The sequence below is a fragment of the Akebia trifoliata genome, chromosome 5 (assembly GCF_017979445.1).
Source record: "Akebia trifoliata isolate Shusen 1 chromosome 5, ASM1797944v1, whole genome shotgun sequence".
Taxonomy (NCBI): Eukaryota; Viridiplantae; Streptophyta; class Magnoliopsida; order Ranunculales; family Lardizabalaceae; genus Akebia; species Akebia trifoliata.
The window spans coordinates 16,959,280-17,031,368 of NC_141379.1; the positions used below are offsets into that span (position 1 = coordinate 16,959,280).

Genomic DNA, 72,089 nt, shown 5'->3' on the forward strand with positions numbered 1-72,089 from the left:
TGATTTGAGGCAAGGTGGGACAACACTCGACCAAATGATCGTTGTCGTCGCATATGACGCACAAAGAACTCGGTTCGACAGTCACTTGTGAAATTGCACGAGGGTCTAGGTGAGGTTTGGATGCTGAGATGGTAAAGGCATCTAACTTCTTCATGAGATTGTTCATCCCACTCACAAGACTAGACATAACATTTTTGAGATCAGGGTCTGCCTTCATCTCATACATGCCTGTCTTTCTAACCGGATCATCTCTATCAAATTCTTCTTGGTTAGTACTTCAATTTTGAGCACTCTCGATTAACTCTACGAGGAAATCATACGCTTGGTTGGGAGTCTGGTTCATGAACTGACCCTTATGCATTGACTCGACTAAGGTACGTTGATTCATTGTTAATCCTCTATAAAAACTTTGCACCAACTGTGCTTTATCAATGCCATGGTGTGGGCACTTGACCAATAAATCATAGAATCTTTCCTAAGTTTGAAAAAATTCATCATCAGGACGGGCTCTAAAATTTCTAATAGAGTCCTTCATTTTTTCAGTTTTGGCCACGGGGTAGAATTTGGCTATAAATTTCTTGGATAGAACATCCCAGGTAGATATGAAATTGGGTATTAGGGAGTTCAACCAAGCAAGCTGCGTGATCTTCCAAGGATAACGGGAACAGAATAAGCTTGATACTCTCCTCATCTAGATTCTGATTTCTAAAAGTTTGACATATAGTCAAGAATCGATTAAGATGGGTGTAAGGTTGTTCACGCTCTAAACCGTGGAACTTAGGGAGCATATTAATGGTGGCAGTCCTAATTTCAAACTGAGGTGCATTGTTCAATGGTAAAACAATGCATGTAGGAGGAGATGCGGAAGCTGGAGTGAAGAGCTCATTGAGAGTTCGCTCTCGATCACCCATCATAACTACTGATGGTGTCTTGCGTATCCTACTGATGGTACATTCGATCTCAGGATCAAATGGTTCTAACACGTTGTTTTGTGAACGTCTACCAAGCATGCAAATCACACAGTCGATCAAACAATCATAAAAAGAAAAGACTGGACCTAGATAGGTTGCCTAAAGCTAGACAGCTCCTAACTGGGTAGAAATAGCACCACTAGCCTTCCAACTCGGTTCTATGAAGTCAAGTTTGAATCATTCGGATCTCCAGATCGGAGGAGGCGCACAATGCATAAGCAAGGGCACTCTTAAATACCTCCTTTCTTTAATAGACTGAGTCTATCCCCTCAAAGGGCAAGATCTTACTAGATAGAAAAATGACCAAGAAACGTAATTGACACAACTTGAAGCGAAATTTCTCCTATTGATTTTAATTAATTTGATTGGATGACTAGTGAGTTGATTATCCTAATTAGAGCAAGGAATTGGTAATGACTTCCAATCCTTATCTTATCATGCCATCCCTAGGAGAGGGGTGCTCTTTACTACTTAATTAATTATTCCAAGTGTGTGCAAATTGGAAAAATAACATACAAAGGCAATGAGTAACCCACTAGCAAAGAGAGGCGTGGGTGTTTCGAGATTACCTCCCGTGCTAGACGGGGTGAAGACAGTTTGAGTCGACTTAGGCCACCAACTCCAATTTTGGTGTGCGAACCTAAGGAGCCGTGACGGTATTGTCCACCCGTCGTCCTTCCTTAGTCTATTACAATCCAAGCCTTCTTGGATAATTAAAAAAAATTACAAAGAATCTTATACAAGTATTTCTAAAACATAAAAAATAAACCTAACTAAAGATTCAAGGAAATTGAAAGAAAAGAAGAAAAAAAACGTTCACCTACAAGAAGCAAAACAGAAATGTTAGCAGAAATGATAGTAAACGGACTCAAAAACAGAATCTGACTTACCACAATCTTGCTGACTTTTTCATATTTTATAAAAAATTTCGTTCTACCCCAAATCGATATATTATAATAGATAATCGGAGATCGGAGCAGAAAGTTACAGTCAGTTTAAGTTCTGTTGTCAAGGGTGAAAAAATAAACGGGAATGACTTTTTTTTTCTTCAATGTTTTTTTCTTCTTTCTTCTCTCTTAAAACCTCAAGAACACTTGAACTTATAGAAAGAAACCAAAAGAAAAGAAAATAAAATAAAATAAAATAAAAATGAAAGAAATTAATTTTAAATCAAAACTTACCACTAATACCTTTACCTTTCCCCGGCAGCGGCGCTAAAATTCTTAGTTTTACCTTACTTGTGGGGCAAGTAGGGGATCGAACCCAAGAGAAAGGAGGAATAGAGCTAAGCTAAGAAGATAAAATCTAAATTAACTAAAAGGAATTAAAACTATTTTTCTTTGTATTTTTGAACTTATAAGAAGATGTAAAATTGCTAGAAAATAAACTAAAGTAAATGAAATTAAAAGCAAGTAAACTTATGAATTAAAACACCATTGGAGGTGGATCTACCTAAAACATGTTAATGAGCAATTCCTAGTCTCTAGCCTTTTTATAACTCAATCATAAGGGCTTGGTGTTAGCTCCTTAGATCGGAAAGTTTTGCAAATAAAATGAAATAAGGGAACAAAAACAAAGTAGAATTCTTTGAAAACTTCTTACTACAAATTATCTAATTTAAGCATACTTTATCTTGATCTAATCTAAGCATAAAGTATCTATATTAAGAATAAAATGTGCAAGAAACTTAAAGAGAATTCATAAGCATTTTAAATAAAAGAAAGGCATAAAATTAGAAATAACACAAGAACTTGCTCTAGGCTTTTCCACTCTCCAATGGGGGGAACTTAGCCTAATGTCATTGCAAGAGAGGGAAGATAAGAGATGAAAGAACTTTTCTTCATTTCATGGAAAAAATTACAACTTCTTCTTCTTCTACTTCTTACAAGACTATTTAACCAAAAGAAAATAATTAGAAGATGAAAATACAAAAATAAGAGAATAAGCTAAGAGCCTTAGATTAAAGGAGTCTTGGATAAGAGAACCAAGATGGGACCCTTTATCTAGAAATGAAGGCTCTATTTATAGAGAAAATGTGTATAAAAGAGTCTAAAAGTAACCTCCACTTTTCTTTGCACAAAAAGACAAAAGAGGAGAATATGAGTTAAGGATTAGGGCATTCCAAAGTGGGCCCAAATGCTTTTGTCTTGAGATTTTGATTCCAATTTGTTGATTTTCTGCACAAGAAACACACGTAATTAGATTTATCTAGTAAATGAATTTATTTATATATAATTAAGCCTAATTAACATGCAACGTGGTGATTTGAGGCTTATTATGATTATTATCTTAATATGGATAAATATGTACAAAAATCAAGATAAATATCCAAAAAGTATGTGTATAATTGAGTGTTTGGAAACACTCATCAGTTACACAACATTCACCCTGTCTTCTATGCCAGTTGTCTCAAGCCATTTCATGCAGATCCAACAGATCCTACGCACAGCATTCTAACACATACACCTTCTCATTCAGCAATTCAGTCAGAACGTATGATCAGCAAAGTTCTTACAGAGTGACAAGTTAGCAGCAGTTCAAGCAAGCAGCATCACGTAAAGTACTTCATCACATGGAAGAACATGCTAGAATGTGAAACTACCTGGGAAAGTACAGAGAACCTACAACCTTTCAAGCAGAAGATTGAAGAGTTTGTCAAGGACAATGAGATGAGCACGTCTATAAAAAAGATGGAGGAAACTGTGACGGCCATGTACTCTAACACCTAGAGTTTATGTGTAACTCATCTCGGAGTCACCCGGGAGTACCTATGTAAACTATGTAAAGCTCACATAAGAAGCCATATCAACCCCGTGCCAGGGCATATCTGTTAGCTTAGTGGCATTTTAGTAATAAGGGAGTATGACCGACCTTTACTTTTGATGTTTTCTTTTGAAAACCTAGGACAGGTTTAGCATACACTTTGTATGAAGGGTGTCTAATGATTCCCAATCCCCGTCTTATACCCACGTTGACTTCAAGATCTCGGGCCAAGCTACATGGAGTCCAACGTGTCATAGATCATTAGTTGCTTGTAATAGACCTATTTGATTTTGTAACGTGTTACACTGTGTAATCAATATTATATCAACAAAGTTGCCTCCAGGCTTTTCCTCATGTTGTCCCGTTATCTTGTTTGCTTGCTACGTTTGTGGTGTAAGATCATTTTTACAGGTTTGCTTGTGAATTAGAACCCCCTTGCATCGCACAACCTTGCTTTGAAAGAACACGGTCGTGACATAATGACAATCTTGAGTTCTCCGAGTCCTTAAGCTCACAAGTATGTCTTGACTGTCGAATATTTCAATCAAGCTTTCAAGTTTGTCTGTTTCTTGTGATTGCTCTTTCCATCTTCTCCTTTTACTCATTGCTCCATGAATATACCAATGTGTGTGCAAGGAAATTTTTGATGGTTGAAGTGGGATCAAATGAGAGATCAAAATAGATTAAGGGAAGGCTCACCTAATGTTAGATGCTTATATAGGTTGCTTGAATTGAGGGTACATTCAACTAAGACATGATCCTCCGATGTTGTAGAGAATGCTCTCTAAGAAGGAATAGGGGAGAGCACAAGTCTCTAAGAATTGATCCAACCCACAATGAACTCAAGAGATGAATTTTAAAGGCATTTGAAAAATAAAATACCTACCGGTGGTGTTTAGAGCTCCAACGATCATATTTTAAAATTTTTGGACCGTTGGAGTGACTAACTCGACGACCTTAGTAAACAACCCAACGGCCCTAGTGAAACATGGACTTTGTTGCCAGGGGCCCTGGGCATTTTACCCAATGGTGTCGGGTAAATTACCAAAATATATTTTTGGGTTATTTTGAGCTCTATCTTATTCCCAGAAGCTCTGATGATCAAACCATTAGGGGATTTTGTAGATCTTACTAAATGGAAGGTACCCAAACTTTTACCAAGGGGTGGGGGCTATGGCCTAAGTTGGTAAAATTATCAAAATACTCTTTTAGCTATTTCGGGCTAAATTGAGCTCTTAAGAAGTCTGGTGATTAAATGATTTGAGGATTTAGTAGATCTTGCCGATATAAAATCTTCAAACACTCACCAAGGGTGGGTTATAATTACCAAAATACCATTTATGTCCGTTTATGACTCTCAAAAGCTCCGATGAATGAATGGGTCGAGGTATTTACCAATATAAGTCAACCTAACAATTTTCTAGGTGTTGCAACTTTGTCTAGGTGGTCTCATTACCTTTTAGGTTTTATGCACACACATTATGAGCTTTTGGTCGATGTGTTTGAGATTAAGGGTCTTCACATGTCTTCAATTGTAAATCGGTCCGATACACAACTTAAGTATCGAGATTGACAAAATGTGGAACTAACACTTAGAACCTAGGCCTTCACTATAGGCCATCCTCAGGCAGGGTACTTCAGCCAAGGCAACAACAATTATCAAGAGCCAACTTGGTGGTAAGTCTCAACTTGAGACATTGATGGGAGGAGATGAGCCTTTAACTAATTCTTAATGATTTTTGCTACTTGGAATGTGAGGGGATTAAATGACCCCGCCAAGCATAAAGAAGTCAGGGACCTTATCAAGGTGAACAAGTTGAATCTGATTGGACTGATTGAAACTAGGGTCAAAAGTCAAAATGTTAATTGTGTTATGAGAAAGATATGTCCTTCATGGAGAAGGCATGACAACTATGACAAAGCTGGTAATGGTAGAATATGGATTTGTTGGGACCCTATGGAAGTGAATGTTCTTCTAGTAAGGAAATCAGACTAGAGAATTCATGTGTTAGTTAACTCTTAGGTAAATAGGGATTTCTTTCTTATAGTGAGCTATGGGGACAATACTAGAGTTGGGAGAAGGAATCTATGGAAAGATGTTACTGAAATGACCTAGGTTATAAGAAGGCCGTAGATGTTGGCTGGGGATTTCAAATGTGTCAAGAGTCAATCGGAGTCTATCAAAGGAATTCTCAGAATGTCTAGATACAAGTTGCTTGATGGACATCAAGTCCTTTGGAGCCAAATTCACTTGGAACAACAAGCAATATTTGGGGTGAATATGGAGCAAACTAGATAAGGTGTTGATCAACTATGAATGGATGGATAAGTTTAATGAGGCTGAGGGGTTGGTTCTTCCGAGTGGTCGTCTGTGAGTATTGGAGTTCTAGAACTAGGGGCCACCCCTTATTCAAGTTTACTATGAAACTCAAAGCTATTGAAGAGAAGCTGAAGGCATAGAATAGAGAAAAGTTGGAAACTAGGAATTATGATCTTAAAGAAGCTAGAAGTAGGGTCGATTTGGTTCAGGTTAGAACTCAAGCTAACCCTCACTTAGATGGTCACATTCTTGAGAAGAGAAGGTTGTCTAAGGCCTATGCTCAAGCCATGAGAGTCTAGGAAGCTGAACTTCAACAAAAGTCCAAAATTAACTGGCTTAAGTTGGGAGATCAGAATAGTGCCTTCTTTCACCATTCAATTAAAGTTAGATGGGCTAAGAACATGATTACTAACCTTTTGGGCAGGAATGGTACAATCTTCTCTAGATGAGAAGATGTGGAAATAAAGGTGGTTAACAATTTCAAGAACTTTATGGGCACTTCTAATCAATACATACCTCATGGGAACTGATCTATTGTTGAGCATACAAACCAACTCAATGGAGATGAAAAGAATTTTTTGGCAGCAAATATGCAAGATGAAGAGATCCATCATCATTTTTTAGCATGGAAGCTTTCAAAGCTCTTAGACTAGATAGATTCAACACATGTTTCTATCAGAGGGCTTGGGAGATTATCAAGCATGACTTACTAAACATAGTAAAGTATTTTTTCAAGAGTGGTAACCACCTTAAGGATTCCAATGCGACAACTATTTCTTTACTCCCCAAGGAGGACATGCCTTTTGCTTTAAATTACTTTAGACCTATCTCTTGTTGTAATGTGATTTACAAAAGGTTATTACTAACAGGTTTAGACAAGTAACTCACAAGTTGGTGGGCATGAACTAGTCTACTTTCATCAAAGGTCGGAGCATTGCTAATAACATTCTCTTGGCACTTAAGTTAGTTTGAAACCACCAAAGGAAGAACACTAGTCTTAAAGGTGTTGTGAAAGTTGATCTGAAGAAAGCTTACAACATTGTAGAATGGGTGGCCATTGAAACTAGTCTTGCTGCCTTCAAATTCCCTCAGAAGTTCATCGATTAGGCCCTCAAATGCATTTCAAGTGTTTCCTATACCATATCTCTCAATGGTTCCTTTGTTGGTTGGTTTGAGGGCAGAAGAGGATTGAGACAAAGGGACCCCATGTCACCTTATCTATTTGTGCTAGTCATGGAAGTCTTTAATCCGCTCTTTCATAAGCAGGTGAAGCTTGGCAAGTTCGATTTTCACCCTATATGAAAGAATCATGATCTTACCCACTTGTGTTTTGTTGATGACCTCCTTATTTTCTCCAAAAGAAATCGTAAGAGCACATTTGCCATTAAACTTATCTTTGAAGAGTTTAAGGAGCTCAATAGGTTGGAGATAAATTTTGAGAAGAGTGCTTTATTCTTAGTTGGAAACAATAGAGGCATTGGAGAGGACTTTGCCACTATCCTTGGGATTAGAAAGGGCTTTTTGCCAATGAGGTAGTTGGGTCTCCCACTCCTTTCTTCAAGACTTCCAACCAAACACTATATCTCCCTTGTGGAGAAGATGACCAAAAGGATCAACTCGTGAAAAGGAAGATTCCTTTCTTACGTTGGTAGACTTGAACTTGTGAAGTCTGTTCTTCTTAGTATTAAGGTGTATTGGTGTAATTGTTTTGTTCTTTCGGCTATAGCTGTGAAAAAGATGGAAAGGTTGTGTGCTAGATTTTTGTGGTTTGGACCCTATAGTCAAAGAAAAAATAGTACGATTAGTTGGGAGGAGATCTATAGGCCTTTTAAAGAAGGTGGACTGGGGTTGGTAAGTATCTCGGCTTGGAATCCAACTGCTATAGATTTTCTTGGATGTTAGCGTCTAACAAAGATTCTCTTTGGGTTAAGTTTCACCTCATTAAGAGTGCGAATTTTTGGTCTCTGAAGATCCGTAGGGAAGCTTCTTGGAGTTGGAGGAAGATCTTCAAGGCTAGGGAGATTGCCTTAGGCAATGCCATGCACTTGATAGGGAATGGTAGATCAACCTCGTTGTGAGATGATCCTTGGAACCCTTCAGGCATTTTGAATTCAGATTTTCCTGAGGCTCTCACTCATGATACTAGAGTTGGTCCATATGCCAAGGTTTCAACCATAATTAGATAAGGTAAATGGACCATTCCAACTGGGAAGGAAGTTTCTTTGCTTAATGTTTCTAATCTCCTCAACTCGCGGAAAGGCAATGTTGATGACCTATTTTCAGTTAGCTCCATTGTGAAGACTTGGTATACTCCGATTGCTTTTCCTACTTGGGTTCATCTTGTTTGGAACAACAACAACATACCTAGGTAAAGCTTCATTACTTGGCTTGCTCTTAAGGGAAGATTGAAGACTCTTAAAAAGCTTAAAGCCTGGGGCATTAAAGTGGAGGCTACATGTGCTTTGTGTGGAGATCAAGATAAGGATACAAGCCATCTTCTTAGTGGCTGCCCTTTGGCAAAATGGGTTTGGGATGAGATTCTTAAAAAATGCCTTGTGAGAAGAGTAGCTAGGGAGTTGGCCGATGAGGTAAAGTGGGCTGCTATAAGCTTCAAGTATGGCAACCATATTCAAAGAATGAAGAAGGTGGCCTTTTGTGCCTTTGTTTACTACATGTGGAGAGAAAGGTGCACTAGAATCTATCAAGGCAAGCGCAATAGTCCAAATTTGGTTTTGCATAAAATAATTGAGGATGTGTGGATCAAATTTGAGGATAATATTGATGAGATAGAAGATTCCGATTACAATAGAGCTTTCATGCATGCATGGGGGGGCTAAGGCTTGTTTCGTTCATAAGTCGAGACTCTACTGCTCTTGGCTGAAGCTAGATTTTGGTGTTTGTGCGCTCAACACAGATGGGCCATTTTCATCAACTAGAGGTGGGTATGGTGCTGTTATTCGAGACCATGAGAGAGTAGTTTTGGCTGCTTTGGTGGGGTGTGAGGAACCGCATTCAATGATATTCCATGAGTTACAAGGTCCAGGTTCAATCTGACTCCATCTTGGCTATCAAGGTTTTAAGTGACAAATGGGTTACCCCTTGGTGTGTTCTTCACATGGTTTTGGATATCAAAAGATTAATGACCAGCTTCATTGAAATTAATTTCTTACATGTCTTTAGGAAGGCCAACAAGGTGGCAGACTTCCTTGTTTCCTTCCTTTAGAGTGTGGGCTGTGTGGAACCCACCCCCCTCCCCCCTAGTTTCTTTGCTTTTCCAGGATAAAAGAGGTGTGCTCTTCCTGTGTTTTAGCTGATTTGGATTTGCCTTTAACCCTTTAGACCTTATATATATATATGGTCCGGTTCCCCACCCTAAGCTTTACCCTACATTTTAACAAACGTGTTTTGTCCTACATGAGTTAGAAGTTTTGGAATGGGCTGATTTTTGGTGAGGATGATCTCTATGGTAAGGAGATCATCCTCACCAAAAATCAGCCCATTCCAAAACTTCTAACCCCATAAAAAATGGTTTACAAAAAATGGACGGTCCACGAATTTTCAACTTGTAAACATGGGGCTAAAATTTTTGGAATGGGCTGATTTTTGGTGAGGATGATCTTCTAATCATAGAGATCATCCTCACCAAAAATCAGTCAATTCCAAAACTTCTAACCCATGTAGGACAAAACACATTTGTTAAAGTGTAGGGTAAAGCTTAGGGTGTTGAACATTTCCCATATATATATATATATATATATATGGGAGCGGTTCAGCAGCCCCATTATGGTGCCCCACATGGTGCCATGCATTTTTCAAAACATGGGTTACAAGCTTTGGAATTAGCTGATTTTTTGTGAGGATGATCTCTATGATGAGGAGATCATCGTCACCAAAAATCAGCCTATTTCAAAACTTCTAACCCCATCAAAAGTGATTTACAAAAATTGGATGGTCCACGATTCTTCAACTTGTAAACTTGGGTTAGAAGTTTCAAAATGAGCTGATTTTTGGTGAGGATGATCTCTTCACCGTAGAGATCATCCTCACAAAAAATCAACCTATTCCAAAACTTGTAACCCCATCAAAAGTAATTTACAAAAAATGCATGGCACCATGTGTGGCACCATAAGGGGCTGCTGAATCGCTCCCTATATATATATATATATGGGACGGTTCAGTAGCCCTAAAATTTGCCAAGTTTGGTGCCAAACATTTTTCAAAATATGGGTTAGAAGATTTGGAATGAGCTGATTTTTTGTGAGGATGATCTCTATGATGAGGAGATTATCCTCATCAAAAATCAGCTTATTCCAAAGCTTCTAACCCCATCAAAAGTGATTTACAAAAATTGGACGGTTCACAATTCTTCAACTTGTAAACTAGGGTTACAAAAAATGTTTGGCACCAAACTTGGCAAACTTTAGGGCTGTTGAACCGCTCCCATATATATATATATGGGTCCCGTTCCCCACCCTAAGCTTTACCCTACACTTTAACAAACGTGTTTTGTATATATATATGGGTCCCGTTCCCCACACTAAGCTTTACCCTATACTTTAACAAACGTGTTTTGTCCTACATGGGTTAGAAGTTTTGGAATGGGCTGATTTTTGGTGAGGATGATCTCTATGGTGAGGAGATCATCCTCACCAAAAATCAGCTCATTCCAAAACTTCTAACCCCATCAAAAATAGTTTATAAAAAATGGACGGTCCATGATTTTTCAACTTATAAATATGGGGCTAAAAATTTCGGAATGGACTGATTTTTGATGAGGATGATCTTCTAATCATAGAGATCATCCTCACCAAAAATCAGCCCATTCCAAAACTTCTATACCATGTAGGACAAAACACGTTTGTTAAAGTGTAGGGTAAAGCTTAGGGTGTTGAACATTTCCCTATATATATATGGGTAGCGTTCAATGGCCAACTTTTGGCAAAACATTTTTCAAAACATGAGTTAGAAGTTTTGGACTGGACTGATTTTTGGTGAGGATGATCTCTATGGTGAGGAGATCATCCTCACAAAATATCAGCCCATTTCAAAACTTCTAACCCATGTTTACAAGTTGAAAAATCGTGGACCGTCCAATTTTTGTAAACTGTTTTTGATGGGGTTAGAAGTTTTGGAATGGGCTGATTTTTGGTAATGATGATCTCCTCACCGTAGAGGTCATCCTCACCAAAAATCAGCCCATTCCAAAACTTCTAACCCATGTTTTGCCAAAAAGTTTCCTAAAAAGTTTGCCATTGAACATGACCCTATATATATATATATATTCAAGGGCAAACTTTTTGGCAAAACATTTTTCAAAACATGGGTTAGAGGTTTTGAAATGGGCTGATTTTTGGTGAGGATGATCTACGATCATCCTCACCAAAAATCAGCCCATTCCACAACTTCTAACCCATGTTTACCAGTTGAAAAATTGTGGATCGTCCATTTTTTGTAAACTATTTTTTATGGTGTTAGAAGTTTTGAAATGAGCTGATTTTTGGTGAGGTTGATCTCCTCACCATAGAGATCATCCTCACCAAAAATCAGCCCATTCCAAGACCTCTAACCCATGTTTTGAAAAATGTCTTTGCCAAAATGTTGCCAAACTGTTGGCCATTGAACGCAACTCATATATATATATGAGTCGCGTTCAATGGCCAACAGTTTGGCAAAACATTTTGGCAAAGACATTTTTCAAAACATGGGTTAGAGGTCTTGGAATGGGCTGATTTTTGGTGAGGATGATCTCTATGGTGAGGAGATCATCATCACCAAAAATCAGCCCATTCCAAAACTTCTAACCTCATCAAAAATGGTTTACAAAAAATGGACGGTTCACGATTTTTCAACTTGTAAAATGGGGCTAGAAGTTTTGGAATGAGCTGATTTTTGGTGAGGATGATCTCCTCACCGTAGAGATCATCCTCACAAAAAATCAGCCCATTCCAAGACCTCTAACCCATGTTTTGAAAAAGTGTTTGCCAAACTGTTGGCCACGGATAGGGACCCTATATATATATATATAGGGTCCCGTTCGCCACCCTTAGTTTTACCACACACTTTAACAAACGCGTTTTGTCTTACATGGGTTAGAAGTTTCGGAATGAGCTGATTTTTGGTGAGGATGATCTCTATGGTGAGGAGATCATCCTCACCAAAAATCAGCTCATTCCAAAACTTCTAACCCCATCATAATTGATTTACAAAAAATGGACGGTCCACGATTTTTCAACGTGTAAACATGGGGCTAAACATTTCGGAATGGGCTGATTTTTGGGGAGGATGATCTTCTAATCTAGAGATCATCCTCACCAAAAATCAACTCATTCCAAAACTTCTAACCCATGTAGGACAAAAACGTTTGTTAAAGTGTGTGGTAAAACTTAGGGTGCTGAACATTTCCCTATATATAATGACCACCACCCAGCAAAGAAAATGTTGTTTATGTTTGTAAATGAAAGATTCTTTTATAAACTGAAACATTCGACACAAGCTAGTTAAAAGAATTAAAAAGTGTCTGGTTAGTACTCAAACGTACAAATTTATGAGTTTAAGAGCACATGGTAAATTCAGTCAAGCCTCAGAAAATTAAGAAATTAAACTGAGAAATTACAAGAGAAAGGGGGCTACGATGCGTTACCGCGCAAACTTGGCATGATCAACCAATGATAAACGGCGTCTTTGAGCATATCCAACGCAGCACCCTCTACAGCAGTTGGGAGGAGGGATGGGTATTGTGTTGGAGTTGTTCTTAATTATGTAAAAAACAGGAGAGAGAGAGAGAGAGAGAGAGTCCGTTTCGATGCTTTTGAACATGAGACGAATCGTCTCATCTGATGTTAGAGCTTCAATTTTCTCCTCTCTGCGATTCCACTCGGACTTGGCTATGCCCTCTACTGAGATTTCAACTTCACCCAACGTTACTAAATCATTCAACAATGCCGATCTTCAAACCCTAGTTCTCCAAAACTACAGCCATGGAAAGTTCTACAATCTTCTCCAAAACGTTGTCGCCACGCCCAGTGTTCTTCTCGCTGCTTGTACCAACCTACACCCAAACAGTTTCAGTGGCGCCATCAACAATTCCGAATCTTCTGTTTTTGAATCGGTCTCTAAAAGGTTTTCAATCGAAGAAATGGTGCTCGAGCTCAAACAGAATCGATTTGATGTCAAATCATGTTGTGTTCGACTGTTGCCTTCCAGAATTAAAGGTGATTCACTGATTCTCCCCACTCTGAAACTCAAAATCGTGATTGAAGCTGTTCGTATGGTGTTGGAGATCATTTACGATAGCCGATTTGCAACTTTTGCATATGGTGGTCGTGTTGGGATGGGCCGCCACACCGCAATTCGGTATCTGAAAACCACAGTGCAAAACCCCAATTGGTGGTTCCGGGTCAGGTTCCTGCCTGATGTCTTTGATTGTCGACATTTTGGTAAATTGAGTTCGATAATTGAAGAGAAGATTGAAGATAGATTACTGATTGATCTGATAATGAGATTCTTAGAATCTCAAGCTGTGAGGATTGAATTAGGAGGTAATTGTATGGGAAGGGGTTTCCCTCAAGAGAGTAGTCTGGGTTCAATTCTTGTCAATATTTACTTAATGGATTTTGACAAAGCAATGCAAGATATTCGTTTGCGGATTGATCAGATGAATCCAAGATTTGATTCTGATCAACTTTCGGCTAGGGTTTTACACAATCCCGTAAAAGTGTATGCAGTTAGGTATTTGGATGAGATATTAGTAATAACTTCAGGCTCAAAAGTTCTTACCTTGAACTTGAAGAATGAGTTGGTTAAATTATTGGAAGAGATTTTGGAGCTGAAGGTTGATAAATTGAAGTCTGCCATCCACAGTGCTGTCTCAGAAACAATTGACTTTTTTGGGATGGAACTTCAAGCGGTTCCACCATCGGTTTTGCATCCTCCATTGTCCGAAAAAGCAATAAGAGCGAGAAAGAAATACATTAAACAGAAAGAGGGGAAAGCTTTGGAAATGAAAAATGCCAGAGAGACTAATAGGAAGAAATTGGGTTTGAAGATACTTGGTAATGCATTCAAGAAGTTGAAAAGAGCTGATGATGGTTTCAAATTTGAGTTTCAGGTAGAGGGAGAAGTAAGAGATATCTTTCGGAGTTGGGCTGACGAAGTAGTCCAAGAGTTCTTTGCATCTTCGCAGGAGCGTTGCGATTGGCATCGAAAACTTTTATGTGGTGACTTTCTTTCTTTAAGAACCATCAGAAATCAATTGCCCCAAGAGCTTTTGGATACTTATGATCTGTTCCAAGAACAAGTTGATAAATATTTGACACCAATCAAAGCTAGAAAGATGTTAGATGAAAAAGATAGGAGGATGGAAGAAGAAGAGAGACTGAATTACGAGGAGAGCACAGTGGAGGATTTGACGAAGCTGTGCATGAAAGTTGCTGCACCTGCCGACCTCATAAGAAAAGCAGTTAAATTAGCTGGATTTACAAATTCAATGGGGCGTCCAAGGCCAATCAAGCTACTTATTCCTCTTGAAGATATTGATATTATCAAGTGGTATGCAGGAGTAGGGAGGAGATGGCTTGATTTCTTCTGCTGTTGCTGCAACTTCAAAATGGTGAAAACTGTGGTCACTTATCACATACGGTTCTCATGTATCTTGACGTTAGCTGAAAAGCACGAGTCCACCAAACGCGAGGCTATAAGGCATTACACTAAGGATTTGAAAGTCTATGAAACAAATGGTGTTGAAGAAGTGAACTTTCCCACTGAAAGGGAAATTAAAATGATGGGTGACAAAAACCTTTCAGATCCAAAACCAGTGGATGGGGCCCTAACCCTGGCTTTGATCAGACTGGCTTCTGATGAGCCTTCATATTCTTGCATGGTTCATTTCTGTGCTAGAACAGATACTGTTCTTTATCGAATTCGTTTGTTGCAAAACCGTTTAAACATCAATCCACTGAATGAAGAGAAGTGGGTTCCAGGAATGGGTGCTATTCATGAAAGCCTCAACCGAAAGTGCCTTTCACTCTGTTCTGATCACATAAGTGATCTATATTTGGGAAAAATATCCCTCCAGGACATTGAATGTACTTCATTTGTGGATATATAGTGAGTGAGCATAATGTGTATCCTCTATTCCATATTATGGCTAAGTGTTTGATCTCGTTAAGGCTTGGAACACGAGTTTGTGAATTTTGGCAGCATGTCGTGATACATAATATCTAGGTCAAGCGTGTTTATTCATGGACTACATCCATTGAATTTTAAGGTGAGGCAAGATTTGTTAAAAAAAATTTCCATATTTATCATGAGATAGATTGGTGAATTTCTATTTCCTTTGTTTTTGTACGCAGTGACCTCCCTGTTTAAGAAACCTCCTTTGTATCAGAAGCATTCAAATATCTGTTTTCCTATTGACTACCCCATTCAATCTTCTTGGAATAAATGTCTTCATTGTTTGGATCTTGTAAGTTGCGTATTGTCATTTTATTATATACTTTCACGTCTTTCTTTTTTCATTTTAGTGTAATGTAAAGGTAGAGTATTTTTATTTTATATTTTTTTACAAGTTTATAAGGTGGATTCTTAAAACTGTACATAATTGTGCTTGTTCACTGCTTATGACTAATCAGACTCCTGTTGCTGCCTGGTCCAGGTTTTAAGATTGAACTTGAGCACCATATGCACTATGACTATGAGGTATGCTCTTAATTCTGAGTCTCTCCAGTGTTATCATTATCATTTATTTCACTTTTTTTGCATTGAATAAACCATCATCATCATGATAATAATACCATTGTATGGGGTTCGATGCACGGATCATGTTCCTCCATTAAAGCCTAGGCCTCAATCCAAGTCTTTTTGGCCTTTCTTGTCCTTTTGAAATTTTCAACCTCCATATTGAAATGAATTAATTCATTTTTTGTAAAAAAAAATTAAATTTTACTATTTCTGATAGATGAAAATTTGTATTAAAATGAATCAGAAGATACAAAATGCAATGATTTTGGAGGTTTTGAGGAGACTTTCCTAGAAAAAGAACCAATCCATGACTGAATTAACATAACCTTTTCCCTTCACAACACCATTCCATCAACTACCAAATCCTCAAAAGATAACCCTTTACATTCCTGGTTTTGCTCCTTTCAAAGATTACACCATATCACAAATGGGGCCATTCTCCAGAGAATTCAGAAGTAGAAGGGCAATCATGAACCCTCACCCTGGTAGATCCAAAATCATAGAAACATGGAAGAATATTGTCATTTTTCCACTATTGTTTGATGAAAAAAAATATCCCTGCCAATCTTTATAGATTTGAGATTGCAAAGATGTGTATGAGCCATCCCATCCTCCTTAAAGAGCTCCTGTTGTGCACAGTCCATCAAATTGAAGTCATTCCTTTTTTTTCTTTGAGTACTTTGTGTAGGTGAAATTTGTATATTATGTGCATGGCTATGGGGCGAGGATGGTGGCGGGATGGGAGGTTTGAGGGTGGGTTTGTGTGGACGAGAGTGGCATGGAAGTTCTTTCTGACTCATATTTGGTTTAAGAACCTTCACATGGATATTGGGGCCATTTGAGGGGCAAATGTTTTTGAAGGTGTTGGGAGGTGTACCCTTAAACCTTGCCTCAAGAAACTCAAAAAAGGTTCTGAGATTTTAAGAAAATGCCCTTTCTTTAGGGAAATGTTAAAAATGCTTTTTCCTTGTGGAAAACAAATGCCTTAGACGTATGAAAATGCCCTTTCTCACTATTACCCTTTCTTTTTAACATTGTCACAAATGCTCTTGGTCGGATGATAGCTAGGGCAGTTGTGATTGGGAAGTTGTCCAGTTTTCTTGCAGGTGCAAAAGGGCTGATGGTTTTCCATCTTTAGTTTGCAGGCAATATTTTGGTTACTGGATTATGTTTATCCTAATGAGATTGTGATTATTGAGCTTTTATAGGATTATATTGGGGGAATTTAGATTGGATAAATGATGAACCTTTACTGGTTATGTCAATTATAAGAAGATTTTTCTCGAGGGATTTAAATTACTTCTCCTCCTCCTCCGCCTCGTCTTTCATCTTCTTCTCGTCCCAGTCATTTTGTCTCAAGATTTATACCCCATAAAAAATGGAGGGTTAGGATTTTTTACAATTTCTCTATGTTCTCTGAGCCGATGGATGCTGTATTATCTGAAAACATAAAATCCCACGCCCTCTTTTTCTAAATTCATTCTCCCTCTTTTTGTATCTCCTCCCAACTACTCTCGTCCAACTCCATCTCCATCTCTCTCTCTGCAAACTGTACCTATATCTCCAACCCCATCTCCTCTTTCACTCCCCCTCTCACAACTGCAGCTCTCTCTCTACAAATCGTGCCTATCTATTACTCTCTCCCAACTACCCATCTCTCGTCCACAACTCCTCATTTCCAACTCCATCTCTCTCTCTCTGGAGATTCGAACTCTTTGCAGCAATGCTGGATCTCTCTCTTTGGAGCAGTTGGACTCTCTTTGGAGCAATTTCAGGTGAGTTCTCTCTCTCTCTCTTCAACCCCCTATACCCTTGGAGCAAACCTTGCTATCCATGGAATCATTGTGGGTTTCAATGGTTTAATTTTTTATTGGTTTATGTACTTTGGTTTGAACCCATTCGTTATGGATCTCTTTCTTCATACACTTTGGTTTGATTTTTGGCGATGTAGGTTAGGGGTGTGTTAGAAGGTGGGTTAGGGTTTGGAGTCTCTGTTCCCATGTTAAGACTCAATATCTGTATGTTTGTATGAGATACAAAGGTTGGTTTGATAAAAGGCTTGTTCAAGATTACAAGAGGAGGTTGAGAACATGGTTTTCAATCATTAATATTATTTTGATTAGTACTGGGTTCTAGAGTAATGGTTTTAGTGAAATTATGGAAGCCTTCAAGTCACCAGAGAAGGTTGATCCTTAAAACTTTGGAGTTGGCTGCCTTTTTCTATTGTTGTTGATGAATCCAAATGCGCTGTTTATTTTTGTTTTCTTTTTCCTAATAGATGTTTGCTATACTCTTATCCAATGCATCTACTTACTAGCTGCTATATTCCATGCCAATGTGTCTACTTCCTAACCTCTCCCCCCAAGGGTGGAGCCAGGATTTTTGGTCAGTGGGGGCTAGGTGTTAATGATGGTTGACCGTTAATCTTACTTTCCTTCTATCCCAATGTTGGGTTCATCTCTACAAACGATGGTTGGATAATAATCTCTATAATAAAGTTGCTAACATGTAGATAAACTATATGTTTAACCAATTTTGACTTTGTTGACATGCCCCTTCAGTTATCAACTAAATAAAAAAAATACTTCAAAATCATTGATTTGTCTTCCAACACTAGTCATCTTCAATCTCTTGGATGTGATGAAGATAATGGCAATGAGAAGACGATGAAGGTGGTGATGATAATAATGATAAGACTGACGAGATGATGGTAACGACGGATAGTGATGAGTGACGAGTGATGGTGATAGGGGCATTGCGGTTATTTTTAATTAGGGCATTGTGGTCATTTCCAATTAGTCTATAGGAAAACACCAAAGCAAGAGGCATGACATCGGTTTGAAGAAAATAGGGATACTTCGTAAAAATGTTAAAAGAGTTCTGATAATGACTCGCCAGGTGGCATACTTAATCGACTCCCTGACATGAAAAAGTTATTTTTCATCATGAATTTTAATTTTAAATTTGGCAGTTCAATGAAAGTTTGGTAGCCCTCCATTCAAAACCTTAGATCAAGCAAAATTTTTTTTTTTTTTCTTTTTTTTGTTCTTTGTTTTTTATTTGAGTTTTTCCATGAAATCTATTGCCAATGTGTTAACCCATTTGAGCTTCAAAAACAATTTGTTGTATGCTTGAACCAAGATTTTGAAAATGGACAGCTACTGAACTTCCATAGAATTCTCCCCCCAAGGGTGGGGCTAGGAATTTTTTTTTTTTTTTCAAAATTCATAAGATCAACCATGTGCATCGGATCATGGTTTTGGACGCTGCAAGTTGATCTCAACTACCCTTATTAAGATTTGAAATCTTACTAAGTTAGTATGGCTAGTTGGGACTTTTATTTAAAAGTATTAAACATCATGTGCAGTTAGCGGCTTCAAAGTGAACTGGCATGCTTTTTGTCAGTTTTAAGTACTAAGGGCATATCTCTTATATGGACCAAAATGAGAGGGGGCTAATTTTTTTTTTTTTAAGTTCAATTCTCCGTCCTTAGTAAAACACAGGGCTTCTCTCTGATATCAATCAAAGCACAAGGATTTAACGATTAAACCTTTTTTTTTAGCCCCCGTCCCTACATAGCTCCACCCGTCCCCCCCAATTGATTGTAAAATCTGAAATGGTTTCTCTTTTGGTATAATGCTGGTCTAGTGATGGGGATATCTTAAGTTTGAGAAGAGATTTTATGTTTATTTAGTTTTCTGTTTTGGGCTTTTATTTTAATGTTTTTGGGCTTTATTTTCATATTTTATTAATAAATGTGATATATAATTGGTCATATAATCGTGGTTACATAGACATTTTTTATGCAAAAACCTTAATCAAAGGTATAAGAGGATTAGCTGAACTAATTCATTTTTTTGATAGATTAGTAATTGATGGAATTACGAATGGTGTTGGTGTTACAAGTTTTTTTTTTTTTTGTAGAAGGGATCAAATACGTAGGGTTTGGACAAATCTCTTCTTATCTCTTTTATTTATTTATTTCATGTATCAATCTTTTTAGTAATTTATTTTATACTATCTTTTTAATGGACTATAAGAATGTCTTGTAGTATGTCTCTTTGAAGTGAAAGTGGAATTCATCCTTTTTTTTTTCCTTTCTGTCCACTTAGATCTCTTCCATTTCATTTATTTTGTCCGGATCCTTCTTTTCTTCCAAACAAAGGGAAGGTCTTTTTCGGTGAATCCTTCTTATTCTTGTTTAGCCCCCTTTGTTACAGAAGTTGTTTCTATTTCTACATCTGGTTTTTCCCCACTTTCCCCTCTTTCTTCCGTTTTTGAGGTTTCTATCAATTTCTTAGTGACAGTAGGCGACAATGTTCTGCCTAAATAGTAGGCACATGTGATAAATAAGAAAATACTAGACATTCGAACCATAGAACTTTTCAGAATGGGGATTGTAAAATTTGAAATGGTTGATCTCTTTTGGTACAATGCTGGTGGCCTAGCGATGGGGACATAATAGGTTTGAGAATAGGTTCTATGTTTAATTAGTTTTCTGTTTTGGGTTTTTATTTTTATTTTTTTGAGCTTTATTTTCAGGTTTTATTAGCCCATGATTTTAGTATAATGTTTAGGGATAGTTTGGTAACTTTATGATGTTTTTTTTACGAAAATTAAAGTTTTATTAGTTTCTTTATTTGGTATTTTAGTTTTGGCAGGATTCTTTGCGATTTTCTTTATTCATAAATTGTACTAGGGTTTATTGACGGGGAAAATTAATAAAAAAAGAAAAAAAAAAATAGATTCGTTTTCTTTGTTCGAATGTTGGTGCATTCTACATGATTGATTCCATGGAAAACGTTGGGGTGATTCCCAGGTAAATCTACCATATATATATTTTTTTCAATCTTCTTCAATTCATATTTTTTTCTACATTTTTTTATTTATTTATTTGCGAGAAATCAACCTATCCAAACCCTTCTTTAATCTTGTTAGAATTCTTGAATCTAGAATTTAGATTCTTGATTACAAAACCCTTTTTTTATCTGTTTTGGATTTTTATTTTTATGTTTTTAGGATTTATTTTCATGTTTTATTAGCCTATGATCTTAGTATAATGTTTAAGGATAGTTTGGTAATTTTAGAATGTGTTTTATTTAATTAGGAAAGTTGGAGTTTTATTAGTTTCTTTATTTGGTATTTTAGTTTTGGTAGGATTCTTAGAGATTTTCTTTATTTATAAATTGTAATAGGGTTTATTGACGGGGAGGATGAATAAAAAAAAAGAGAATTGATTTCTTGTTTTGAATGTTGATGCATTCAACGTTGTTGATGCCATGAAAATCATTGGGGTGATTCGAAGGTAAATCTACCATATTTTTTTCTCCTTAATCTTCTTCAATCCATCTTTTTTTGTATATTTTCTTTTGTTTATTTATGAGAAATCAACCCATCCAAACCCTTCTTGAATTTTATAGAATTCTTGAATTTTGATTTTTGATTTTTGAAATTTTCAATTCTTGAATCTTGAATCCTTGAATTCTTGAATCTTTATTTCTTGAAACCTCTTTTCCTCACCCTATACTTAATCTTTTCCCTATTTTTTAACCCTTAATCCTTACCTTACAAACGTTGACCCTTTCTTTTACCCTATAAACCTAGATCTTTAATCATAATTGCAAAATGCTCAGTTAAACCCTACAACCAAACCCTTGGGATTTACCCTAAACGCTATTGTAACCTAAATCCTTACCCATATCTCAAACCAGATTCCTTACTTAATTCATCTTCTTCCCTTGTCGTCTTGCATCACCTGGCTTGCTCATGAAAATGGCCTTGTTGCCTAACTGTGTCAATGTCTAAGCATGAGATGACTAGGCACTACCTTACACTAAGTGTACTAGTGGCCCTTTATTTAACGATGATAGGTCATGCGCATGAACACCATGGTGACAATTTAACTTTGCTCATCCCAACAAAGAACATCAATTTGATTAAAAATTAGAGCTACAAATTTTGATTGGAAATCATGGTTCCTGGCAAATTGACTCTCATCAAGAGTTCTTTGGTGAGCATTCCAAATTACTTCCTCTATTTATTCTCATTACCACGTAGCCTGGAAAAGAGGCTTGATAAAATTTACAGAGATTTCTTTTGGAACAATCGGGATGGGTCAAGAAAGCTTCATTGGGTTAGTTGGGAAAAGATGTACAAGTCAAAAAAGAAAAGGAGCCTCGGGTTAAAAAGTTTCGGTGTGATGAATTCGGCTCTTTTGGGCAAGTGGTTGTGGAGGCATGGGGAAGAGGAGAACGAGCTCTGTCGGAAAGTTATATGTAGCAAGTATGGGGAGAATGAATTCCGGTGGGAAACTAAAGAGGCGAAAAATCTGTTTGGGTGGGGTGTGGAGTGGAATCCTTAAAGGTTTGCCTTCGTTTCAAAAGAAGGTGAAGTTTAAAGTAGGAAGGGGTGATAGGGTTTGTATTTGGGAAGATATTTGGTGCAATGAGGTGCCATTTATGGAAAGATTCTCTGCCCCAAACATACTGTCACGAAAGAAAGGCAAACCAATCTCTTGTTTTAAATCGGGAGGTAATGGCTTGATTGCTTAGGATTTTGGTTTTAGGAGAAATTTCAATGATTGGGAGATTGAGGATTTAGGGAGATTATTGAGTTGCTTGGAGGTTTTTATTTCTGAGCCTAATTTGAAGGCTAAAAGACTCTGGATGGTTTCCAAGGATGGGTCTTTCACGGTGCGTTCATTTTATAACTTTTGTACTCAATCCATTGAGGAGGCCTTCCTGGAGACGGCTATTTGGGGACCGAAAGTACTGGTAAAGATCTCTATTTTTACTTGGCTCGCATCTTTGGAACGACTTCCAATCATGGATCAACTCATTAGACGGGGATGGGTGACACCGAACTTTTGTGGGTTATGCAAATCTAATGGGGAGTCTTCAAATCATATCTTTCTTCAATGTAACTTTGCTAAAAAAATTTGAGATCATTTCTCATCTTTGTTTGGGATTATTGAATGCCTTCCTTGGTCAGTTTGGAACTTGTTAGAAGCTTGGAATCGGTGGGGTTTCTCTTTTACAAAGCTCCTTCGCCATTTGTTTGGTCATATGGAAGGATCGCAACAACCGGATTTTTGAAGGGAAAGAAATGGATGCTAAGGGTACTATCATCTGTCTTAGCGTTTTTTGTTCTACTAGGGCAAGGTCCACAAGGTGTTTAGAGGGGTTTTCTTTGAGAATTTTCTAGTTAGGTGGGATAGGGTTTGTAATCTAGGGGAGGAGTAATTGCGTTTGGTCAATCTCAGGGTTTGTTATGCCTTTTGTACATTTTTTACTTATTTGGGTTGGATATTTCGTCCTCCCCTTTGTAAATTCTTTTCCTTGTTAATATAATTCTGTTTACCTATCAAAAAAATTTTGATTGGGTCAAGCTAACAAATTTTAGCACCAACTGTTATCGCAGGGAACCCACCATTTGATTGGGCCCAACTGCTCATCCAATTACCTGATGACAATTCACAATTGTTTCTGAATCTTTGAAGAAGCTTAGATCCTTTTGAATTAAGTAAGTAGACCTTTCATCACAGTTTGGCACTTAGCCATACACTATTGTTTATTTTATTCTAGTCATACACTATTGTTACTGAATGCGCGAGTGCCATGATAAGATTAAAAACTATTGGAGTTTTCCCAATACTGCTGGAGTGTGGTCTGCAGGATTGTATGTATTATTTTTATTATATAAAAAGTTTTTGTCTTTCCTCTTCTACCAATTACATTTTTTTATTTATTTATCACAATTTAAGATATCTCTAGCATAGGGTTAGTAAGGTCTCACCTAAGGAATTTACCACTCCAATCAGTTTTCACAAATTGAGTTTTCCCAATAAAATAAAACCAGTAATACATACATTGCTGAAGTAAAAAACCCAGCAGTGTATGTATGTGTAGACACCCCATTTTTGCACTCGCCTGATTAATCAACTCGTCAATCCGATTGCAATGATTCCCAATGATGGATGTGTATTCCATTGCTTTATTTTGTTACCAGATGTGTTTCAGAGATCCGGATGAGGTATCTCGAATTGACAAAACCTTAGAAACCACGCTACGCTAGGAAAATACGACCCCAGAAACATAGAAATCATCATCTTGCAGACCAAAAAGAAACTTCACGATAAAAATCACTAAAAAATTATCAAATTACCAAAATACCCCTAACCTCAAAACAACACTAGAGCCTACGTTACGCTTAGGAAAACTCTCTCAAACACATAAAATAACAAATCGGAACCAAATAAATCATTTCACCAATTTTAACAGAATTTGACAAAATTACGAAAATGCCCCTCATAAAGTTCACAATCATTTCACACAAAAAATTTCATAAATAACACAAAATAATATTTCCATTGAATTCCTTACGAAAAATCGATTCTAAAACATCCTAGAACATTAAAAACCGACTTAAAACGTGAAAAGTCCTCTCCGGGGGTAAAACGATAATTTCACAATTTTCATAATTAAAAATTTTCGAAATTAATAAATAAAATATTAAATAATTAAAGTGAAACATTGATGAAATTAATTTAAAATTTTGAATTAAAAAATCGATCAATCGGACTTTCGGGTAAAATTGTTTAGGGTTCGTGGGATATTTCTTTTAGGACCCCTCCATTTGGGGGTCCAAAGAATTAAAGAAATAATGGAAGGGGGTTCTCCAAAATTTAAAGTCAATCAAGCAAGACTGTAGTCAAAGTATTAAAGTCAATCAAGTGAGACTAAAGTCAAAATTAAAGTCAATTAAGCAAGACTGAAGTCAAAATATTAAAAGTCAATCAATTAAGACTAAAGTCAAAACATTAAAAGTCAATCAAATAAGACCAAGAGTCATAATAGAATTCTAATTAAACAATAACTCTATCTAATAGAGTTCTAACTTAAAAACAATTCTACCTAAAACAATTCTAATTAAAACACAATTCTACCTAAAACAATTTTAACTAAAACACAACTCTAATTAAAATATCTCTAATTAAACACTAACTCTATCCAAATCAACCTTAAAAAAATTCTATAAATAGAGGTGCTCACACCCTATTTTCGGATCAAATCATAAACCCTAAGAGAAGTAGGTCTAGAAGCTCCCCTAGCCCCCCATAAACCCTAGTTTTGGAGCCCCAACTCCTTACCTAACATCCCTCCTTCAATTTTAGTCTAGAAAATACCTAAAATCCCTCCAAAAACACCCCCAAATCCGCAACAAACTTGAAGAGTTCAGATCCAAAAATAAGGAGATACCTTGATCTAGGAGATCCGAAGTCAAATCCGGAGACAGAACGAAGCAAGGGAGTACAGTACAAGGAGCTCTTTTTGTCAGATCTGAGGGAACAAAATCCTTGCTATCGGAAAGGTATGTAATTTTTTTATTTTTTTTTTTTATCTAGGTTTTTAGCAATGTGATATATTTGGGAAGTTAGTAGAGATCGGCTTTGACCGGACGGGGTTGGTGCCTAACACCTTCCAACCCCGTAACATGATCCCCGAATTCAGATTTTTTGTGGTAGATTAGTTCTTTTTATCCATGTTAGAGTCAGTTTGGTTCCTAGACCACAATAACTAGGTGGCGACTCCCAAACCTCAAGGGTCAAAAGCGGATCCGCGCACCCCGCGGATCGAGGGCGCTTTCAGTATGTCTAAAAATTATTTTTCTGTTTAACAGCAGTATAAATTTTCCCCCAAAACCAGTAAGAGAAAAAGAATGGATAGACATTGGCTATAGTGTATAAGCAATATGTTTTATTGTGAAGGAGACTGAGCCCAAAGTCATTCTGAATGTGGTAAGCATTTGTGATTCTTTAATGGATGAATGGTTCAACTTAACTATGTTAGTAGGATGCTACAAACTGAGTGACAACAATTTGTTTTGATACTTCTGTGTAAGTGTAAGTCAACTGTAAAGCATAAGAATTGGTTAAAACTTAAGCACCAATGTGAAGTGCTGCTGAACTCAGACATGCTTGGTAAATAATACAAACCATGCCCCTTCCAAGAAATGCACTGCTTATTGCAAGGTCTAGTTTAACAAGTGGGTAACCTAATCAGGTTGATCTCAACCTAGAACTCTTTCATTGAAGTCTTAGACTTTTAGGCTGTTATTATTTGTCTTATAAGTTAATGCAAAGTTCATAATGTTAGAAAGTTGATTTCCTATTTTTAGTGTCATGAACTTGAATTCAAAGAGGCGTTAGGCATGGCTCATAGCTGATTGCAATAGTGACTTTTGATTAAAGTGCTTGCTTTATATACAGAATCTGAGAGCACAAGGTGAGACATTTATGCAAAGCTAATTTGATGATAAGGCTTGAAAACCACTCCTGAAGTTGTTTGAACATGTTATAATGCTTTGTATTGTTAAAGTAGTAACTTTAACCAACATTTTTGTAAAGTTTGATTGGTGTGGAGAACGATTCTCATCTATTATTGATTCTGAAATTGGTGGTTGTAGGTTGTCTGTAATGTACTAGAAATTTTATTACATATCTTGAGGAATGAAATTTACTTATTATTAATCATAATTATGATGAGAGTTTTTTTTAGTCAATCATGTATTATTAATTGATTTAGAACTATTAAGAAACATAGTTTTTCATGAACTTAATGTGATGGCTTAAGTTAGTTGATCCAAAAGAATATTTTAGAATAATATTTATGAATATAGAGAGCTAATTCATATTCATTTCTGTTAAACCTATTGAGAGAAGTCGACTCTTAAAGCCATGTCTCTTAACTTTTACTTTAGGTGTTGATCTCATTAGGAAGTGAAAGTGAATATAAGCTGAACTAGTAGAAAAAAGATTTAAAACATCAAGGTTTGAAGCTAAGAATTGAATCCAATGAGATAGGGAACTTCCAATTCCTTAATTGTAGTTATAGATCTTTTTAAAAATGTTTTTCTTTTAAAAGTAAATGAATTATTTCATAAATTTATTTTCAATGTATGTATTTTGTCAAAATTCATGCATGTAAGTTAAATTTTTTTTAGAACACTGTTGTATTTATGCTATAGGAGATTTTCCTAATGACACCAAAACAATCTAGTAAAATGTTTCATTTGTAAAAGTGTTTTTTTTAATAAAAATCAATAGTGTTTCTTATTATAAAACTAATTGGAATAATAGAACATGGTTATAAGCTAATCGAGCATAGTCTATGATTAATTATGATCATGTTTTGATCATCCATTTAGTTTAGAAGTAGAAATATTGTTGTGAAAAAAAAAGAGATGATTTTTGGAAGAATTTAGAATGAAAAAAATGAAAATTTAAAACAAGTTTTCTGTGATTTCAATTCATTGAGCATGAGAATTGTTTATGAAAATTAGATATTTAAGTATTTCATTATGATTTAAAATATGATTTTATTTTACAAAGGAAAACTAACGTTTTGGATTCATAATTTTTTTTTTTTTTTTTCAAAAGAGATTATGATTCTTTTATATGAAAGTCATAATAGAGATGTGATAATTTGTGATGTTATTGAGAACGTGATTCTCAGTTGGGTGTATATGTAGAGTGAATACCCATAGGTGAGATGTTTCAAAGTACATCGTCTTAGTCAGGTAAGAGAGATATGTGAGACATGGTTCGATTTGAGGATCGTGTAAGACACGAAAAAGGGAAAGAGAGAAAAAGCTTCAGCTCATCACCTTGTAAGAGACACGAAAAGAAAAGAACGATGGTGCATTATTTAGAGTGAGAAATTGAGTTTACAACTCACATAACTTGATTGTATTTTTTCATTTCCATGTTTTTGAAAAGAGATAAGTTTTATGTTTTCAAAAAGAGAGAGTTTCATGCTTTGTAAGAAAAATGGAAGTTTCTTGTTTTAAATTTTTTTTTTACTTTTATGTTATATTGGTCATCTATTAAAGAGATTTTGGAAGCCTACAAAGAATAATGCATTGTGTCATTTCCGAAGCGACACATTATTCTACGGTAATAGTTGTGATGTCTGACATAAGAATTTAACATCACAATAAGATTCTAGGAATTTTTTTTATATCTTTAATAGAGAACAAGATGTAAAGATAGTTGTATAAATGATAAAGTTTATTGAAGATCGCCTGAATGCCAGACTGGCATAGACGAATATGATTAGTCAATAATCATTAATAGTCTATAATACTCGAGAAATAATGACTCACTTATTTGGCTTGTTTCTTACAACGACCAGCATGAGCCAAAAAATCTGCTATCCAAGTATGGCAAGGGTTGGTCATAGAATCAAGAACTGGCTGTGGATCAATCGTATTACTGACATGTTCACATCAATCATGACCCTCAACTCTTTATTATAATACTCTATAATTATATGTTATATTATGGGTTGATGTTATGGGTTTGATATTTCAGGTTTGTGGCAATGTTTTATTATATCTTATTTCACAGTTATGGAAGTCTTTTAGATGAATTTATGTTTTCATAAACGTGCAGTATTTACAAATGAATTTGTGTGATTAATATGCATATTAAGACTATAATTTAAAAATATACATTTTCTACTGGGTAACTCCCTTGTTATTCATCCTATCAATCATCTCAGTTTCAAGAAGTTCCAACAATCGATGATCAACTTTATGATTGTTGCAATTTCAGGATCAGTAGGATTGTGTGTTGTAAGTATTAATAGATAGAGTAGTTGGTTCATGTTGAGAAACTAGGTTGGTATATACTTAGTAATATGTACAAATATTTCTTTCTGTTATATAGAAATAATGGGAGTTGTAAAATAAGATTATTACTTTTAATAATATATCATATTTAGTTATGCTTCCACTGTGAAATGTGTTATCATTGTTGAATAATATGTGTTTATCATTATATGAGAAATATCCACATATCGAGATTATAATATTTAATTATGGGGATGCATGTTAGAATTTTGGTGTGTGACAAAGATGATGTGCTCTTATTATAAGAAGTATGATAAAACTGAAGTTCCGGATCCGTACTATAGTGATTGCAAGGTTCGATAAGGTAAATGATTAGCTCATCCTTTCCATTTGATATCAATTTTATAGATCCATGGAATGACCACTCTCCCACTTTTGAGATTGATTTGCAGTTTTTTGGATTTTGGCATGAAAATATACTGCTTATTTTGTGAAAACACCTCGACACTATTTAAGTTAAAAAAAATGGTATGTTGGGGATTTCGAGGGATTAGGAGCCGTCATATAGTTATAGGCTGTGTAATAAAAAATGATTCTAAATTGGATTTGTGTCGATCCACGGGTAAGAGAAACAGGTAAGGAGTCAGATTATAGATTGTGAAGGTATTAGGCATCAAACCCATCCGATTAAACTAATTGGTCTCTACTACTATCCAAAGGGTCCTAAGATTAAAGAAAGAAGACTACAGTCTAACTAGAGTCCAAGGCCTCTCTAAGGTGAGTACATCATTATTATTTTATGCCTTTGTGGCTGATCAAATCCAATGGCCTCGGGTCTCCGAAGGAACACCAATTCCATCATGCACTATACATACAAAAGTCCTCCGAAAGTGGGGGGAATCTCAATCCAAAATTGCTGTCATAATGCTTCCATGATCAAAGATTACGTGTCGATTTAATGCATATTTTCTAAGGAAAATTATCCAATTTTATTTAATGCATCCCTAAAACAGTGAGTTGACTCAATTAATTTTTTAAAAAGAAACTTTTCACTTTTGTCCAATGTGCCCCAAAAATGCACAGTGAGTCGACTCAGTTATTCAAAAAGACTTTTCACCAATCATTCAATGTACCAAAAAAATAGTGAGTCGACTCACTATATGTATATTTTGAAAAAAAAATTGATTTTGCTCGATGTATACATTAAAAAAAAAAAAAAAAATAGCAAGTTGACTCACTATAGATTTTTTTGGAAAATAATTTTGCACAATATCTTACTCTAAAAATAATGAATCAATTTGTCAGCCTATCGATACAATTGATTACTACGAACATGTGAGATATTGTAGGCAAAGGCTACTTATTTGTAAACGATGTTTTTGAACCCAAATCAGTAATACCATTGCTTGAACCCTCGAGTCCTAAGAGAGGACCAATTGTTCTAAACAAAATGAATATCGTGATCCTCATTATTGAGGTCGATGGATCTCTCAAGTCTCTATGCTCTTGCTTTCAATAATTAAAGAGATTCAAATCGAGTCTATTCGGGTGACTTCAAATTCAAGTGCGATACTATCCACTGTAAAATAAATAAAAAGTAAGGAACATAACAAGAAAAATATTGGATCAAAACAATACTCTTATCATTATTTTATGTGCTGTTTTTTAATGAACTTACTTACGGGCATGAATGGCCACAAAATAAAGATTGAGTTCGTTATCATCCATTGTTTTAGTGACATTTAAAAGGCCAATATTGACGGTTGAATATTTGATCCTCACAACCCTGCAACATGAAATAAGTTAGAATCGGATGAAGAATAGGTGTTAAAAATTGAATTTAAACAAACCTATACACGTTGAATATTATAAAGTCAAAATTTTATTATGTATCTCGAGGAATAAATTTGATAGAATATATTGAGTATTAATCATAATTGTAATGGGATAGTTTTTTAGTCAATCATGTATTGTTAATTGATTTAAAACTGTCAAGAAACATAATTTTGCGTGAGCTTGATTTGATGATTTAAGTTAGTTGATCTAAAATGATATTTTAGAAGAATATTTATAAATATAAATAGATAATTTATAGTTATTTCTGTTTAATCTATTGAGAGAAGTCGACTCTTAACGGTCTAGAGCTAATTTACTAATGATCACATGTAAGCCAAATTGGCATAAACGAAGATGACTAGCCAATGATCATTAACAGCTTTGAGTAATCAAGAAAGAATGACCCACTTATTTGACCTGTTTCTTAAGTTCTTGATCAACAATCAACTTGAGCCGAAAAATCAATCACCCAAATATGGCAAAAACTTGCCATAGAATCAAGAACTAACAGTGGAATCGTATCTTTTCTGAAATGTTCACATTAGTTGTGACTCTCAACTCTCTATTATAATATTCTGTCATTGCATGTTATATTATGGGGTGACATTGTATATTTTATATTTTAGGCTTATAAGATGTTTTATTTCATAGTTATTAAAATCTTTTAGGCAGATTTCTGTTTAATAAATTTACATTGTTTACAAATTAATTTGTGGGATTAATCTGCATATTAGGATTATGATTTAGAAATATACGTTTCTTGCTAACTCCCCTATTACTCACCCTACCAACCATCTCAATTTCAGGAAGTTCTACTAATCAATGACCAATTTTATGATTACTGCAGTTTTGAGATCAATAGGTTTGTGTTGTGAGCTTGAGTAGATATTAGGTCAGTTTATGTTGAGAGTGCAAGTTAGTTCACAATTACGACTAGGCTAATCTACGGTCCTAAAACCAAAAACTAGAAATCTAGAGAGAAAAAAAAAAAAACTTCTATCAACACCCCAACTTTTACTTATTTTCAACCATTCACTTATTTTCTTTATTTTTAGTTGGGGTGCCAATAACAGCTGTTAAAAAGAAACAACAAAGTGAGGAGTTTCTATTTCTTTTGGTTTGGGGCTGGATGATATTGGGTGGATCTTCTGTTTGATGCTAGCATGTCATATATACAGGTGGCGCCCATCCGTGAAACTTTAGTACTTCCAAACAGTGAAAGTGTATGCATTCCATGGATGGTAGCGGAGAAGGATGATTGGGTCCCTCGAAAAGTTGCACCACTCATGTGGATTCGTCAAGAGGCAGTTGGTGATTCAAGGAGCTCTCAACCTGGAGAGAAGAGTAAACTTAAGCTTGAAGCTAGCAAAGAAGTTTCCAGCAATCATCACATGGAGGACAAAAATGAAATAACAAAGAATGTGGCAAGTGTTCAACAGCCAACACATGAAGCTTCTGAGAATTTGGTATCTCCGTCTCAACTGTCAAGTTCTACCAGTTCACAGCAAGTCTCTTCAAGATCTCAAGGCTCCACTGTTATTAAGGAGTAGTGATGAACAACATGATAGCAACAACAATAACAGACCAGAGAGCCCACAGTATCAATCATCATTAGGGGCAGTCATGGTGAGGGATCAACATTTTCTTTCTGGTGAAGAAGTGAATTTAAAGAGAACAACAATAACAACAACAACAGGCAGGAGAGCAAGGATGATGGATTTGGGGAAGAAGATGGGAGAGAAATTAGAAGAAAAGAGATGTCATATTGAAGAGAAGGGTAGGAACATTGTCGAGAAGATGTGAGGACCATAATTGAAAATAGAAATGTCCACACTCACACTTCAACACAAAATTATTCTTCTGCTCTTTGTGAGATAGGACCAGCAGTGTAAAGGCCACTACAGGGTTTAGAGTTTGTATTAATTCAACTAATGACCATTTTCATTGCATATTGCATAAGAAAGGAAAAAAAAATCCTCAATTTTACATTATCAGATATACACAATAGTTTATGCATGGCTTGGCTAGTAGTAATAATCGAATGATATTTCACATAGTTATCATCTGTCTCATACCATAAAATGAAATGAAGCGGACTGGCCCATCGAACCCCATAGTCTGAATCAAGTATTAACAGATGCCAAGAAGATTGACTGTAAAAGACCCAAAGCTTACCATTGAATCTTCTGTCAACAATCCAATGGCTATAAGAAATAGAGGAATCCATACCTAGTCTGTCTTCATATCTTGAAGTACCTGTATCCATACTCTGGACTAGCCATCCCTTCTTCCCAATCACCCATCCGTCGACCACCAAAAACCACCTGTTGAATGCCTAAATACCTGCAACAGAGTGAAAAAATAAAAATAAATCAATGCTGACTTGGATAATGGCTGGTCAAAATTGTGTAAAATCGTAGCTTATCTTAATCATAGAATATAGACTTGGAACTATTAATTAAAATTTTATATTCCATTTCTAGTTTCTACATATAAAAAATGTTTAAGTTTCTTCAGAAATGACTAGTAATTAGACTTACTCCGAGCTCAATGTGGTTAAGCAGTTTAGGAGAACATCAATAGAAAAGAAGTCTGAAGTTCCAAGGTCTACCCTGTTGTTGGATGAATACAGATTATTAGTAAGCTCTTTCTTGTAGTACTCAGACATGTAATCACATTATAACACTAGTGTTAGCTAAAGCCAAGAACACTTACCAAACTCGGCCCCAGTTATCCTGAAATTCAACATCACCGATATCATGAAATGATGAAGGCATTACTTTGAAACCTTTCTCTTCATCGTAGAGAGGATTGTAATCCGTAGATGAGTTTGCCAACTGCAATCCATACAGTATCTGAATGTTAATTGAATTGTTACACATGATAAGAGTGGACTTGCACCAACCTGCATGTACACACAAATTGTGCACACAAACATGCTCATACGAGGTTTTTAGATCTAGGAAGTCTAGAACCCAATCAGTTTTTGTATATGGAAACACATACCATCACCAGGTCAAATTAACTTAGGCATCTTCTTTTACATCTTGCAATGGAGAAACCAAATCAATGGAACATGGTCCTACAACGAGCTGAGTTTGCCTAAACAACTGAGTGAACACATCACATGAAAAACCCCCAAGACAGATTTGTATATGTAGATGACATATCAAATGCCGTTCAATGACAACAACAACAACAAATGTTCACAAATTTGAAGAAGGTGAGTGCATAAGCTGAACAAATCAAAAAGATTTACAGCCAGGGTCAGGTAGAACTCTAACACAAAATTGAAAAGCACAGCTAACAGACAGCAAACTAGAGACATGCTATTCCTTCTTTCTATTTTAGAACTTCTATGGAACAAGGATTCTTATCCATTAGTTTAGTTAAGAGAGAGAGAGAGAGAGAGAAGTTTTTAATTAATTGATTACTTAGCCCTAATTAGGCTCTAAATAGATGATTACACAAACCGTAGTCAACCATAATTGACAAATCAAATGTGATTAGTGACAACATAAACAAATAATAAAATAGTGTTTTATTTCAACACTCACCCTCAAGTTGGTGCGTGGATACCGGCAACACTCAACTTGGACAAGATACCTTCAAAGATGGTTTTGCCAATACCTTTAGTAAGAATATCGGTAAGTTGCTGAAATGTAGGAACAAAAGGAGTACAAATATGCCTAGAAACAATATTTTCTATACTGAAATGTCGATCAACTTCGATATGCTTCGTTCTATCATGCTAAACAAGATTAGCTGCTATGTTAATAGCTGATTTATTATCACAATACAGTGAAAAAGGAGATGTCATGGGAAGACATAAATCAACTAGCAAGATCTTGAGCCACAACAACTCACACACTCAAAGTGCCATAACTCTGTATTCTAACTCAACACTGGACCGAGAAACCACATCCTGCTTCTTAATGCGCCAAGTTACTAAGTTGCCACCAACTTTAGTACAGTATCTAAAAGTGGATCATCTATCAGTCACTGAACCAGTATAATCTGCATCTTTCCATGCCTTAATGCGAAGATGACAATGATTACTGAGCAAAACACCTCAACCAGGATATCCCTTGAGGAATCTAAGAATGCGATAGACAACAGTAAGGTGAGATATGCGAAGAGAGTGCATAAACTGACTTACAACACTAACAACATAGGCAATGTTTGGACAAGTCATAGACAAGTAGATCAAGTTCCTACAATACGTTGATACTGTGTAATATCAGACAAACACGACCCCTCAAAATGATTCTGCTCAATAAGAATATGAACAAGACGAAAACCGAGCTGACTGGAGTCACATAGTAAATCAAGGACATATTTACGCTGAGCTATAAAGATACCAGAATGGGACCGTGCAACCTTAATGCCTAAAAAATAACGAAGATGCCCAAGGTCCTTAATTTCAAATTGACGTCCTAAGTAAGACTTTACTGCAGTAATGCCATTACAATCATCTCCAGTAAGGACAATATCATCCACATAAACAATTAGAGCGACAGTTTTGCCCTGGGAGTGACAAAGGAAAAAGGGTATGATCAGTAGAACTCTGATGGAACCCAAAAAAGCATTTTGCCTTAGTAAAATGTTCAGACCATGCGTGAGGAGACTACTTCAATTCATAGAGAGAACGGAGAAGGTGACAAACATACCCAGAAGAATCATATGCAAGAAAACCAGAAGGTTGGACCATATAGACTTCTTGAAGATCACCATTAAGAAATGTGTTCTTGACATCTAACTGAAAGAGGGGCCACCATCGTATAGTAGCAATAGAAAAGAGAACACAAATGGTAGTCATCTTGGTAACAGGAGCAAATGTCTCTTGGTAATTAATCTCATAAGTCTAAGCATATCCTTTGGCCACCAGAAGGGCCTTATATCGAGCAATAGAACCATCAGGATTATGCTTAATGGTGAATATCTAACGGCATCCCACAGCCTTCCTTCTAGGAGGAAGAAGAACAACTTCCGAAGTTTGAGTTTTTTCAAGAGCATTCAATTCATCAATCATACATACTCGTCACTCAGGATGTGCAATAGCATCTACAAGAGACATCCCGAGAAATGAAACGCCGTCGAGAGGAAGGATGATAACATCGGTATCATTTTGAAGTAGAGGAATACCCAAAAAAATACATTTGACGGTTTAGGATCAAGTTTAGTGCAAGTTGATTAGGAATTTGAACAAAATAGACGTACCCAAACACATGTGAAGAAAGTAGAAACAAGGGACGATCCGAATGAAATTGATAGAAGGGAGTGGCAAACTGAAGAACCATGAAGGATGTTCGATTGATAAGATAAACAGTAGTAAGAACTGCATCAGTCCAAAATGATTGTAACACGTTCATGCCAATAGAGATGGCACGGGCTAACTCCAAAATATGGCGATTTTTTTTTTCTGATCGGCCATTTTGTTGATGAGTCTTAACATTGAACATTTGATGTTTAATGTCAAACTCTAAACAAATCTTCAAACTTCAATGTAAGTGTACTAGGTACCATGATCAAAACAGAAAATCTTGACATTACAATCAAACTAAGTATGAACCATAGCAAGAAATTGCTTGAAAATCCCATATACTTCACTCTTATGCTTCATAAGATAAACCCAAGTGGTACGATTGTGGTCATCGATGAACAAAACAAAATAGCAAAAATCAAAAGGATGTGATGGAGGAGGGACCCCTCACATCAGAGTAAATTAAATCAAAAGGAGCAGATGCAATAGTATTCACACTAATAAGATAATGAGAACGAACATGTTTAGCTGATTAATAAGTTTCACAAGAAAAATCAATCAATTTTATATTATTAAATAAAACAGGGAACATGTATTACAAATATCTAAAGGAAATATTGCCTAAACATAAGTGCCAACGCATCACAAGGGCCTTATTAGACTAACTACTACTACTAAGCTGAGAAACAGAATAAGAGCTAGGTGACATAGGTGCGTCTAAGAGATACAAGCCATTCACTTCACGTCCAGTGCTAATCGTCCTCTTCGACTCTAGATCTTGAAAGATACAGTAAAAGAAATAAAAAATTACACTACAATTCAAAAGTTTGGCAATGCTACTAATAGAAATAAGATTAGTAGTAAGTCGAGGAACATACAATGTATTAGTGAAGGATAAAGAAGGTGTAATAGAAAAAATGACCTTGACTAGATATAGAGGACAAAGAACCATCAGCAAGACGAACCTTGCAATGACCAGAACAAACACTATAGGTTTTGAACAGGAAAGGCGTACTAGTCATGTTATCTGAGGCACTAGAATCAATAATCTATGGTGTGGAAGTGGTGAAAACACTGTGTGCAAATGCAAAGGTACCTGATTAAGCAAAAGTAAAAACCGAATGAGATGAAGTTTCCATCTAATCGAAGAATTGTCGGAACTTGTCGAGTTTAGCCTGGGACAGAGATACCAAATTTGAAGATGAGGTAGTAGTTGAAGGAGGTGCCTGATTAGTAGTCGACTGAGAGACTACATGAGTTGAAGATCGGTGAGATTGTTGAAGTTGCTAATTAGGCCGACCATGAAGCGCATAACAGCGGACCTTCACATGACCCAACTTTCCACAATGATCACACTTAGGTCGTTGACGTGTAGGCAGAGAGATCCACTAGGAGACTGTGGAGAGGGCGTGCGAGCAAGCATAATAGAATGGTCTCCAAAAGAGTGAGATAGTACAGCTATGCGACAACTCTCATCCGTTAAGACATAAAAGTACGTAGTCTGTAGGGACGGAAAAGAATTCATACCCAATAAATGAACTCTTGCATACTCAAATTCATCCCAAAAACCAACTAGAAACTAAAAAACTTAATTCTTATACAAAATCGACTAATATAATGCCTCATCAAAAGGGTCATTCTTAGCACAAGAAGAGGAATAGAAGGTCAAATCTTCCCATCGAGCACGTAGTTGTAATATATATGTAGTGACTGAAGAGTCACATTGCCAAAGGTGGGAAATCTCACCCTTTGAAAACCAGGGCATTGTTTTGACGTTGAGAGTAGATACTCTTTATGGAATCCCAAATCTGTTTTGCGGTCTTGGAAAACATAAAACCAGCCGCAATGTGTGGTTCCATTGATATAACCAGCCAAGAATAGACCATAAAGTCATTTGCAAACCATTGGGAGTAATAAGTATCAGTTGGTGCAAGTTGTTTGTTTGCCCCTATTAGGTAATCGATCTTTCCTTTTTCACTAATGAATATCTCAGTCGATCGTGCCCAAAGTAGATAATTAGGACCCATCTAATTTCAAGGTGGTAATTTGGACGCCCGAAAAGTCAATCGAATGAGAGGGAAGACCACCCAATTCGTCACTATGACAGGTGACCAAGAAAGATGTCTCGGAGGTCATAAAAAAATCAATGTGCGTTGGGTGGAAGAGAGTTTAAATAAGAAGAGGGGAAGACTCACAAGGAGAAACTAATCACAGCACCCTAAAAGTGACAATACCGATAGGAGGAGGCGTGGAAGGTGGTCAAACACCATTGTAGGTGACATGAACAGCCATCAACTCAATCATAAGGCACCAAGGAGCAGTTCTGCGGTTACCGTAAGCATCAAACAGGGGTCCAATGATTGTCACGTGCCCCAGAAATTCCTGAACAGCAGCTAGCTATTCTCCTAACCCTCAAATAGCAAGTCTGTTGTGATCGCAGCCCTTTAGGGTGGCTACAAAACCCTATCGCATAGTGCGATTAGGGTGTGGAGCACAAATAAACCCCTATAGGGATGATGTCTTTATTGAAGGTGAGCACAGTCACCTACTAGAAATTCCTTAAAACCTACAATGTGTTGATCAACATGCATTTTATAATTTTCATTATTCAATGTAATTTTCTTCCTAATCTCAAAATGCAATTCATGAAAATATTGTGCAAATGATTGTGCTTACTCAGATGGCCTGTATGAAATTGACATAGGGATGAGATCAATAGGTGTCCAAGGCTTGTAACCATGAATTACTTCAAATGGACTCATGCTTGTGATCCTCTTGATAGAACTATTATATGCAAACTCAGCCATGGACAATATAGAATCTCATGATTTAATATGATCACCTACAAGACATTGCAATTAATTTACTAAACTCCTATTGATCACTTCAATTTGACTGTCTGTCTGTGGGTGGTATGCTGAAGAAAATTGCAGTCTAGTACCCATCATATGCTATAACGTTTTCCAAAAGTAACTCGTGAACTTGACGTCCCTATCAAATACTATATCCTTTGGTAATCCATTTAAACGAATAACCTCTTCAAAAAATATTTCGGCCACAGTAGAAGCATCAGAGGTTTTAGAACAAGGTAGGAAATGAGCCATTTTAGAAAAACGGTCCACTACTACAAAGATGGAATCGTGCTTCTAGATAGTCTTAGGAAGCCCACGCACGAAGTCCATACTAATATCTTGTCATAGGGAGTGTGGCACTGGCAAAGGGGTATACAACCAGTGTTCTGCTTTCTCTGTTTTGCCAGTTGACAAGTACAACATTGCCCAATAGTTTTAACTACATCTCGTTTGAGACTTGGCCAATGAAATATATCCTTAATAAGGGCAATAGTCTTATCTCGCCCAAAATGTCCAGTCGCGCCGCCAGCGTGGAGTTCCCAAATGAGAAAGTCTCGCAATGAGGTACGGGTAATGCAAAATTTAGTGCCCTAAAATAAGTAGCCATCTTGTAGGACGAACCCATTGTTATTTCTAACTAGATCATTCATAAGTAAAGTGTAATGTTCCCCAAAATCTGGGCAGGTATGCTTATAATTTCTATTGAGCAAGTATTTAAGGTTAATATTAAACATTTTGTGGCAGAATGTGATACCTACCAACAGAATAAAGTGGAACACGTTGCACCTTCGAGTTTATTGCAACCTCTAACAATTCCTGAGAATGCCTTGTTGGATATTTCTATGGATTTCATAGATGGGCTTCCACTTTTTTCGCATGTAGACTCCATTCATGTTGTAGTATCAATTATCTAAGTATGCTCACTTTGTTTCTCTTTCAAATCCTAATAAACTTGCATCTATGGCTGATTTGTTAGTTTGTATCATTGCTAAATTTCACAGGATGTTTCATATTATTGTCAGTAATTGTGGCCCCATCTTATGAGTCAACATGAGGTGTTCTTCGACTTGCAAGGAAACTAGTTGTCTCACCGTTCCGCTTACCATCCTCAATCAGAAGGCCAAATTGAAGTGTTGAATCGAACCCTAGAAAATTATTTGAGGTGTTTTGATAGTGATCATCCTCCTCATTGGGAAAATATTAACATTGGGCTAAGTGGTGGTCCAATATAACATTTCATCCAGCCATTCGCATGACTCCATATGAGGCTATGTATGGAAAGCCACCTACTCACATTGCCTCTTATTGAGATTGCTTTGTGAGATCATGATGTTCTTACAAACTCTCAAGAATAATTTCCATGTGTACCAATCTCACATGAAGCTATATTTTGACAATGTACAGAACAAGAGTTCCAAGCGGGTGATTGGGTATTACTCCGCCTACAACTTTATCACCAAGCATCCATAGCAACTCACTCTTCTAAAAAGTTGTCCCCTCAATTTTGTGGCCCGTTTCAGGCAACACGTGTTGGTCCTATTGCATATCGCCTAGTACTTCCTTCAGATTCTAGAATTCATCTCGTGTTCCATGTCTCATGCCTCAAGCAACAATTGGGTGACTCAGTTTGCCCATTCAAAGTCTCCCTCCTCACTAAATTTAGGAGTTATGAATTGGCAACTGCTTTGTAATACTTGAAAGGGGATGCTTAAAAAAATTTAGGTGCCACAAAGGAACTTGTTCATCAGATTGCCCAAATGGAAGACACTACTTGGGTTCAGCTGTCGGCTTTTCGTGCTCATTTCCAGGCTTGAGGATGAGTCGTTTGCACAAGGGAAAGGCAAATGTTAGAACTCTCAGCTAGGCCAACATGGATAGAAGGCTAGAGACTTGTTATTCCTTCTATCTTCCTATTTTAGTAGTCCTATCCATAGTCACCAAGTTGGAATATGAGCTTAAATGGAAAGGGAAACTTCGGAAAAAATTCTCATTTTTTCACACATACTTATAAATTTTATGATAAAGAAAACAAGTGTAACCATCAATGTATCTTTTGAGCAAAATGACACAATATTGAAAAATTTTAAAAATGCAACATCACGACATTATCATAAAATCCACATTAAACAATATTTATGAACTAAATCACAAATGACCATAAAACCATAAAAATTAACCATTATTATTATTATTATTATGAAAAAACGAGTTTAAAATGTAAAAATGCATCGTTTTGAAAAAGTCAAGTTTTTTCAATGTTTTAATTGTTAGAGGTGCAAAACATGTTTTAAACGAGACTTTTTTTTTTTAAATGAAGTTTTTTGTTACTATGGCTCTATCAAATTAGGATTCTTATCCATTAGTTTCCTAGTTGATTAGAGTTCTATTCAGAAGTTAAAGAGTAATATAGAAATTGTGCCAATTGGCTACAAATTGTAGTAGGATGAGTAGAAAGTCATGCGATCCTCTAGTGAATCGTTTGTTTGTCTTGCTGTTGATATTGATCTTACCACAAGCAAGAACCAATTCATATTATTACCATAATGAACTATCTATACTACTTGATTATAACAAAGTTCCTACAATACTATTTATATGCCCATAAAAGCAAGAAGCACACACACACACTCAAGATAACGAATCAAAAAATGGGAAGGTCAGTGTTACACAAGATCATAGCTTCTATGTACAAAGTCTGGGTTCAATGGAATTCATGGGTGTTGGAAGCACAGTTGAAAAATTGAATTGAGACCTTTAATCAACAAATACGCGAATAGAGGAGTACAAATAATTCTCTAATGATGGTAATGAGTGGCAGGGTAAATTAAGTAACAGAAAAAGAATATAAAAAAAAGAAATAATTCAAAGAGAGAGATGCAGTATGAAGATACCTGTAGATTAGAAGAATTAAATGCTCCCAACCGTCCCATGACATACCACGATTGGATAACCTGTGTAATCATCACCATCAAATATTTGATAAAATGTTTGAAAGAAAGAAAGAACGAGAAGAAATTGACTACATCAAACCAGACTACATACACTACCAATGAGATCGATATCACGGTCTGACGGAGATCCATACAATTCAAACCATATATAGGAATCAAGTGGGTTGAAGCTGCAATCATCACAAGTGGCATTAATTAACAAATGAAAAATAAAATACTTTATGGGTGGGTGGGTAATATTAGTAGTAGTAGTAATGAGTCTTACAGACTTACTCTCTGAAGCTGACTTTGAAAGCAAGAACAGAACCAGTCTTGGATTTTCGAAAATCACGGCCTTTGGTGCGCACCCTCTGTTCGACTCTTTGCCTCATGAGTTCGGGATTGCCTATGCTATCTCCGAGGACGGCACGAAGCTCAGTATCTTCTTTGCAGGCATCTTCGAGGACTTTAGCCCAAGAGGGGTAGTTGTGAATGCGATCGTATTCTCTCTTTCTCTTTTCTTCCCTCACTTTAAGAAGTCTTCGACCTCTCGCAGTGGTTCCCGATCCTTTCGATGCTCCTGTTGCTGCTTCTGATGTTGGTAATGTCTTACTGCTTCCATCATCTTCTGCTCCTCTAATTATCATCCCAACCTTCTTACTATGATTATTATTACTGAGAGTAGTGATGAGGGGCGAAGAAGAAGAAGAAGAAAATTTCTGAACCACACATTTCTTCTTATTCTGAAACTCTAGGAATGCTGCAAAAGAAGCTATGCCGAGAAAAGAAACAGAAGATGGAGAATGAGAGGTACAAGGATTCGTGTACCAATTGCTACAGCACCAACTCATCGTCCAAATCTCTATGTTCTCTTCTCTTCTCTTCTTTCTCTCCCCTCCCCCAACTACACTACAGCATATCCTGAGCATGGTTTTTAAACTCGTCCTCCGGGACCGAGACGTATCGCCCGAGTTAACTCGATATCAGAATTGAACGAGACAAACTCACAAAGTATTTTGAAACGACCGCGTATCGTGAGATAAGCAGGTCGTCTCAAATGATATTTTCCGATATCTTGAACGATACAAACGAGATAGCATAAAAAATGATTAACTCACGAGTTAAACGGGATGTATCGGATAAGATTTTCAAAATCTCGTCCGAGTTAACTGAGACAAACGAGTTAAAACCTTAACTCTCTATTCTTTCACCCCCAAATCGATTTTTTTTAATTTTATATTTTTTTGGGTTCATTTTTTAATAAGAATTATTTTTGAATTTTTTCAGATTTTTTAAATGGTTAAAAATCATTGTCTCAATGTCAAACGAAACGAGATGTATCGTCCGAGTCAACTCGACATCAGAGCTGAACGAGACGAGACGCGATACCGAGTTTAAAAACCATGATCCTGAGGGAACGATAATTTTTATTTTTATTTTTTATAAAGATGTTATTGCCACACCAACTTTTAATAATGCCACACCAATCCTTATGTAAATCAGTAGTATGGCATTAGTAAAAGTTAGTGTGGCAATAGTAACTCTCTTATTTATTTATTTATTTCCTTTTAGAAATGTCTTATACGTAAAAATAAAAGAAAAATCGAATTTGCCACTTGGCATCGAAGAAAATATTGCATTCATTGCTTTCTTCAATGCCAAGTAGCAAAATTTAGCTTTAATCTTATTCATAGCTTAACCCTTGTGGAGATTCCGACCAACCTCAACCCATCCATACTCAGATTTTTCCAAACGGCAAAATTATGGAAAATAATGTAGTTTCTTTAGTTACTTATTTTAATTTTATGTAAAGGCAGTTATGTTTATTCACATTATGTAAGGACATTTATGTCGATCCATATTTTAGGTTATATATATATATATCAAACTCTCTCATTAATGAGACTTGAGAATCGCTTTCTAAAATTCTTCTTGGTATCAGAGCTATAGAGAACGTCCCATATTCTTTTTAGGTTCTTTTCTTCAATTCCTCTTAAGACCTTAAATCCATTCTCTTCTTCTCCTCCAATCCCAACATCTTTGATTCTTGAAACCTAATAACCTAGTCTAATCTTCGTTAAAAGGTATCTTCCTTCGGGGGCTTCTTTTATTTTTCTGATTCATATTCCTTTATTGCATGTTGCGATATGATTCTTTTCTTAGTTTCTTCACATATTGCAATTCTACGTTGTGTACTTTTCTGCCCTTTGATATGGTCCTTCTTTCTTTACCCTTGTTGTCCTACAGAATTTTTTGGGGACCTACAACTGCCATAGGGTGTTGTATAGATTGGTGTGGTAGTTGCGATACAGGAGAGTGATGTTCTACACCTGTAGCAATAGCAAATTATTTGTGTGTCCTACAACAGTAGTAGCAAAAGTAGTTTTGGTTCTTTGGACTTGCAGCAACAACAGAAGTGTTGTGTGTGTGCCTTATGACAATAGTAGCATCGGTAAACTTATTTTTTGGATCTGTGACAATAGCAGATTGTTGTATTTGTGATTTACAATAGCAATAGCAACAATAGTTTGGTTATCTAGACCTATGGCAACAATAGAAGTATTGTGTGTATGTGCCCTACGATAGTAGTAGCAACATCAGACTTCCTTTTTGGACTTGCGACAATGGTAGATTGTTGTATTTGTGATCTATGACAATAGTAACTCGCTGTACAGGTGTGATAGTAACTAGGGGCTATGTGAAGCCTTATGACAGCAACCAACCTATTTGGATGACCTATTACAGTAGTAGGCTGTTGTACTGGTAAATGTGACATCTATAGCAGTTATGAAACCTTATGACAGTAGTTCTACTCTTTTTCTGACCCACGACAACATATAGCAATAGGGAAGCCTTTTTTTGTGTGTGTTTAGAACAATAATGATCTCCCTTCAAACCAAAGTTTCAATCACTTTGTTCACAAAAAAACAATGACATTGCATCAAGAAATCAAGAACTCCAACATCAGTCTTGGAGCAAACCTCTTAGCCCAACACATTACTAGTACCCTATTAGATGGCCTGAACTTTCAATCTTGGTATCGGTCAGTTAAACTTTATTTGGGGAGTAAAAGAAAATTTGATGGCTTTTGGGTATCATCAATAAGCCACCTCTTACTGATTCAAAAATTGAACAATGGGAGATTGACAACTACACTATCCTTGGATTGATTTTTAACTTCATGGAGTAGCGCATTTGCACTATGTTCATGTATCATGAGATAGTCTCTTCGGTATAATCATCCCTCACTCAAACATATGTGCATGCTCAGAATGATTCGAGAATCTACAAACTTTATTGAGACATTGCCTAGGCTACCCAAGGGACTCAAAGTGTAGCTGATTATTTTGCATTCCTTCAACCTCACTTAGAAGAACTCTATCACAATGAGTCTATGTCTCAGTTGTCTGCAAATGCAGCTAGGTATATGGTTATGCGGATTGCTAGACATCAAACATACCAGTTTTTCATGGGTTTGCGTCCAGAGTTCGAAACACTTCTGATACATATCCTTAACACCATACCTTTACCATTTATTTGAGACATTTGTGATTATTAATAGTGATGAGCGTCGTCGTGTAGTTATCTCTCAGATTCAAATTACTGGTATTATCTTTGCTCCAACTACAGATCAGATGGTTTTAGTAGCCAATTCAAGATTTTCTAACTCTCATCCTCAAGGATCTGGTAGTCGAGGTCATGGAGGTCATAATCATGATAAAGGGAGTAACCTTACTTGCAGCCATTGTTGGAAGATTGACCATGAAAATGCCCACTACTTTCAACTCTATCCCCATTTATTGCGATCTTCTTCAGGACAATATTCTCCCCATGCTATAGTTGTGGAGTCATCATCAGTTCTTCCTACTGATTCTCTTGTTTCCCTTGGCACTGTTGATTTGCAACAACTCTAGACTTAGATTACCGCCATTGTATGAGATCAGATTCATGTCATGCTCACTCATCTTCAATTGTGGCATCAATTACCACATCCCCAGGTACATCTTATATATTCCATGTTACTCAATCTAGCTCTGCTCTAGTAACTTGGATAATTGATTCTGGAGCCTTTGATCATATAACTGGTGAGTCTAGTCATTTTTTTTTTCTATTTTTCTTGCTACCCATAAAGAGGTTCACATAGTTGATGGGTTTCTTACTCCTATCCACCACAAGGGTACCATCCCTTTATCTTTTGGTTTTTCTTTTGACTGTGCTTCATGTTCCTAATCTATATCCTAACCTTTTGTTTATGTGTAGTATTACCAAATCTCTAAACTGTTCCGTAATCTTTTTTTTTCTACTCACTGTATTTTTCAAAATATGACTTCGAGGAGGATTTTTGGCAAGGGGTTTGAGAGATATGGGTTGTACCTTTTTGGATCCTAACCTACTGTTGTTCCTGCTTTTGTACTTGCACTTTCTCAGAGCCATATTTTTCTTCTCAAAATTAAATTTATGGTATGTTCGCTTAAGACATGCCAATTTTCAGCACTTATGTTCTTTATTTTCTACTTTAAAAATTTCCTGTAATGGATACAAATTTCAGTGTTCTGTGTGTGAGCTTTCTAAATACACAAGTACTTTTTATATTCCTCGCATGCATCGATTTAATAAATTATTTGATTTAGTTCATTCTGATGTGTGGGGGCATTTTCCTGTTATTACTTTAATGGTCATAGATATCATGTTATATTTATTGATGACTATTCTCGTTGTATTTAGGTTTACATGACGTGTTCTCGTTCTGAGATGTTCCACATTTTTGTTAATTTTCTTAAAATGATTCAGACTCAATACAATATAATAGTTAAATCTCTTAGGTCTAATACCAGAGGGAAATACATTTCTGATGGGATTCGATCCCACCTTTATGAGCGTGGTATATTTCATCAGTTGACTTGTTCCTATACTCTTAAATAGAATGAAATAGTAGAACATAAGAATTGTCACCTCATGAACATTGTCCATTATTTTCTTTGAGGCATGCATGTTCCCAAGTTATATGGGAATATGACAGTCCTCATTACGGTCTTTCTCCTTAACCATGTTCCGAGTCACACCTTAGGGAGACAAGTGCCTTTTCATGTTCTTCAACCTGATAACACTCTTTTTCCTATTAAAACTAAAGTCTTTGGATGTACTTGTTTTGTTCAGAGCAGGATTCCTCATTACACAAAATTAAATGACAAAATCCATTTGTTATTTTTTCTTGGGTTACTCATCTATGTCAAAGAGGTATCACTGTTATGATCATTTTTCTCATAATGAAATTCATTATTTGGATGTCACATTTTTTGAAAATGTAGCTTTTCGTGCTATATCTTCTATGCAGAATCCTACTTCTATGGTGATTACCTCTCTAGCTTTCTCTCATCCTTCATTTCCTTTGTAGGACTTTTTTCTTTTGTAGGATCTATCTTCATATTTGCTGCCTCTTAAGGTCTACTTTCGTCACCCTCATCCATCTTTGGACTTGCCAAGCTCCTCCTTGAGCTCAGGTATGCCATTTTATTACACCTGTTCCTTCTATTTCTAACTCTTACTTGCCTATTGCACTTCGCAAAGGTAAGCGAGGGTATGTTATTAATCACTCTATTGCCCAGTTTGTTTCTTATTAGGGACTTTTTCCTTCTTATCAAACCTACCTTACTGCTATTTATTTTATTCGAGTTCTTCAATCTGTATCAGAGACTTTGTGAGATCCTAGGTAGACTAAAGCTATGACTGTTGAAATAGATGATTTACAGAAAAATCACACCTGGGAGCTTGTTTATCTTCTTTCTGGGGAATGGACCGTTGGTTGTAAATGTTTTTTCATTGTCAAGTACCTCGCGGATGACCCTATTGATCGATACAAGGCCTGCCTAGTCATTAAAGGGTTTAAGCAAACTCTAAGAAAGGATTTTGGTGCTATATTTGCTCTTGTAGCTAAACTTTCTACAATCCGCCTCGTCATCTCTTTAGCTGTTTATTATTCCTGGTCTCTTCATTGACTTGATGTGAAGAATGCATTTCTAAATGGAGATCTAATTAAGGTTATCTATATGGACCCCCTCTTGGGTTTCGTCTTTAAAGAGAGTATTTTGGAAAAGTATGTCACATTCTAAAATTTCTATATGGTTTGAAGTAGTCTTCGCGAGTTTGGTTATAATATTTTTCTGAGGTCATTTTATCTATGGAGTTTTTTATATGCCATTCAGATCATATTTGCTTTATTCGTCGATGACTGGATGGTTGTTGCACTATTGTATTGGTCTATGTGGAGTATATTATAATAATTGGAGATAAGGCACAATGGATTGACGGGGTTAAGATGTTATTAGGTCGTGTGTTTGAGGTTAAGGATTTGAGTTCTCTTAAGTAATTCTTGGGGCTCGTTCGCGTAAATACACATTGGATCTCCTTCAGGACATTGGTATGATTAGTTGTCATCTTGCGTTCTCTCTTATGGATCTGAATCATCATTTTCATGTCAAAGTTTGTGATTTATTATATGATCATTCTTCTTATCAGAAACTTGTAAGCCATCTGATTTATCTGACTAACACAAGATCGGATTTGACATTTGCAGTTAGTGTGATCAATTAGTTCATGCATGCCCCACACACTTCTCATTTTAATGTAGTTTATTATATTCTTTGCTCTTGAAGTCTTATCTTGGTCTTGGACTTTTCTACTCTTCCACTGCTCAACCACATATGTCATGCTTTACTAATGTTGATTTTCTTACAAATAAGAGATCTATCTCTGATTTCTTTACTTTCCATGGTAGTAACCTGATCTCATGGAAAAGTAATAAATAAAGTGTGGTTTCCCACTCTTCTACTGAAGCTAAGTATCGTACTATGGCTCTTGGCACTTGCAAGCTTATTTGGCTTAGATCTTTGCTAATGGAGCTAGGTTTTTCGACGTCTGGTCCTTCCACTTTATTTTGCTATAACAGATCTGCTATCATACTTGCTTCTAACTCAGTCCTTCATGAGTGAACCAAGCATATAAAGGTTGATGTTCACTTTCTCAAGGAGAAAGTTCGATCTGGTGCTCTATAGACAGTCTTTGTATCTTTTTCAGAATAGCTTGTAGATATGCTTACAAAGTTTGTTGGTCCTTCTGTCACTAATTCTCATCTTGTTAAGTTGAGCTTAGTTGATATATTTTCCCCAACTTGAGGAGAAGTATTGAAAATAATGTAGTTTCTTTAGCTGCTTATTTTAATTCTATGTAAGGGCATTTATGTCTATTCACATTTTAGGTTATATATATATCAAGCTCTCATTAATGAGACTTGAGAATCCCTTTCTAAAATTCTTCTAAAATCACTCACCAAAAGGAAGTCGAAGCTCCATTTCCTATAATAAATTTAATATTTTTAGCTACCAACTCCCTCACTTTCATAATCCCTCTCCAAATCCATGAAGCATTATTTGGAGGATGGCGTCACCAACATTTCGAGTTCAAATCCACTTGCTCAACATAGTCATTTTTCCCACCTTCCAAAATAACTTCATTAAACCTAAGGTGTTCCAATCTATGTTTCTCCTTATACCAAGTCCACCCTCCTTCTTAGGACGACAAACGACATTTCAATTAACAGGATGGATAAGACAACTGAAAAAGGACCTTTCTGAAGGAAATTGTTGAGGATAGACTTAGTTTTTAAGATCATGCCATTTGAAATTGCAAAAGAGGCAGATCATTTAATTTGGAAAAAGGAAATAACCAAATTTATCAAGTCCAAGCTACTCACAAAGGAAATAAGGTTTGCTTTCCAACCTTCAACTTTTTTAAGGATCTTCACGAGGGCGGATGGCACATCGAGGTAGTCAACCTAAAGGAGAAGATAGGGAAACCCAGATAACAGATATGAAGGGAACCTTCCAAAAAAAAGAGCATGAAGAATTGGATCTTTGTTAGGACACGAAACACTAGAGAAAATACTGTTTTTCTTATTATTTGCTTGAAGGCCTAAAATTTGAAAGAAAATTCCAAGAGAATTCTAATGTTTGTTGTCAAAGACACAAAAAATTAAAGATCAAAATAATTCCATCTACAAACACAAGATGGGAAACTAAGGGGGAACGACTACTCCGAGGGATAGAGATAAGATTTTCATTCACCTTAGCTCAAAGAAGCAAGAAAAGGATGTACATAACAATAGTGAATAAATAGGGGGAAAGTGGATCTCTCTGGCGACACCCACAATAACTTTGGCAGTAGCCATGAGAAGACCTGTTGATAAAAACTAAAATTTAGGGGTCGAGATGCATTCTTTAATCCAACCTATCCAAGTTTGGTCGCAACCCAACTAAAAAAGGATGCTCAACACAAAGTCCCACCTTACTTTGTCATAGCCTTTTTTCAGGGAAACTTTTCTTGTGCCGGCTTATACCATGATAAGTGATGATGAAAGCGCCCTCGATCCGCGGGGTGCACGGATCCGCTTTTGACCCTTGAGGTTTGGGAGTCGCCACCTAGTTATTGTGGTCTAGGAACCAAACTGACTCTAAAAAAAAGGCAAACTAATCTACGAAAGAGAAAAAGAGTCCGGGGATCACGTTACGGGGTTGGAAGGTGTTAGGCACCAACCCCGCCCGGCCAAAACCGGTCTTTACTAACTTCCCAAATATATCACATTGCTAAAAACCTAGATAAAAATAAAAAAATTACATACCTTTCCGATAGCAAGGATTTTGTTCCCTCAGATCTGACAAAAAGAGCTCCTTGTACTGTACTCCCTTGCTTCGTTCTATCTCCGGATTTGACTTCGGATCTCCTAGATCAAGGTATCTCCTTATTTTTGGATCTGAACTCTTCAAGTTTGTTGCGGATTTGAGGGTGTTTTTGAAGGGATTTTAGGTGTTTTCTAGACTAAAATTGAAGGAGGGATGTTAGGTAAGGAGTTGGGGCTCCAAAACTAGGGTTTATGGGGGGCTAGGGGAGCTTCTAGACCTACTTCTCTTAGGGTTTATGATTTGATACGAAAATAGGGTGTGAGCACCTCTATTTATAGAATTTTTTTAAGGTTGATTTGGATAGAGTTAGTGTTTAATTAGAGTTGTGTTTTAGTTAAAATTGTTTTAGGTAGAATTGTGTTTTAATTGGAATTGTTTTAGGTAGAATTGTTTTTAAGTTAGAACTCTATTAGATATAGTTATTATTTAATTAGAATTCTATTATGACTTTTGGTCTTATTTGATTGACTTTTAATGTTTTGACTTTAGTCTTAATTGATTGACTTTTAATATTTTGACTTCAGTCTTGCTTAATTGACTTTAATTTTGACTTTAGTCTCACTTGATTGACTTTAATACTTTGACTACAGTCTTGCTTGATTGACTTTAAATTTTTGGAGAACCCCCTTCCATTATTTCTTTAATTCTTTGGACCCCCAAATGGAGGGGTCCTTAAAGAAATATCCCATGAACCCTCAACAATTTTACCCGAAAGTCCGATTGATCGATTTTTTAATTCAAAATTTTAAATTAATTTCATAAACGTTTCACTTTAATTATTTAATATTTTATTTATTAATTTTGGAATTTTTTAATTATGAAAATTGTGAAATTACCTTTTTACCCCCGGAGAGGACTTTTCACGTTTTAAGTCGGTTTTTAATGTTCTAGGAGATTTTAGAATCGATTTTTCGTAAGGAATTCAATGTAAATATTATTTTGTGTTATTTATGAAATTTTTTGTGTGAAATGATTGTGAACTTTATGAGGGGCATTTTCGTAATTTTGTCAAATTCTTTTAAAATTGGTGAAATGATTTATTTGGTTCCGATTTGTTATTTTATGTGTTCGAGAGAGTTTTTCTAAGCGTAACGTAGGCTCTAGGGTTGTTTTGAGGTTAGGGGTATTTTGGTAATTTGGTAATTTTTTAGTGATTTTTATCGTGAAGTTTCTTTTTGGTCTGCAAGATGATGATTTCTATGTTTCTGGGGTCGTATTTTCCTAGCGTAGCGTGGTTTATAAGGTTTTGTCAATTCGAGATACCTCATCCGGATTTCTGAAACACATCTGGTAACAAAATAAAGTAATGGAATACACATCCATCATTGGGAATCATTGCAATCGGATTGACGAGTTGATTAATCAGGCGAGTGCAAAAATGGAGTGTCTACAGATGCCCCTCTTTGGCAGAGGGTTGAAGCAAACTAGATAGCAAATCTATTTTGGTAGATAGTGCGATATCTGAATGCCAAAGCTAGTGACAGTTCATTTTGCAGCCTGATTTAGCAATTCATCGGGGTGTTCGGATCCTTGAGGGTAAAGCTCTCCCCGAATTAAAAGATTGTCAGGTCCTTGAACGAGAGCTCTCACTGACAGTGTCAGATCCTTGAATTTTAGAGAATTCTCCCTGACTAAAAAGTGCAAGTGTGTGCACTGTGTGAAATTGAGTAAAATCTGAGTAAAACAAAACTCGAGAAAATTTGAATGATATTTGAGACAAATCTGAGCAAAAGTTGGGAGAAAGTTAAATGTCCTACTCTACCTACTCTAGGTGAAAGAGTAATAAATTTATATTTTTTTGAGAGTCTTATTCTACCTACTCAGAGTGAAAGTGTAATGCACTAAATTTTTTTTTGGGAAGTTCTACTCTACCTACCTGGAGTGAAAGAGTAATGAACTATTTTTGTTTTTTTTTCTTTTTTGGAAGTTCTACTCTACCTACTCGGAGTGAAAGAGTAATGAACTAAGCTTTTTAGAAGTCCTACTCTACCTGCCCAGGGTGAAAGAGTAATGAACTACTTTTTTAGGAGTCCTACTCTACCTGCCCAGGGTGAAAGAGTAATGAACTAATTTTTTTTTTGGAAAGTTCTACTCTACTCTACCTACTTGGAGTGAAAGAGTAATGAACTAAATTTTTGTTTGGGAAGTTCTACTCTACCTACCCGGAGTGAAAGAGTAATGAACTAAGCTTTTTAGAAGTCCTACCTACCCAGGGTGAAAGAGTAACGAACTAATTTTTTTGGGAAGTTCTACTCTACCTACTCGGAGTGAAAGAGTAATGAACTAATTTTTTAAGAGTCCTACTCTACCTGCCCAGGGTGAAAAAGTAATGAACTAATTTTTTTTTTGGAAAGTTCTACTCTACTTACTCGGAGTGAAAGAGTAATGAACCAAGCTTTTTGAGAGTCCTACTCTACCTACTCGGAGTGAAAGAGTAATGAACTAATTGTTTTGGGAATCCTACTCTACCTGCCCAGGGTGAAAGAGTAATGAATTAATTATTTTGGGAAGTTCTACTCTACCTACTCGGAGTGAAAGAGTAATGAAGTAATTTTTTTTTTGGAAGTTCTACTCTACCTACTCAAAGTGAAAGAGTATGAACTAATTTTTTCTGGGAAGTTCTACTCTACCTACTCGGAGTGAAAGAGTAATGAACTAATTTTTTTCTTTTTTAGGAAGTTCTATTCTACCTACTCAGGGTGCAAGAATAATGAACTAAGCTTTGAGGGAACAAACGGGGGATTAACCTCGCATTTGATTTTTTTTTTATAATAAAAAGTTGGATTTTATAAAGGTCTGGTAAATATTTTAACTCTCTTTGAATCTCAAGTAAAGAGAGTCTATAAAAATGGATGATGCCAACAGTGGCAATTTTTTATTCACACCCAGTGTTGATTAGGATTCCATTGTAACCCTACCTACAGGAGAGGTATCACTATTAGATGACCAATACAATTTTGTGATGGTCATCACAAGTCAGGGGAGGCTTCCTCCCCCTCAGTAGTTCTTTGCAGTTGGGACATCGTCCTAGTTACCCTTGAGGCTATTTTGGCCTAAAAAAACGTTGTAAGTTTTGCACTTTCCCCTGGAAGATCCTAATGAACATTCGTCCTCAGATGGTATTTGTTTAGAAGGTCCACCTTTATTAATAAAATCTTTAAAAAAATCAGAAAACCAAAAGCTTGCAAAGTTTTTTGAGCCAGGACATGTGGGATTAAATGATTGCAACCTCAAACCCAACTTCGATCTCATGGAGATTGAAGAAGAGTTTGGTGCACAAGAGGTCGATGTGCCAAAATAATTAAAAAAACTTGTAGAGTGTTATGAATAAGAATGTCAAGCAAATGTTGAGGAAACAAACTCAATAAATCTCGAATTCGAATATGACCCTAAAATAGTCAAAATCGGATCCCTTCTAACCCCAACCCCGAAGATGGAAATGATTGAATTCCTTTAACAGTACCAACATGTGTTCGCATGGTCTTATCAAGATATATTGGGGCTTGACACTGATCTTGTAGTACATCGTCTATCCATTATGCCCAATACAAGGCCAATCAAGAAAAAACTTAGAAGATTGAAATCAGAATAGATTCTCAACTTATCCAAAATAGCTCGTAAACATAGTACTAGTACCGAAGAAAGATGGTAAAGTAAGGATATGTGTAGATTACAGATACTTGAACAAATCTAGTCCAAAGGATGACTTCCCACTTTCATATATTGACATGTTTGTCGATAACACAACAAGACATCACATGCTCACATTTGTGGACAGTTTCTCTGATTACAATCAAATCAAGATGGTAAAAGAAAACCAAGAGAAATCCACATTCATCACGCCTTGGGGTATTGTTCACTACACAACTATGCCTTTCAGCTTCAAAAATACTGGGGCAACCTATCACTGAGCCATGGCTGCTTTCTTTCATGATACGATTCATAAAAAAATTGAGGTCTATGTGGATGATATGATGGTTAAGTTTGATTTGGAAGAAGATCACCTCGTCAACTTACTCAAAAATTTTGATCGTCTGAAGAAGTTCAACTTAAGGCTTAATCGTTCAAAATATGTATTTGGGACAACTTTATGGAAGTTACTATGTTTCATTATAAGTCGAAGAGGTATTGAAGTAGATCTAGTTAAAGAAATCATTGAAATGCCAACACCAAAGATAGAAGCAAAAATATGAGGTTTCTTGGGAAAGATCCAATACACAACAAGTTTATCGCACAGCTCGCATCAATCTATAAACCTATTTTCAAACTTTTAAGGAAACATGAATCTTTAGAATGGAATAACGACAGCCAGGAATCATTCGACAAAATTAAGAAGTATATGTTGAATCCTCCAATCTTAATCCCCCTTATCCCAGGGAGACTTTTGTTAATGTACATGTCAGTACTTGAAACATCCATAGGATGTGTATTAGGGAAATATGACGAGATAGGTCGCAAGGAAAGGGCAATATACTACCTCAATTTTTTTTTACAAATTACGAGGTAGGGTATTCTCTGCTTGAAAAGATATGTTACACCTTAATTTAGGTATCTCAAAGATTGTCCTACTATTTGCTAAGCTGTAAAATACAACTTATTGCTAGGATGGATCTATTAAAGTACTTATTTGAGAAACCTGTACTCACTGGTTGCACTGCTAAGTGGCAACTATTACTATAAGAGTTTGATGTTGAGTAAGTCACATAGAAGGCAATCAAGGAGTAGGCTATCGTAGACCATCTAGTAGAGCACCCTCTCCTTGATGACAAACAGTTGAAGACCAATTTTTCAAATGAAGCTAATCTTTTTACAAAAATAGAAGAAGACGAAGGCTAACCAGGTTGGAAATTGTACTTTGATGGTGTTATCAATTAGAAGGGTAAAGGGATCGGGGATATTTTAGTGAAACCTGACCGATCGCATATACCCATAGTAGTTAGGCTACGTTTCTGGTGCATAAACAATCAAGTAGAATTGAAACATATGCATAATTGGTCTCAAGGCAACAATAGATATAGAAGTCGACGAGATTGTTATATTTGAGGACTCTAGTCTAGTTGTTTACCAGACTACTAGTAAATGACAGACATGAGAACAGAGACTGGTACCATACCACGATTATATCGAAGAACTAAGTATTAATTTTTCTTGAATCACTTTGAATTACATGCCAAGGACTAAAAATCAGTTTGTAGATACACTTGCAACCTTGGCCTCTATGATCAGAGTCATTGAAGAAACAACTATCGATCCCTTGGAGATAGGGATTCAAGATGAGCCAGTTTACTGTTTACTAATTGAGATAGAGGAAGAAAAAATAGAAATTCCATGGTTCTTCTACATCAAGACTTATTTAAAAATATAACCTACCCTCGAAAGGCTATAGAAGTTGAAAGGAGAACAATTCATTGATTAGTAGGACAATTCATCTTAAGCAATAAGACATTCTACAAGCTATCATGCCACGACGTTCTCCTTCAGTATATAGTAGAAGTCAAAGCTAAATGTCTCATAGAAGTTGTCTATGGAGGGGTTTGCGATCCTCACATGAATAGGCATATACTAACAAGGAAGATAATGATAATGGACTATTATTGGTCCATAATAGAGAGCGACTGTTTTCAACACGTTAAGAAATGCCACTTATTTCAAATATATGTCAATAAGATCAATGCACCACCAAATAAACTCCACAACATGACATCACCATAGATTTCTCACTCTAGGGCATAGATGTCATTAGTTCGATAATCTTAAAATATTGAATGATCATAGATTTATCTTAGTTGCTATCGACTACTTCATTAAGTGAGTAGAATCCATATCTTACACAAACATTGTGAAAAGGTAGGTAATCAGATTCTTGAAGTGGAATATCATTTATAGATATGGCCTGTTGAAAGCACCCTCGATCCGCGGGGTGCGTGGATCCGCTTTTGACCCTTGAGGTTTGGGAGTCGTCACCTAGTTATTATGGTCTAGGAACCAAACTGACTCTAAAACGGATAATGAACTAATCTACTATAGAAAATCTGAATCCGGGGATCATGTTATGGGGTTGGAAGGTGTTAGGCACCAACCCCGCCCGGCCATTGCCGGTCTCTACTTATCCCAAATAAATCTACATCGCTAACGACAAACTTAGATTAAAAAATAATGAAAAATCTTACCTTCGATCTGCAAAAGTGATATTCCCTCAGATCTGGTGAAAACGACTCCTTGTACCGTATTCCTGACTTCGTTCTATCTCCGGATCTGATTTCTGATCTCCGAGGTAAGGTATCTCCTTCTTGAATCTGGGTGCTTCGAATTTGTTGTGGATTTTTGGGATGTTTTTGAGAGGTTTTTGGGTGTTTTTTAGGCTAAAATCGGAGTAGGGGTGTTAGGGAAGGAGTTGGGGCTCCAAAATTAGGGTTTTGGGGAGGCTGTGAAGGCTTCTTCACCTACTTTTTCTAGGGTTTTTTCTTTGATACGAAAATAAGGTGTGGAGGCTCCTATTTATAAAGTTTTTAGAAGCATTAGGGTTTGATTAGGGTTTCTTTTAGGGTTTCAATTAGGGTTTTGACTTAGTCTTTAGGGTTTTAGGGTTTTGACTTTAGTCTTATGAGATTGACTTGATTAGTTTAGATTAGGGTTTTGATTTAGGGTTTTGACCTTAGTCTTATGAGATTGACTTTAATACTTGACTCTAGTCTTACTTAATTGACTTTAATTTTGACTTTAGCCTTATTTGATTGACTTTAATATCTTGACTTTAGTCTTTCTTGATTGAATTTAAATTTTTGTAGAACCCCCCTCTATTATATCTTTGATTCTTTGGACCCCCAAATGGAGGGGTCCTTAAAGAAATATCTTGCGAACCATCAACAATTTTTCTTGAGCCTGATTGATCAATTTTTTAGTTTAAATTTTATAATTAATTTTATTAATGTTTCACTTTACGTTATTTAATGATTTATTTATTAATTTCGAAATTTTTAATTATTAAAATTGTGAAATTACCGTTTTGCCCTCGGAGAGGATTTTTTACGTTTTAAGTCGTTTTTCAATGTTCTAGGATGTTTTGGAATCAGTTTCTCGTAAGGAATTCAATGAAAAAGTTGATTTTTATCATTTATGAAATTTTTGTGTGAAATGATCGTGAATTTTATGAGGGGTATTTTCGTAATTTTGTCAAATTTTGTGAAAATTGGTGAAATTATTTATTTGATTTCGATTTGTTGTTTTATGTGTTTGAATGGATTTTCTTAAGCGTAATGTAGGCTCTAGGGTTGTTTTGATGTTAGGGGTATTTTGGTAATTTGATCATTTTTAGTGATTTTTATCGTGAAGCTTCTTTTTGGTTTGCAAGATGATGATTTCTATGTTTCTGGGGTCGTATTTACCTAGCGTAACGTGGTTTCTAAGTTTTGTCAGTTCGAGATACCTCATCCGGATTTCTGAAACATATCTGGTAACAAAATGAAGCATTGGAATAGACATCCATCATTGGGAACCTTTGCGATCGGGTTGACGACTTGATTAATCAGGCGGATGTAAAAATGGGGTGTCTACACCTGTCTAGCACCATTGTGTTAGGTAACACTCTCAACATGAAGAAGCTCAATGAAGTTTTTAAATAAAACACCACAGATCGGTGAATTATAGACTAAAGATGAATGGAATGGTGGAAGGAGCTAACAAGAACATTAAGCGGATCATTGGGAAGATGGCAATAACTTACAATGATTGGCATAAAATGTTATCCTTCGCTTTCCATGCTTACAGAACCTCTACCAGGGCAACACCATTCTCACTCGTCTATGGGATGGTGGCCATTCTTCCAATTGAGGTAGAAATTCATTTTCTCAGAGTCCTTATGGAAGTAGAGTTGGAAGAAGTTGAATGGGTTAGAATACGGTATGACCAGCTAAACCTAATTGAGGAAAATAGCTTGTTGCAATATTTCACGAATAACTATACTAGAAACGAATTGCACAAGCTTACAACAAGAAGGTTATGTAGCTACGTGGTTTTCGTCGTCATGACGACCACAACTACTAAATATTGGAGTCGCCACCATTCAGATTGGAAATGGGTGTGAATGGTCACCCGGTGTGTGCCTTGTCGAAAAATTGCCATTTTTGACGTTAGTGACTCGCAACGGATAGGGTTGATCAAACCTAGAGGTTCGGGTAAGCGGCTCCGTTGGAGAAAAGGGAAGGTGTTAGGCACCCCTTTCTCCCCGCCACATGGCGGTAACCTCAAATAACTCGGTCATTTTGATTTTTTAAAAGAAAGTGGAAGGTGTGTCCCATGGGTATATTTGTTCCCTAAGTAGGATTTAATTTTGGCTTGATCATAGGATCATCTCATCAATGGAGATGATCCTTGTAGATCCAAGCCTTGAGGTCCATTCATGCTCAACTCATTTAAAGTGAAATGAAAAGAGGGGGAAGATAGAAGAGGAAGAGGAGAGGGTAGAGAAAGGAAAAAAAAGGGGGGGGGTGTTGATTGCTCCCACCTTGTACTCTTGGATTCCTTCTTCTTCTTTTTCTTCTTCTCTTCTTCTTTGAATTCTCTTTAGTCTTTGGTGAGTTGAGTGAAGTTATTTCTCTTAGAGTGTGTTATAAGAGAGTAGTGAGGAGGAGTAGATAGAGTAGATTTTTTTCTTATGGAAACTTGGTGTGTGTGTGTACCCCTTTTTGGGGTGAGAGGGGAGGTATATATAGGTGTTTGGAGGGGGTTTGGGGGTATAATGGGGTTGAAATGTGAGAGAAGGGGTAATGGTATAGGATTTAGGAGTGAGGGATGTGAAATTTAAGGTGAAATGGAGGGTAAATGTGTAATGAATAAAAATGGGTGAGGTTTAGACCTAAATGGGTTGGATTCTACCCAAACCCATTTGGGTAGAGTGTTTGATGGGTTGACATGAGTGATGGTTGGTGGTGGAGTGGGGGTGTAAGAGAGTGGTTTAGAGAATGAGTGTTAGGTTGGTTGATGAGGTGAGGTGTGTAGATTTAGGAGAATGGGTTGTGTAAGAGGTTGTTAAGTTAGTTTTTGGGAGGAGAAAGGAGATGATGCCATATGGCAATCATGATGAGGGGGTGAGGTGATGAGATTGGTTGATTGGTTGATGGGGGTTGTTTGATTAGAGAGAGAGAAATGGGTTAGTTGATTGATGATGAAGGAAGTATGGGTTGAGTTGATTTTATTGGAGTGTTTTAAGGAAGATGATGGGTAGAGGTATGGGTGATGATGTGGGTGGTTGATGATGTTAGATAATGGTGATGGGTTAGGGTATGGGTGAAGGATGGTTGGTTATTGATGTTAGAGGATGGGGGTAGGTTAGGTTAGGGTAGGGTATGGGTTGAGGTGATTTTAGATGGGTTGTTTAGAGCATGGTGATGGGAGTGGGTGATTGGATGAGGGAGGTGAAGGATGGTGATGACAAGTGTCATCTTTTGATGTTGAGGGGTTGATTGGTTGATGTGGGTAAGGGTTGATGGGTTGGGTGGTGGGTTGGATAGTGAATGGGGTATGGATAGTGGTTTATGGGCTTTTAATGTATTGGGCTTGGGTTTAGAAGGGTTGTGGGTTGTTTTGGATTGGATATCGGATTTGGAGATGGAACGGTGAAGGTTGGATGAAGGGGTAGGCATCCCAAGTCTCATATTATTTTTCTTTTGATTTTTTTTTGATTTTTTTGATTTTGAAATCATTGATTTAATTAAAATGCCACGTGTTGGCGAATCGGGCTTTTGGGCTCGTTATCGGTTTTTGCACGCGAGTGCGGAGCGACGACGTTGAACAACTGTAGGATGGGTCACCACCCTTTTTGCGAGTCCTCGAGACCCTGGGGTGGTCTTAAGAACATTGATTTGACCGAAGTCACCACCTTTGATGTTTTTGGGCCTTAGGGGCCCGTTGGCCCCTTTTGTTGGAAAATCGATATTTTGCATGGAGCGGGGTGGATGGGAGTGTGCCGAGCCCTTTTGGTGGACCTACTAACCCATTGAAAGGTGTTAGTGGCTTGGGTTTCGGCGAAAGTATCATTTTTCGATGATTCGGGCCATTGAGGCCCGTTGGTCGAACTTATTGAAACCCTACTATTTTTGGGCCCTTTCAAGTGAGGGCCCGTTCAAATCGAGGTGTCTACAGGTTAGATTAAGAAATTTTCAACCGGATGATCTAGTTTTGAAGAAGATCCTCCCGATTCAAGAAGATCCAAGAGGCAAGTTCAAGTCGAACTATGAAGGTCCCTTTATAGTAAAAAAGGTGATGTCAGGAGGTGCGTTAATCCTTATAGAGGTGGATGGTGAAGTATTTTTTGAGTCACTAAATACTGACACATTTAAGAAATATTATACCTAAGATCCGATACTTAAAAGGAAGATAGGCCATTTTTCATTTCCCATCCTTCTACCAAAATATCCCTTACTCAAACCCTTTAGAACCTGATTGTTTCTTTGACCACCAAAAATTAGGGTAAGCCAATGAGTATGCTAGGGCAAGCTAGAGAATACAATGGGAAATTTTGGAGAATAGCTAGGTATTTTCAATAAAAAGAATAGCGAGAGAAAAAGAAAATAGCCAAAAAAAAATCAAATCAAAAGATAATAAAAAAAAAAGAAAAGGTTCAGATAACTCCTGCCTGCATGAGGATAAACTGTGAATGACTAAAAATACAAAAAAGATAAAATCAAAAATAGAATTTTCAGTCTTGGGCTCAACTCGCATCTCGAAGGTCGAGAGAAATTCGAGAAGATAACATCATTGAGAGTTCTAACAAAAAATGATAGTTTAGGAAACAATAAGGGCACTCCTGATATTGTTGTCATCTGATCAGAAATTAATGTGTTTATACTCTCCTTAACTTAGAGGCAAGTAAGGGTATCAAACCTAAGAAAAATGGTGGTTGTTACCAAGCTAAGCAAAATGAAGTTAATCTAAGTTATAATTTTTAAATCTTTTTTTATATTTTTGTGAAATAAAAGTGGAAAGTAAATTTTGTTGAAAAATAAAAAATAGAGATGAAATTTATATTAAGAGACAAGAGAATAAAATCATTAGTGATTAGAATAACCTAGGATTAACAAATAAAACTACATCTAAGTTCTATCATTATTTGCACTCAACTCCAAGGACTTGGTGTGAGCTCCTTGGGTTGGAAGATATAACATGAAGCTTGAATAAGATAATGTTAGGACTCCTTCACTCACTATTGTGTGAAGTCCCTACTACCAATTATCTAGATTAAACATGTTTTATTTTGATCTCTTCTAAGCCTAAAATATCTAAGTTAAACATAAGAGGTGTAGAGATTCATCTAAAATATTGATCCATTAAAGTTGGATAATATCTTGAAGAAAATCCAATAATCATAAAGAACATTGATCGATAAAGAACATAAACACAGAATTAAAAGCTTGCTCTTAGGCTTCCTCCTCTCGATAATGGAGAGAGTCTAGCATATGGTCATTGCAAGGATACAAGAAGTCATGAAACCAACACTTGTATTCATATAGTAACTAATGTACACTATCTCCTTGTTTGAGAAATTAATAAAACCTTTCTAAAAATGAAAAATTACAAAGAAAATCCCAAGAGCATTATAGAGAGAAGAGAGAAGGGATAAAGGCCAAATGACTCATTTCTAATTGGGAAAATGATCTATTTATAGGCTTTAAGTGCTTTAAAAGGAGTAATTTTAGGACATTCTATTCGAGATTCACTACGCCACATTGATCTAGAGATAACTAGATCTCCAGTTTTGCATGGTTGCTTGATTGATCTTCTAGATTGTAATGCATACATGATAAATTGATTTGGTTGTCCATCTTGATGATTTGATATTTTACTTGTACGATGAACACACGTAATCAATTTTTCAATAAATACATTAATTTTGTGCAATTAAGCCTAATTACCATGGTAGAATATATAATATGATAAATTAAGGCTTAACACAATTATTTACCTAATCTAATTGAATAAGAATAGAAATCGAGATAAATGCCTAGGAAAAGTATGGATAAATCAGTGTTTTGAGACACTGATCACACCCTCAAACTTATCTTTTTCTAGTTCCTTAGAAAACAATTTTTTACTACTTTCATAGGCATCTCGTCTGTATTTAGCGAATGCAGTAAGCCCTTAAACTGCTAGGTTACCCCTAGTGGATAAGTTTGACTCGTGAGGGTTTGCAAAGAATTTGTCCACAAAATTCGAAATAACTTTTGAAGTAATAATGATCAAAATCAACACTTATATTTAAAAACACAAGTTCTTTTAAGACTTGTTAGTCATTTGAAAGTAAAACTTGGTATAAAGTCTCAACTCTTATTTCTCTATGACAAAACTTAGACTTAAATTGACCTTTATGATATAGTGATTCTAACTTAGAAACTTTATAAATTCGATTTCCTAGTGTGAGTTTCAACCTTCTAACTAATCCGGAATAATTAGATTACTTAGGGTTTAATTCTAAACTTAGCATCTTGTCTGGGGTAGTAAGAGGTGTGGATGTTCATTTTAATACCTCTAAGCGATTTTATTTGTGATATTCTAGCACACTCATGTTTTTACACTTGATGGCTTTTACCCTACTAAACTTTTCTACTTAGATTCTTTTGAATCTTTTTTTTTTTTGCTTTAAGGGATTTTTTTCTTTTTTTGATTTTGATTTTTTTTCTTTTTCTTTTCTACTCATTATTCATTTTTTTTTCTAAAAAAAATAGGTAGCCATTTTCAAGGTACCCGGTCTAATTCAATAGTCGTTGTTCAAGACATATTCAACCAGTTCTATTTTTATTTTAATTAGCCAACTAAATGAATAAGAAAGTTAAAGTTCATCAAACCTAGTTTTTCCTTATACTCTAAGTTAAAAAAGGTAAAAAGTTCACTTAATTCAACTTAGATTCTTGGTAACCTTATTAGAAGTAACTATGAACAAAAGGTAACTTTGTTCTAATTTTTTCTAAGAGAAGCACAAATGGAGGCTCTAGATCAAAGCTTCCAATCAAAGACTGATTTAGTGTTTTTAACAAAGTGCTTAAATATACAAGCTAATATCTTGAACAAAATACAATAAAGTTGGTAATAAAATATTTTCAAAATTTTCAAAATTTTATGATTTTTCTAATAGAAAATAAAAGAAAATAAGTGAAAATTCGACCCTACACCCCCAAACTTAAACATAATATTGTCCTCAATATTTTATTATGCATATGCAAATATAAACTAAAATTGACAAAAGCAAATGAAGCGGGTTGGATAGTACTTGAAAACGATCCTATAGTTATGTGATATTAACACAATGTCCCCTGAAATGAGACAACACACCACTCACTACTGTCGCAAGGTCGATTTTATGTGTCGTATTAATCGTGATCATATTGTATGATGCCAGGAGTACCACGAAAGATACTATGCTCATAGTCTAGGTAAATGGTTCCTAGGCTATGTCTGATAAACACACACCAATATTTTCATCCTATACTGTGTAAACTAGCATAATACGAAATAACTACAAAATAGAAAAGGATTTCTAAAAATACTACCAAAATAGATTATTTTTTAAACAAAACAGGGTAGTACAACATTTAGATAAACACACGAAAAAACTACTAACAAAGTAAATCCTAATATAATACTTAATAAAACTTCTAATAAAGCACCTAATGAAATTCCTAATCTCTATGAGCTCTGCCTCTAGCAGTGGCTGTCTTAAGCTCTCAAACTATCTTGCGTTATTCAACCGCATCAAGTCATCACGCTAGCGCCTTCTACCATTTATATAGCTTACCCATCCCTTTGATTTTTTTTTGTAAATGCCTTCTGGAGGGGACGTGGTTTGACATCATCCAAGAAGGATGTGTTCTCAAAATCTGGGCTAGACGATCTAGCTTCACTCGTCCCAACCTCATCAAATTCTGGTCTTAGGGGCACATAACAATGAGGGCTTCCGTGCTCTTCAAAGTGCTCAAGTATCGACTGCCACAGACCTAGGGCATACTTTACAAAAGACAGCACACACTCTTCAAAGTTGGATCATCTCACCCTGGGGTATTAGAACTACCATAGACATTCCCATCCGTCTCTCACGAATCTAACAGACCAAGTGTGGAAAGAACAGCGAGCGTCCCTTCTTGAGCTAGACATAGGCATCGATCAGAGTCTTTAAGATGAGATGGATCACACAAAAAGTTGGATCCTTTGTCTGGATCACATACATGATATACATGTGCTTTGCAAAGAGCAAAGTATTGTTCTGCGTCCCTAAGATGTTTGATGCCACCCAACAAAGATATTGATTGGCTCGAAAGCTTTTTGATAGTAATCTTTCATTTTTTTTACTAATCCATTGTGAGTCATGACCCAATCAAGTGATAAAAAATTCAAATAGATGACTGGTATGGCAAGTTCCATCATCAATTTTTGCAATTCCTAAGATAGTGTTGATATCCTCAAAACCAATGACAAATGTGATGCCATAGAACTCAATGGTGAGCGAAAGAATGGCGGGATTGCTCGAAATAATGAAAGCATAAAATTCTTTCACTGATTTCTTGCAATAGATTTTGTAATCGATATATAACAAATTGCCCCACTCTTGTTTGGCGATGGTCTCGAGAAACCACATTTCATTGATGCCTTGGAAGTAATGGCCAAAAATAGACTCCTCAAAAAATTATTTGTTTGGAAGAAGCCATAGTTACCACTACAATCAGGATGGTCAAACAATCTATTTGTGAAAATTCGGATTTGAATGCTAATCAGAGGACTGAGACGCAGTAGAAGTTGACTACGATGCAATGAATGTGACGATGATAATGATGCAGTAGCTGTGAGCTGGTCTCAATTTGGTAGCTATGTTGATCACCTCTAATTTGCATAAAAATGGTTGAGAAGGGAGATTTAAAAAATGTCTCTTTAATGGCTATAGTTTTGGACGAATTTGGAAATAGAGGTGGAGAAGAAGAAATTAGAGATTAGGGTTTCTTGTTTAGTTTAGGGTTGATAAAAAATTCCCAAATTACCCTTAAGACAATAAAATCCTAAATTGCTAAAATAACAATCCTAAAATGGAAGAAACATTAATTAAGGGAATTCTAAGTTGCTAAAAAGTCTTAAAAATTTAAACCAAATTATCTAAGATTTTGGATGGGAAGGTAGCTATGAGAATCGTTTAACGTGATAAGGGATCATCTTATTACTTTTTAGCACGTAGAGCTTGGGTGCTTCGGGTATGCCATCTCAATTTGTCTGTGATTATTTGAAGAGGACAAGTAAGGGGGAAACCTATCGAAAAGTAAACCATTATTTTCTGTTAAGTGTTGTGTAACCCTAAACATATGAGACCAATTATGATTTTTCTTTTAGAACCTATAACTTTGGTTTTGAATTAGTAACTATTCCAAATGAGGGAAATGACCAAGTTCTAGGCCTAACTGAAGTGAAAAACTACAATCTCATCCAAAACTTCTAAAAATACTAAAAACGAAAACAAAGAGAATGGGTTGCCTCCCAGAAATGCTAAGTTTAACGTCTTTAGCCATACGAAGACTTTGTTAATCCTGATAAATTGGGTCATCGAGGAGAAGAACTTCCTTTGGTGGTGTCTACTCGAGATATGTTTTGAGAAGCTGACCATTTACTTTGAAGGTGGATCTGTCCTTAGGATTAAGGACTTCAATAATACTATGATGGTAAATTATTTGGATAATACATGGGCCAATCCAGTGAGACTTGAGTTTTCCTAGAAAAATGTGGAGTTTGTTGTTGTACAATAAAACTCTTTGACTAGATTCAAAATTTCATCAAAGAATGAATTTATCATGATAAAATTTTGTACGCTTTTTGTAGTGTTTATCACAATCATAAGAGTCATTTATAATCTTTTCTAATTTATCGAGTTTTAATTTACGATTTTTATTGACTTTATCGAGATTAAATTTTAGTTACTTGATCGCCCAGTATGCTCGATGCTCAAGTTTTACAAGGAGATGACAAGCCTTGCCATAAACTAACTAGTAGGGAGACATCCCTATTAGTATTTTAAAAACGGTTCGATAGGCCCACAATGAGTCATTTAATCTCAAAGACTAATCTTTCCATGAAGGAATTACTATTTTTTTTATACTGGTCTTGATTTTCCTATTAAAAATTTCTATCTGTTCACATATTTTTGGATGGTAAGGTGTTGCAACTTTATGAGTTATGAAGTATTTTCTCATCAATGCTGCAAAGATTTTACTATAAAAATGCAAGCCACCATCACTTATGATAGCTCATGGAATATCAAATCTTGATACGATGGTCTCCTTGGAAAAGTTGATCACCATCTTATGATTGTTCATTCTACACACTATAGTTTCTACCCATTTGGACATGTAATCAATGACAACGAGGATATATTGGTAACCCTGGAAGATAGGAAATGATCCCATAAAATCTATGTCCCAAACGTCAAAAATATCAATGATTAGGATAAGATTTTGAGGCATTTTGTTTCTCTTGGAAAATTTTTCTAATTTTTGACATTGATTACAAGATTTTCTAGACTCGTGGGCATATTAAAAAATAGAAAACCAGAAGAAACCGCACTACAAGATTTTTGCAACGATTTTCTTATCACTGAAGTGCCCTTTACAAGTATGATTATGACAAAACTCTAAGATATTAGCTTGCTCACAAGTTGGAATACAACGTCTAATGATCTGGTTAGGATAATACTTAAATAAGTGTAGTATGTCCTATAAATACCACTTAATTTTTTAAAGGAGATGGAGTTTCTCTTGCCTGGTCATTGAGACTAGCAATTGACCTGTATTTAGGTAGTTGACAATGTCAGCATACCATAGAGTGTTGGAATTAAAGATTTGCATAAGTTGCTCATCAGAAAATGATTTAGATATGGGTAAAGATTTCTCAGATGACTTAGTGACTATCCTAGATAGATGATCAGCTACGACATTCTCTGTACCCTTTTTGTCTTGGATCTCAAGATCAAACTCTTGTAAGAGTAAAATCCAACGGATTAATCTTGTTTAAGCATCCTTCTTAGATATAAGGTACTTCAATACGGCATGATCTGTGTAGACCATGACTTTAGATCTTATTAGGTAGGGATAGAATTTATAAACGGTATAGACCACTGTTAGTATTTTCTTCTCTGTTGTAGAATAATTAAGCTAAGCATCACTAAGGATTTTACTGGCATACTAGATAATGTGAAGATGTTTATTGATATCATGTAATTTGAAAAGTCACACATAACCTCAAATGGAATGTTCCAATTTGAAGGTTGAATGATGGATGTCGAGGTTAACTCAGACTTAAGCTGGTTGAACATGGAGAGGCATGATTTTGAGAAGTTGATGGGAATATCCTTGCCTAAGAGTTCACATAAAGGCTTCGAGATCTTTCCAAAATCTTTAATGGGTATTTGGTTGTATCCAGAGTAACCATCAAAGAAGAAATAATAGGAATGTCCTGCTAGACATTCTAGCATTTGATCAATAAAGATAGCGAAAAGTAATCTTTAGGAGTCATTGAGTTGAGTTTCCTATAATCAATACACATTCTCCATCTGATTTGGACTTGAGTGGGGATTAACTCATTGTCTGGTTTATTATCATAGTGATACCAAATTTCTCAGGAATATCTTAAATGGGACTCACCCCACTATTGTTGGAAATGGGGTAGATGATACCCGTATCTAATAATTTCATCACTTCACTCTAGACTATATCCTTCATGATAGGATTTAACCGTCTCTGAGGTTTTAAGGAAAGCTTAGCAAAATTCTCTAGATGGACTAGTTCCCTTAATGTCAGCTATGATCCAACCAATAGCTTCTTAATATTTTCTCAAAACTTCTAATAACTTTTTCTTCTAAATTATATTAAGGTGGGAGGAAATGATTAGTGGAAAAGTTTGATTTTTGCCAAGAAATACATATTTTAAAGTCTTTGGAAACACTTTGAGTTCTAATTTGGGAGGTTCGATTTGAAAAAGGAATGAAAGTGGAAGTATGAACAAGAAGACTTTCGACTTTTTCGTGCAAACGAGTAGAGTCTAAGTATGGAATAGATTCAAGTAAAGCATTGACTTCACTCATGGACTCTTCTATGTCATAAGTTGGTTAAAATGGGCCAAACATCTTTTTAGAGGATCAGAATATCTTAAATCTTGACACGCTCGATTGACTAATGTATCTATCATGTTCACTTTCTCCACATCATCATTTACCTCAATTCCTTGGAGATTGTGGAAGAGGTTTAATTTGACTTTCATATCCCCAAATACAAAAATCATAATCTCATTTCTACAATGAATGACTACGTCAGAAGTTGCTAAAAATGAACGTCCTAAGATTATAGGAACATGACTATGCAGATTGATGACTAGTTCTGTGTCTAAGACAACGAAGTCAATTGGAAAATATAAATCTTTGACTTTCACTATCACGTCTTCAACTACACCCTTGGAAACCTTAATAGATCTATCAGTTAAACTCAATAAGATATCCGTGGGTTTCAAAACCCCCAACCTAGTTTTTTTAAACCGAATAAGGTAAAAGGTTCCCACTCGCCCCCAAATCTAAGAGATATTTTTCAACCACTTGATCTCCAATATGAATGGAAATTGTCAGACATCCAAGACCTTTAAATTTTAATGCAATCGTTTGCTAGTTAAGATATACATAATACAAACATAACGATGTAATTGATAAAAAAAGTTGAGAAATACGTTGATATAACCGCGCCAGCTATGGCAAATCAATGTTCCAATACTTAACCAACGATGTGAATTCTCATCATTCTTATTTGATTTTGTGGATGGTCTTGCATATTATAGTTGGTAACTAATTATTCAGCTCAGACTGGCCATTGGCCAAAAATCCAAACTGAGTTCAACTAATGACAAGGTCAATCGTTTAACAACTATAGACTCTTAGTAATCACTAACTAGCCCAAGAGAAAACTCTTCACGTCTAAGTGTATCAAGAAGCAATGCAATATGAACCTCGACATTTCTATACTATACAAGATCGTCTTTGCACATAAATGTTTCCTAGGAAAGAAGATGAGAAATTCTCAGATTTCACAAGCGATACTAATCTCTAAGATATCACATATTACTAAAGAGAATAATACATCAAGTGATATCCTAGATTAATCGAAAATTCTAAAAATATAACAACGCATTACTTTTTTTAGATTTTTTAAGACTCTTTCTCGTAAACAAAAATAATTTTGTTTTATGTACATACATATATATATAATTTTTATATCGAAAAACAAAAAAGGTATGGCAGTGCCCTCTAGTGACATCCATCAATCAGCCGATCATATCTTTCGTGGTCATGGGAACATGAGATATCTATCATGCATAATGTGACATAACCACTGCATAAGGTTGGATTTGTTAATACCTTATTTTATCAATCACGAGACAGTTGTATGGTATCGAGTATGTAACCGATAAGTAAAATCGTCGAAGTCATGTGAAGACACATGTTAGACATGTCGTGACATATGATGACATATGCCAGACACATCGTGACACGTGGTGACACATGAAGACATATGCCAGACACATCATGACATGCGGTGACACATGAAGACATATGGCAGACACATCGCGACACATAGTGACATATAACAGACACATCAACGCATATGTACTTCATCGATTTATCTTTCGAATGCCAAATCCAATTAAGTATATGGACCTTTTAATGACCTATTACACATACTCGTGGGATATTGAACGTGGTCATACATGTTTATTCTTGAACGTTCACGTCCCCTTCCTTCCGAGTCAAATTTCTACTAAAATTATGACTTTCAGTATACGTGGAAGTGTCCCCGAAGATGACAAGTCATTTTGAGTGACTCATGTTTTGGAGGTGGCAAAATCATATTTTTGGCAGTGCCACCGCCAGTGCTGTTTCCACTGTCCAGCAGTCATATTTTTGACCGTTATGACACTGACAGTGCCATCGCCAAAATGGTGGTACCACCGTTAAGAAGTCATTGAAGTGATCATTTCTGTAAATTAAAAGCACTTGGCTTCATTCTCTCTTGATCAACCCCATTCCAAAGATCAAACACATAGGAAAAATATAAGAACCTTAACAAAGGAAGGAGATATTCTCAGGTGAAGTTGAGACAACATCCATCACGTCGAAATGTCACAAGTAATCAACCTTCATTTTGTACATCTTCCTTGCAACATTGGAATATTCAAACAAACAAGGAGCAAAAGATTCGAGAGAAGCGAAACCAAGGACCAACTAACTCAATGTATCACATAGGCAAATTATTCGAATTTGAGTAAGTCCTTGTTACTTTTCATTTCCAAACATTTGTAAAATGTTTCCTTGATTTTTCTTTTCAAAAATCAAGCGCTTGATTGAGTCACAGACTCAAGTCAAGTGTGAAGGGTTATTGAGTTTCCGAAGTACAAAACTCAAATTTTTTGAGTAGATGCAATTTACAAAAACTCAAGGTTTAGAATAAACCTAGGTAAAATTCTTTGTACGGTTTTAGGTGAATCATAAACCTATGATTTAGTGAACACCAAATAACCACGATTGGTTTTCTTGGGAGTGGACCTAGGAGCATTTGTCGAACTACTATAAATCATGTCTTTGTTCTTTCTTTATATTATCTCAATTGTATGCAAATATGAATGTGAAAGTCATGAATGTATGAACCATGTATGCTTAATTTCATATGCAATGAATGACATGATTGTGAATGCCCAAAACATAATTTACAAAACCCATTGTCTAACACATTTGAAACTTTGAACTAAATTAGAAAATTAGTGAATTGACATTTAAAACCATACTCATAGGCAAACTCTAATCTTGAAAGTGCATACTCCATAAGAAAAATTTTAAATAGTCCTATTCACCCCCTTCTAGGACTTGACACATTCAAAGCACGTAATTTCAATTGGTATTAGAGCGAGTTACTCTAGAAAGGTCTTACAACTTTGACTAGATCCTTTGCTTTTAAATCATGTCTAAAGCCAATAAATTATCTTCGACTAGTCAACCCATATTCGACGGCATCAAGTATGCTTTTTGGAAAACCAAGATGATGATATACATCAATTCCCTAAGTAGGGACGTATGGAACATGATTGAGGAAGGCTAGAAACCACTCGTTGACATCATCAAGATAAATGGTGTCTCTACAACCATTCCAAGACCATCAAATAAATGGTCGTAGCAAGATAAAATAGTTAGTAACAATAATTTCAAGGCTTTGAATGCCATTACTAGTGCCATTTTCGATGATGAGTTTCAACGGATATGTACGTGTTTGTCAGCCAAGCAAGCATGTAAAATTTTAGAGACCACACATGAAGGCATAAATATTGTTAAGAAGTCCAAATTTCAACTCCTCCAAAATCAATTCGAAAATACTAAGATGGAGGAAAGTGAAATTGTCCAAGAGTTTTATGCACGCTTGAGTGACATTTATAACTCTATATTTTATGTTGGGGAGGCAGTCCCTTAGGGTAGGATTTGTGCAAAAATCCTAAGATCCCTGCCTAAGAGGTTTGCTTCCAAGGTTACCTCAATCGAGGAATATAGAGATGTGGAAACTATGATAGTTGAAGAACTTATGGGTTCCCTCACAACCTTTGAACTCTATCTTGAAGGTCCTCCTTCGAAAAGGAAGGCTCAAGTCTTGAAGTCATCTTCTTCGAAATCCATACCAAAGCGAACATCTTGCAACGGATCTCAATCCTCTTCCTATGACAATAGGAAAACCATTAATGATGAAGATAATGAAATGGTGTCAGGTGAGGAAGACTTGGCTTTGTTAGCCTTGAAGTTTCATAAGTTCTTCAAAAGAAGAAAACCTAGTAACACCAACAAACGCAATATCTCGATATATAGATATATACCTACAGGAAAAGCTTTGTCTAGACCTAGGAAAAATGCTGAGTGTTATACATGTGGTAGCCGCGGTCACTACTCAAATGTGTGCACCACAAAACCCAAGTTTAAAGGTCCAACAAGAATCAAGACTAAAGACACAAC

General features: G+C 36.1%; 2 protein-coding genes across 16 annotated transcripts; one reads left to right on the forward strand and one right to left on the reverse strand.

Moving 5' to 3' along the window:
• Positions 1-12,611: 12,611 nt before the first annotated feature.
• LOC147401568 (RNA-directed DNA polymerase (reverse transcriptase)) lies at positions 12,612-31,575 on the forward strand. Of its 9 annotated transcripts, XM_086442890.1 has the most exons (6): positions 12,612-15,319; positions 15,405-15,517; positions 15,707-15,750; positions 23,212-23,313; positions 23,800-25,161; positions 26,060-30,209. In XM_086442890.1, exon 1 carries the CDS (start codon positions 12,857-12,859, stop codon positions 15,158-15,160), a length of 2,304 nt encoding a protein of 767 aa, XP_086299016.1. In that variant the 5' UTR covers positions 12,612-12,856; the 3' UTR covers positions 15,161-15,319; positions 15,405-15,517; positions 15,707-15,750; positions 23,212-23,313; positions 23,800-25,161; positions 26,060-30,209. The 9 variants fall into 9 exon arrangements, with proteins under 9 accessions (XP_086299016.1, XP_086299015.1, XP_086299013.1 ...); XM_086442889.1 differs by lacking the exons at positions 23,800-25,161; positions 26,060-30,209 and adding an exon at positions 31,437-31,572; XM_086442887.1 differs by having other exon boundaries at positions 23,800-30,209.
• On the reverse strand, positions 30,044-42,202 carry LOC147401569 (structural maintenance of chromosomes-like protein, putative (DUF3531)). Of its 7 annotated transcripts, none has more exons than XR_015178553.1 (8): positions 41,598-42,202; positions 41,416-41,494; positions 41,265-41,324; positions 32,974-33,095; positions 32,799-32,870; positions 32,488-32,601; positions 32,334-32,411; positions 30,044-30,208 (listed from the first exon to the last, which is right to left on the reverse strand). XR_015178553.1 is itself a non-coding variant. In XM_086442898.1 (7 exons), the coding sequence occupies exons 1-6, from the start codon at positions 42,152-42,154 to the stop codon at positions 32,499-32,501; spliced, it is 993 nt and encodes a 330-aa protein (XP_086299024.1). In that variant the 5' UTR covers positions 42,155-42,202; the 3' UTR covers positions 30,044-30,208; positions 32,488-32,498. The 7 variants fall into 7 exon arrangements, 3 of the variants coding, with proteins under 3 accessions (XP_086299024.1, XP_086299023.1, XP_086299022.1); XR_015178554.1 differs by lacking the exon at positions 30,044-30,208 and adding an exon at positions 31,362-31,590; XR_015178551.1 differs by having other exon boundaries at positions 32,334-32,601.
• Positions 42,203-72,089: the final 29,887 nt, after the last annotated feature.

Bases quoted from the DNA above. Each gene is read 5' to 3' on its own strand.
- LOC147401568 (XM_086442892.1), top strand. From the start codon at position 12,857: ATGCTTTTGAACATGAGACGAATCGTCTCATCTGATGTTAGAGCTTCA.
- LOC147401569 (XM_086442898.1), bottom strand. From the start codon at position 42,154: ATGAGTTGGTGCTGTAGCAATTGGTACACGAATCCTTGTACCTCTCAT. The intron at 41,495-41,597 runs GTAAGTCTGTAA...TGATGATTGCAG, and splicing joins TTCAAAGTCAGCTTCAGAGA to CTTCAACCCACTTGATTCCT. The intron at 41,325-41,415 runs GTATGTAGTCTG...ATGATTACACAG, and splicing joins ATATCGATCTCATTGGTAGT to GTTATCCAATCGTGGTATGT.